Source organism: Pongo abelii, chromosome 4 (assembly GCF_028885655.2).
Source record: "Pongo abelii isolate AG06213 chromosome 4, NHGRI_mPonAbe1-v2.0_pri, whole genome shotgun sequence".
Classification (NCBI taxonomy): domain Eukaryota; kingdom Metazoa; phylum Chordata; class Mammalia; order Primates; family Hominidae; genus Pongo; species Pongo abelii.
The window spans coordinates 85471886-85543974 of record NC_071989.2 but is presented as its reverse complement, the minus strand read 5'-3'; the positions used below and the strand labels follow the sequence as shown (position 1 = coordinate 85543974).

General features: G+C 41.2%; 1 protein-coding gene and 1 pseudogene across 1 annotated transcript in view; one reads left to right on the top strand and one right to left on the bottom strand.

The window, feature by feature from the left end:
- The window catches only part of AP3B1 (adaptor related protein complex 3 subunit beta 1), a 293463-nt gene extending 288142 nt beyond the window's left edge, over positions 1–5321 (top strand). The window contains exon 27 of the mRNA XM_002815683.5: positions 4588–5321. Coding sequence (XP_002815729.2) covers positions 4588–4741 — 154 coding nt within the window. The 3' untranslated portion in view covers positions 4742–5321. The remainder of the gene's footprint in view (positions 1–4587) is intronic.
- Positions 5322–35294: 29973 nt separating this feature from the next.
- Positions 35295–46889, bottom strand: LOC129059437 (skin secretory protein xP2-like; annotated as a pseudogene).
- Positions 46890–72089: the final 25200 nt, after the last annotated feature.

Sequence of the window (72089 nt, the reverse complement as noted above, 5' to 3'; positions counted from 1 at the left end):
AAATCACTATGCTTTGGTATTGATGTTTAGGAGGCTTATTCCAACCAGTATTTCTTACATATAATGATCGTGCGACTTCATTACACATTTGTCAACTTTGGACTAATTATTTTTATACAGCTAGGGCAGGGCACTGCATCTTGTGATCGTCTTTCTTACTAATAGGATTCTGTCTGCTTCAGCAGGCAGTAATTGAAGGCTTCATGTACAGAGTACAAAAAAAAAAAGTTTTAGCCTGAGTGGGTCATTGTCACAGCTTCTGGTAACCAGTAGAACAGAAAGCACAAGAAAATTGAACTCAGAATAGAAAAATCAGAAACCAGGAAGACTATCCAAGAGAAGAAAAAGCATGTCTTAGAGCTGTTGCATTAAGTATAGCAAATCTGATTCTGTGTAAAAAATGTTATGTTTGTGACTACCCTGGAGACTGACACAGCCTCTCAGATAAATACTTTTAAATTCATGTTGTACTGTTAATGTTATTTGTTAGAACAATTGAATTATAGGATTTCTTTTCCTTCTAACAAAGAACACATATGATTTATAGCCAGTTTGTTACAAATCTTAAAAAGTATAGTTTAAGTGCATGGAGAATAAATCTGTGTATTATAGATATTAGATTTTTTTCAAATTTGTTGTTGCTATTTGGTCTGTTTTTATAATTCTGACTATAGTTAAGACAAAGTAACTTTATAAGAAGAGTGAAACTTTTTTTTATTTAGCTTTGACAACCAGCTTATTCTGTCTTTTTCGTAAATCTTAAGAATTCTTATAGGCTTCAAAGATTAAATGTCAATTGCTGGAGATAATAGACAAAGAGACATTTAATAAGATGAAATACAGATATAGCCAAACAGTTTTACCTTCTCAGTTGGTGATTACAAACAGCAAGTGGCTGGTGGTAGAATGAAATGAAAAATATCTAGATGGTATCCTTTTAATAACATGGAGCCCGTCATACACAGGCAATACATCTTTAACTGTCATCCCACTTATTTGTTCTCATTTGTGGTGTTACTGCTTTTCGAGGTTGATTGGTCTCCCCGTAGTCCCTCCCTGTGTTACAGCTCCATTCAAAAAGGCTTTGTATTTTTCATTGCTGGTGTCTCTTTAGGGAGAGGAGAGTAGGGGATATTTAAAATGTTTTAAATCTTTAAAGGCAGAAATGTAAAATATGATGAGGAATCAAGTCCGCACGCTTTGAATTACACATTACTACGAAGTCAAGTAAACAATTTTTGAAGAGAGGACTCTTCCTTCTTAATGTTTTTGGAACAATAATAGATTATGTGTATGTTAGGTAAATAGGAAAAACTTTATCTGTTGACTGATAAAAACAAATTATTAAGGGTGCATTTTTGTATATATGAAAATAATTTGTGTGACCTGGAATCAGAATGCTTAGGCTCAGATTTCTGCTCAACCAGAAATTTGGTGTGTGACCCTGAGGAAGTTCTTCAACTTCTCTGGGCCTCGCTTCCCTCATCTATAAAGTGACCTGCCTCATAGGATTAAATGAAATAATTCCAGTGAAGCACTTAGAACCCACTGCCAGAACATAGTAAGTGCTTAACAAATGATAGCTGCTATCATCATTATGGTGATCAAAAATTTCTCATGCCTTTTGAAAAAATTTTGTCACAGTGTGATCTTAGCTCAAGGCCAAGTACAGAGGTTCTGATGTCAGCCATTAAGTTTAGTATATAAATATCTGACCCACACTGACTTTATAATCAATGTTTCTGACATCCCAAAGCTAGCTATTTATTACTTATGAATTAGTACTCTTTCCATAACAATTTTTCGCATGTATGTTGAAGCATAGCCTGTGCAGGAGTTAAATGATGAATAAATCTGGGGTGGTGGTTTTTGCCTTCCGAGGGCCAAAACAAACCAATTTTGATCATGCTGTGTTCCAATTAAATATATCCTTTCTGAACTGTGAAATGAGAATGTCAGAACATCTGATCTTCTAGTCTTCTGCTTTAAAACATTGCTTCCACCATTTGTGCCCACTAGAACATAGAGACCTAGTTAATAAAGGCAGTAGCTTTTACACCAGCTAGCAGATTCTGTTGCTAGGATGATTTGCTTAGCGTGTTTCCATTGCAGTGCAAGCAAATGCCTCTTTTCTTTCATACCCCTATTCTTTATAGTACTGAGACTTTTGTGGCAATAGGATTTCAAAAATACGTCCAAGATACTACTTCTAATCTCTGTCAATATACTGACACCAAAATTGACATTTGTCTCTGCCAACTTTATATTAATTGTAACATTGACTCTAAGTTTTTTAATAGAAAAGAGATAAAATGTGCCTTGGGGCTGTGCAACCCTGAAATTCAAACAACAGTGCTTTGTGTTCCTATTCAGGCATAATCTCCTCTATGGTCCCAAGGCACAAGTGTTAAGTAAATAAAGGGACTAATAAGACTATTGTTTACATAATTATAACCCTTTCAGAAATAGGGACCTCTGTTGAAATATTTATTGAGTGAATTACACACGTGATGACCAAATCTGTGGGAAAAGTTGCATAAATGAATGGGAAAATAGAGCCACCTCATATCCTTTGGTGACGTGGTTTTACGGGAATATAAGCATTCTCCTATGAAGCAGAAGAGTCTGAAAAATTTAGACAAAAGGAATGCATAAACCTGTGAGGAGCCTTAGAAAAGAGAGATCATTTTAGGGCTGGTGATCTTTATGTTTCTCAAAGATGAAATTGAGATACCTAGTTCATAATCTCTCATGTGTACGTCTGAAAAGCAGATGGATGTGTGTGTTAAGAGGTTTATAAAAACCTCTTAACATTGGTACGATTTATATTCCTAAACTGGTTACTTACAATTGCTTCTCTCAGTAGGAATACTGCTCTGTCAGATTCCTTGGAAGTTTTCAGCATGCTTGTAGAGTGCACAAACAAATGACTAGGAAGATTTTCTAACATATTTTGTTGATAGCACATTAGCTAACATTTTAAAACACAACTTCAAAGTGTTTATAATATTTGAAATTTAGTAAAATTAGCATATCTGTTTTGGTTTGGATACATTATTCTAATTATTGTTGGAAAACCTAGTTCATTATTTTATTTGTCCAAAAATGGCTTGTTTGGTTTTAAAAAAATTAATGTGTTATGAGATCTTGATGTTATTTTTTTAAAAACCCAAAAAAGAAATTACTTTTCATTTAAAGAGAATCTGCTTCCTGCTTAAGTGGCTAATATTTTAATTAAGTCGGGAGTGAAGTTTTTCTGAGTGTCTCCTGATAAACTCCCTCTTTTATGTTGATGGTAATTAAACAGATCCCTGTGGACACCGTGGGCTCTGTGCAAGGCCCATGCTAATTGTCAGACATGAGACACTGACCAGTTGGTTTGCTCTTGAATAGTCCGCAGCGTGCTGTTAGTGCGGCAGTTTTATTTTTATGTATTGTGAGCTGTTGTCAGGGCTAACTGGGTGCCATTGTGGCTGAAGATGTTGCGCAAATTGAGGCAGATGGCTCAGATTCAGACACGTGTCATATAGAAAGGGGCAAGGGGATTGGCCCTGCAAAGTGGGGTCACAGCAGGTCACAGACCTGCTCTACACTTGTTAGTGTTTTCAAAAGCTCATGTGCAGCAACTTTGTTTTTCTCCAGTCATCCCTGCAATCAAACCCCCTCCCCCAAAAAGTGTGTGGAACATGCTCCATGTGGAAAATGGAGGCTTGGGAGGTTCCTGTCTTCTTCCTTCATGAGCCTGAGGCTCAACTGTGCATGCAGAATGAATTAGCAGGATTGACAGAAGTTCGTTATGCCTGCAACGGCTTTTCAGTCAATTGCAGTGCTTAAAAGGCTAGTTTTGCTTTTAATTCCATGTAATCAGTAGGTTCTTCATGTCTTGGAATTTAGAGTTAGAGCATTAGACCTCCAGTTTCCTCCGTTACACTCTAAAGCAAAAAGAAAGATCTAATGTTCTAAACATTTCAAAACAAAGAAAAAGGGAAGCGGGAGGTTGCACTTAGCTGTCACGTGATTTTGTTTCATGTCATCATTAACATTAGAGATTTAATTTGAATACTTTTACATGAGTGAATTCATTGAAACTTAGTAAGAATTTTATAATGTACATAAAATTATCTAACTTATTACATAATCATTTTCAGATATGAGGAGTTAAATTTTGAAGCTCTTTGAGAAAGGTACCTTTTCTTAACATGTTTTAAAAATAAAAGTACAATGGTTTATTTAAAATGTCCCTATGCATGGTGAAATGTTAAATACCAAGTGGATGAATGGTTCTCAAATATATTGTAATGGAGAATTATTCACATGCATCTATTGTTTAAACTAATAAGTAAAATAGACTTCCTTTTTCTGTTCTGTTTTAAATGTGCACTAAAATTACCTGCTTGTGGTTAGCATGGGCTGGACAGTTTATTGATTTTTCAGAAGAATGCTTGGCTTTGGGTTTTTGGCAATAGGGAGCCTGCAGCAAATTATTTCATTTGACAAAAAAGAGTTATTTTAATCCTATTTGAATGTATGGCATCTCCTTTACCCTCCCCATCTCATGATAAACGGTCTCTCTTTTTTCTCTTCCAGGTTTGCAGCTAAAACTGTGCACAGTGGGTCACTGATGCTAGTCACAGTGGAACTGAAGGAAGGCTGTACAGCCCAGCTTATCATAAACACTGAGAAAACTGTGATTGGCTCTGTTCTGCTGCGGGAACTGAAGCCTGTCCTGTCTCAGGGGTAACCTGCTTACATCTGGACTTTAGAATCTGGCACACAACAAAAGTGCCTGGCATCCACTACTGCTGCCTTTCATTTATAATAATAATAGCCCTTCCATCTGGCAGTGGGGGAAGAATACACTCTTGACATTCTTGTCTCCTGCTTTAGAATGCTAGTGTGTATCTATCGTGTATGCAATACTTTCCCCCTTTTTGCTTTGCTAACCAAACAGCATATATTTTACTGTCAGTTTTCTCAACTCTTGAATCCATGTGGCATTTTCTCTGTCCTACTGCTTCTTTTGGCCTCCTTGTCTTCCTTCTCTTTTTTGACAATGGCAGACATGAATGAGATATTTAAAGTTCATTGGAAATCATCTTCCCTACAGCAGTAAGCAAAAATTAGCAAAGAGATAGTCTAAATGGCCTCTCAGCTTGGTATGTGAAAATGGGATCACATACTTTTTAAATCCGAATACAAAAAACATGGTCTCTGCAAGATTTTGTTCTTTGAATTTCTTGATATTGTAGTTGATTATTGATAACTGTCATCATGAAATTATCTCTCAATAATAAGATAAATAAACTAGCATATGAATCATATTTGTCTTTGCATTTTTAATGAGAAACTATTAATAATCCTGAAGTTCATATGCTAAAGTTTTCTTATTTTAAAGCAAGTATTTTGAGTGTTACATTATGCAGAGAAGCAATGTGGTTTAGTTAGCGAAAGAAAAACCACTTCCAAACCAAGTACATTTTCTACTTATATTATAGTTTACTCCAAGGAAAAAAAATTGGTGTATTTAGTAACAAAAACAAAAATCTTCGTGTTGCAAAATAAACATCTCTTTCTAGGTAATTTTGATCTATTAGTAGATATCTGATTACGTGGCCTGCTGAATAAATTCTTTGAATCTCATTTTTCCTTATGCCCAACTTTGGAAACTAACTAGCATAAACTTATAGAAATGTTTAAAACTAGTTATATGATCAACATGTTAGCATCTTTCCCTAGAGTATTTATTTTATTTGCTACCTTAAGTTACTGTTTTTAAGGTTGTTCTATAATCAGAGAACTTTTCTAATACTTTCCTACCTTTTTAAAACCAGTTGAAATTTTACTTCCTTTTTGAAGCAAGGTAATGGACTTTCAGGTAGTATAAGCTACTCAGTTCTTTTTGTATAGAGCCACATACATAATGATTTTTAAAAAGTAAAAAGGAAGTGACTGTACATTGCTTGAAGCATTATAGGAAGGCTGAAAAGAAAAGAATGGAATTTTCTTGGAACATACATATTGAAAAGAACAAAACAGAGTAGAAAAATTATTTAAATTTTCAAGCTGGTGGGATGACAAACAAAATTGTTAAATTTTCCTGCTCCAGAAATATAGCCCTGACTCTCCGGGAAGAGAATGTACAGAAGTGCAATGTACAGAAGCCACGTGTACATTTTGTTCCAATTCTGTACTATGTGTACATTCTGTACCATTCTGTACCAATGTATGGAAGCCATGCATTCCACTTCCCTCTGGAGCCTGGGCACTGTGGTAACACACCAAAAAGCCCCTCTGTAATCGCAGGTCATTGGCATTTCCATATTAGCCTTATCGCTCAGAGCTTCATAACTTTGAATTTTAAGTCAATAACTTTTTGAAATGTTAGACAGAATTTGACAGGTTTAATACCTGTTTTCTGAGGAAGAAAAAAAAAATTATCCATGCTGTCTTCAGGCAGAGGGAAAGTGCATGTTGTGATTGAGAAAGGTCTTATTTTTCCTTAAATTAGGACGCTCATCTTTAAAAGATAGTTCACACATTTGTATTTTTTTAAATTAAGGAAATTTAATTAGGACTTTCCTTTTGACTAAGTTATTTTTGGCTGCTAACTTTTAAAATTATGTTAAATCAATAATATAATGTAGTATGCATCAGTGAACAGCATGTATCGATTGTAATGTGCGCTACCAGTTGAAACCGTTTTAACACTAGTAGCTTAGTATCATTAAAATGTTTTTCACGTAAAACAGAAAAATGGCCAAAGCCCCAAGTTAAAGGTTTGGTTTTTTTTCTTTTGTGGTGTGGTGATTCAGAGTTCCTTGCCTCATATTTCCTTTAACTTTATCATAATCCATGATTATCTTTAAATTGTTCCATTGAGTCGAGTTAGTCAATGTTGAATTCTTAATTCTAGCTATATTTTTTCATTTTAATGTTCACTTAATGGGACATTTTATGTACACCAATCTTGAAGAATGGCTCTCATAGTATATTTCAGACTACGCCTCATTTTTGATATCACAATACATTTGCTTTATTTATTATGAGAGTTTTTTAATTCTAAAGAGGCTGTAACAATGCATTTCTCAAATTAAAATACTGTATACTTGTCCTTCTTGATAACTATTTGCAAACATATGAATAACTTTATAGCTTACAAAAAGTTTGCCCTTATAACCTGTGTTCCTGTTGTTAAGAATTTAGATGTTAGACAAGATAAGAATCCAGACTGATGGAAGATTTCAAAAAAAGAAAAGTTGGACCAGCTAAAAGAGAACCTAAGATCTTTCCCCTGACTTGTTTCCTCTCTGTAGTCTCTCTGACCTTCTAGGGAACTTTGTTTAAAGGGAGAAAGAAATCCTGTTTTCACAAAATGAGAGGGAAAAAAAGAGCACTATGTTTGCCAGCTGTGGTGGCTCATTCCTGTAATCCCAGCACTTTGGGAGGCCGAAGTGGGAGGATCACTTGAGGACAGGAGTTCAAGACCAGCCTGGGCAACAGAGCAAGACCCTGTCTCTAAAGTAATTTAAAATCTAGCCAGGTGTGGTGGTGCACGCTTGTAATCCCAGCTGCTGGGGAGTCTGAGGCAGGAGGATAGCTTGAGCCCAGGAGTTGGAGGCCACAGTGAGCTGTGATCATGCCCATGCACTCCAGCCTGGGTGACAAAGTGAGACCCTGTCTCAAAAAAAACAAAAACAGAGCCTTTCTATTCCCTTTTTGCTGAAAGACTATATCTACTGTGAATGTGGAGAACTACAGTAAACCTCATCAGGGGTGTAGTAAAATATAAGTTATGCTCTGTACTTACTCAAGAAACATACAATCTAATTGGCAATAGACAAAGAAATGATCATGTGGACCTCCCTAAGTTAGTGAGCCCTGGTTTGCAGGTAAGTGTTGCTTACATCCTAATACAGGTTTGCCTCCGCCCCACCCGCACTTCCTTCAGGTGCCAAGTCCTGCAGCTTGGCAGCCCCAGAGGCCTGCTGGCCCCACCTTTTCACCTCCACGGCCTCCTTACACAGGTGACCGCACTGGACTGGCCGGCCATGGGGGACACACTTTTGTTCTTCCATCAGTTGGGGTCGATTAATTGAAAGACAATGACTTCTCGACTGTGCTTGTTTATCTTCTTAAGTCCTCTTCCCCGCCGGCCCCCATCCACCTGCTTTCTAACCTCAGGAAACATTTTCATGATCAATTCACTCTCTTCTATCCTACTTTGGTAACATGACTTTTTTTTTTTCCTGCCACTTTTCAGCTGAGTTGTGGAGTAGGCAGAATTTTATTATCTGACCTGGGAAGCTAACCACTATGTGATACTGTTTTCTGAGAAAAATATGTTAGATTCCACATGGTAACTTGACAAACAAACTTGAAACATAGCTGTTTGAAAGCTGAGATGGTTTGTGAGAAACATTGTGAGGCAGTGTGGCATGATTAATTGTCAAATAACACCAGTAAGTACCTTTGAGTTTAGGGGAAGAAGTGATTAGTGGGCTAGAGAGGTCTGAGAAGGTTCCACTGAGGCAATGAAGCTAGCTAGGTCTTAAAAGTGGGGTGGCATATAGAAGAGAAAACATAGTTTCTAGGCATGGGAGAAGGGCAAATATGTTATTCTCAGCTGAGGCTGCATCTTTTAAAATGTTTTGAAAATACCTTTGCACAGAAAGCAACACTGGCCACACCTAAGAAAGTGATGTTTCCCCTCCCCCTCCTTGCCCTCACTATCTCCTCTTTCTCCTGTCACACAGTCCCTCTCTCTCAAAGCCATTCCCCATGTCTCCACCTTAATGGCCTGTGGTAGTTTAGAGCAGGGGTCCCCAACCCCTGGGCCATGGACCACTACCATGGCCTGTTAGGAACCTGGCCCACAGCCAGAGGTAAGTGACAGGCAAGCTCTGCCTCCTTTGATACGAGCAGCGGCATTAGATTCTCATAGGAGCACAAACCCTACTGTGAACTGCACATGCGAGGGATCTAGGTTGCACACTCCTTATGAGAATCTAAATATAAATGTAATGCACTTGATTCATCCCAAAACCATCCCCTCCATCCCCATCCATGGAAAAATTGTCTTTCGTGAAACCAGTCCCTGGTGCCAGAAAGGTTAGGGACCACGGGTTTAGAGGAGAAATGAATGGTTGAGATATCATGGATGGGAAGAGCCTGCACTTGTAAATAGTGTAGAGGCAGAAAAAAAGGTTGGGAAAACCTTGAACTGATAGAGATCAGAAGAAGCAGGCATTGTTTATGTTACTCTTCTGCTTGAAGGCCAATTTTAGATATTTCCTTGGGGATTTTAGTTATTTCCTGTGCCTTTGCAGGTTCTAAAATGATTCTTTTCAGACTTAGAGTCAAAGTAGCTAAAGAATATTAAATTCTGGCTGGTTGCAGTGGCTCACACCTGTAATCCCAGCACTATGGGAGGCCGAGGTGGGCAGATCACAAGGTCAAGAGATCGAGACCATCTGGCAAACATGGTGAAACCCCATCTCTACTAGAAATACAAAAAATTAGCTGGATGTGGTGGTACGCACCTGTAGTCCCAGCTACTTGGGAAGCTGAGGCAGGAGGATTGCTTGAACCCGGAGGATCGCTTGAACCCAGAGGATCGCTTGAACCCAAGAGGCAGAGGTTTTAGTGAGCTGAGATTCCATGCCACTGCACCCCAGCCTGGCGACAGAGTGAGATTCTGTCTCAAAAAAAAATATATATATATATATATACATATATATATATACACATATATATATATACATATATATACACATATATATATATATACATATATATACATATATATATATATACATATATATACATATATATATACATATATATATATATACACACATATATATTATATATACATATATATATATGTATACACATAAAATTCTAGCCAGGCGTGGTGGCTCATGCCTGTAATCCCAGCACTTTGGGAGGCTGAGTGGGTGGATCACTTGAGGTCAGGAGTTTGAGACCAGCCTGGCCAACATGGTGAAACCCTGTCTCTACTAAAAATATAAAAATTAGCCAGGCATGGTGGCGGGCACCTGTAATCCCAGCTACTCGGGTGGCTGAGGCAGGAGAATTGCTTGAACCCGGGAGACAGAGGTTGCAATAAGTCGAGATTGTGCCACTGCACTCCAGCCTGGGTGACAGAGCAAGACTCTGTCTCAAAAAAAAAAAAAAGAATATTAAGTTCCATTACTATCTATTTACTGGTTCAGTGATTGTAAGCTGAGGTGATATTAAAATTTCTAATCTTCCCTTGTGTTTGTCTTTCTCTGGGGCCAGTTTTATGTACATAGTCACTTGTGCATATAATTCCTAGCTGATTCAGTAACTATGTACAACTGAAGACTGAACCCTCAGAAACTGACTTGAACCTGCCTTTAATAACAGTCTAAGACACGGATAACAGTCTAAGACATCTGCAATCTTGAGGGCCAGAGACACCAAAGATCCAGGTGTAACTCTAGAAACATCTTTATCCTGAGATCTAGAGATGTTTAGAAAACCTAACTGGTAGATAATTCTGCCAGTAGACTCAATCATGTCAGGCCTTGGATACTGCAGATGATGCGTGGGCACTTGAAGAGAGCAGGGAAACCTCACCTCCACCTTCCCCATTCACTGCCCTGGATAGGAAGGGAGGGAGAGTGGTTGCCAAGGAAAAAGTATCAGAACATAGTGGGGAAGAGATAAAGCAGATTAGCTTTCTCAAACAGTGCCCCACCAAGATTCCTGTTTCCCGCGCCCCCACCCTCCCCGCCACTCCAGAAGAGCGTTTTCTCACCCCATGTAAGAACCACGTTTTTTTTCTTTAGTGATGTGATGAATGAGAAGTTTTATTTCATGATAGGGTCAACCAACTCCATGGATGGTAAGGAATTGTTAAGACCGTGACCTATGAAAAGAAAACTTAAATTCTGCTTTTGCAAAGTAGTTAAGAAAGGTCGTATGAAGGTAGGGCCTTCAAGCTACATTTAAATGTCATTTCTAATGAGTTCATCTTTTGAATGCTTATTTCATTTTGTCAATAAACCATATATAAAATTAGGAATGGCAACCAAGGGTAAGATACGAACTCAAACATGCTGATAAGGGGGGCCTAATGTAGAAATTTGGGGGACACAAAAAGCCTTTCCAACTTAAGGTTTGATTTTTGAGTCTTAAAAAATGAAGCCAATGTGAAAGGGCCTCTTACTGGCATCACACAGAAATCCTCATCATCCAAGAGCCCTCTTCCTTGACCCCAAAGTCTTTGTTTTATTCAGGACTCATCAAAACCATAGGGCCTAAATAAAAATATTTTGTAAACAAAGTTATGGACAGCCCAGTTTTCTAATTGAAAGTCATTACGATTTCTGTGCTGTGGTGTAATTACCTTAAAAAATGTTATTTGATGATTAAGATTCTGGAGTGAATTGTGTTCTTTGGGCTCCTGCACTGTTCCTCCATCAGGGACTTGGTTTCAGTGGTGTGCAGCTGCTGGAGTTGATTTACAGTGCTGCGGCTGTGGCTGGTCATAAATAAATCCTCTTATATAGTTGTTATGAACACCTGTTAGATCATCTGTCAGCAAAGCGCTGTTCACATTTATCATGGTGCGGGAGTTATTTTACCTCAATCCATTTCCAACCGACTCGGCCTCCATCGCTGGATTACTATTACCACACCATAATCGCTTGCTCCCACTCCATGTTACAACTTGCAGATAAAAGATTTCACTACTTGGCCAAATTTCATAAATAAAGGAGCAGTTCAGTGCAGTAAAAGTTTATTTTTGTCATCATTTGTCACCCCATTATTCTATAAATCAAATGGAATAGCACTATTGCCAGCTCAGGCGTTGCTGTCAGCCTTAGGCATGGAAATGGTCCGTTTCTTCCTTTTAGATGAGATGACATGTCTTTCAGACTTAACTGGCTTATGGCTTTGTTTCACCTATTTTATTTTATTACCCCTTCGGAAAAATCCTTGGGGAGCAGAAAGACTTAAGCAGTGAAATGGAAACAGAAAACAGAGTCTAGCATGCTGCTTAGCAGAGTGATCTACGCTTCCCCCACGTTCAGTCATTAGAAACTTGACCACCGCCCTCACTCACACACTGCACCCTTGGCTGAAGATGCTTTTCATAAACTTCCAAGGGGGTTATAGTTTCTATTTTGGAAAGGCCATTACAGTGTAGAGTTACAGATAATGAAATACCTGATATGTATCCCCAGAGATCCTCTCGATTTGACAGGCTTTATGCAAAGAAAAGACTAACTGGTTTCTTTTCTAAAATGCATTTTAATGGAGCTGAGGTTTTGAATGGGAATGGTCACCCCCAGAGAGTGTCTTACCCTGGGAGGGAGGTTTGTTGGCTGTAGAGCTTTGGAGGAAGAGTCAAGATGTATTAGCAAGTTGCAAACTCTGTCTCAGGCGTAAGTCTGAGGAAGGCAATGTCCCTTGGTTAAAAGAAAGAGGACAGAAAAAGCTAAAGGGATGGGGTAATAGAAAAGCGTTTATAGTTGATATTATACTTCCGAGTTGGTTCTAATTCAAGTTACATTCTTCATAGTCATTATGTAGCTCATAAATTCAATAAAGTGTTTTACTGTTACTATAAAAATGACAGGAGGGGGGTTTTATGTTGTAAGTTTCGTTAGTTGCTCTTCCTGTTTTATATTGAAGTTCTCAGGCCATTATGTCATTAAACTCCTTGGAGTCTGAAGGGCTCAAGCCCTCCATTTCTTCCCTTTTGCACACTTGGCCAAGGCGAATGTTAGCCCAGGCCAGGTCAGGTCACTAGACACTTGGAGCCAACTGGCTGTGATGCCAGGGGACAGGGCTGTTTAAATCTATTATTTCATGAGAAGTGCCTTCAACCCATGCAGATGTAATCGTGAGGAGTGGAAAGGTCTGGGGTGGGAGGGAAGCTTTAGGCAGACTACTCTAAGAGTTCTAACAATTCACCCTAGAAAGAAACAGTCCTTTTGGTCAGGAGGCAGAGGAGGGCTTGCTGGATGGGGTCAGGAGGCAGAGGAGGGCTTGCTGCATAGGGTCAGGAGGCAGAGGAGGGCTTGCTGGATGGGGTGCAAGTAGCTTGAGGCCCTGTGGACCCAGGAACTCTTCTCTGCATCCCCAAGATTGGTCTTGGTCCTCGACTTTTTGCCAACTTCTTAACCTTCACATAGCTCTAGGTCCTTGATAAAGTTCATAGCAAAATTAGAGTTGGAATCTTATGAGAAAGGAAATACCACTTTCCTTTGGCTGTTTTCTTTGATTCTAGAAGAAGCAAAGGGCATTTCTGTCCCAGGAAACTTGGCTCTCTCCAGATGTTTGTTTTGAACAGAATATGCACACGGAAACAGCAACTACTAATTCTCTGGCCGGAGTGCATCAAGGCCTTAATCTAAAGCCTCCCATCCATCCAGCTGTCTGGCATTTGCTATTATAGGGCACCAACAGAGAAATGAGGCTGTGGCTTTATCACTGCACCCTGGGTGACAACTTGATTTTCTGCTTTCCCCGCAGGCAGCAGCAGCCCAACATGATGGGCCTGTTAATTTGTGCATTTCATGGTGTCTGTCAGGGGGGCTGAGAGAGGAGGGTTTCGGGGGAAGGGAATGGAGCATGTCCCAGCCGCGGAAGCACCTGTCTGCATTGACGGCACAGAGCACTTCTTATTAGCGTGCAGGTCTCTAAATGCAGCCCGGGATGACAGCCTGGCATCCCAGCACCCACACACTGTGACAGGCGCCGGCAGCCGGTCCCATTGTTTGCCCTTGATGAGCATGTCATTAATGGAAATAGAAGAAAGTGAGGGCCACATCAGTATTCAAATAGCCTCTATTCTCTCTGCCATTCACCCGGCTGGCTCAGCCTGCTGCAGATTTCCTTCTGCAGGCTCCTCTTAGACTTTTTTAAAAAGCAGATTTATTCCCATTGCATATAAATCCTTCCCATGTTGTTCCTGGTTTCTTCCAGTCCTGTGTTTACATCCACCGCTTTAGACTGGATTTAGGTACATCAAAGCAGATTTGGATTCTCGTGTATTGCAAAGGTCTAATTAGCAAGTGTGTACTGTTTGCAGCCAAGAAAATGCAAGTTGCCGCTCGAGGAACCTATCTCCTATGCCTGCTGAATCCTGCATCTCCTCTGGGAAGATATTGGCTGCTCTGCTCATCACTCTCAGAAATATCTGATAGAGCTGGGGAGCACTGAGTGTAGAGAATCTGACTTCTCCAAAACTGGTTTCTTTGGAAAACAACACTTCCCTTTCTCAAGCTTAGGAAATTTTTAAAAAGTTACGGAAAGGGCCCCATTGTGCACTTTGGTTGGAAAGAACTGTGTACTGCACGTGATTATTTACAGCCAAGTGGAGAGTGACTGGATCCTAAATACATGTTTCCATCCCTCAGCCCCTGTGTTGGTCTGTTTGCTTAATAACGTAATTAGTGCTCAGAGGGAGAATATTGACGCTGCTGCCAGCAGGCTTTGCTCTTCCGTGCGTTTCCAAACCGTTCCTTTTGCCCACTTGGCTTTTGCATCACCTAGTTTAGTAGCTTCAGCTGTGCACCTAGCCATGCCTACTCCGCCCCACACACTCCTCAGAGGCCCCTCTCCTAATAGAAGCCCAACTCCACACTCCCCACCTGCGGGCTGTCTAGTTCTACATTTGCAAGGTTCACATCTTAAACATTCAGATGGAATGTTCCTTGAGAGAAGCAGCTATGAAGACCACCTCTAATTTCTTTCTGACCTTTTAGTAAGGAAAGGTCAGAGGAACTGCTTGCTGTGCATTTCCCTAGCAATGTCCCTTATCTGGTATTAATCTGTCAGTGACTTGGGGCCTGACTCACTAAGACACTACCCATCTTTTAATGCAGTCTTGCTGGAGGCTGAAAATGGTGCAAACTCCACTATCTGGAAATGGAACTCTGGGCTAATACCTCAGCTCGGCAATGTTTCCTTCTTACAGCTGGAGGTGAAGACGGTAACTCTTACTAAGCTATTTTCTCCTGGAAACACAGACGCTCCTTGAGAGAGAATGAGAGAATGACCAATGATGCCATCTCCCGTTGGTGGCACCATGCTGTGGTGCAGCCCAGATGGGCCTCCATGGGATTGCTGCTATCCGTGGGATCACGGCCCCTCGGTGGATTTGGGGGATCTGAGAACACGTTTTCTCAGGTGTTTATCTGGCAACCTACAAAATCCCCCAGCCCTTCTCCAGTAGAAGCCCAGAGGGGTGATTATGGTTTAAAAAGCCAAGTCATAAATCGGGCTTTCTCTACTCACTTGCTTTGTAGCTGAGGAAATCCGCAGAGAGCAATTTAAAAGGAAAAGAAAAAGGCTGAGAAAAAAAAAAAGGAAGAAAGAAAAAAAAAAACCACCCAATGCTTTAGCTTTAGTGTCAGAGTGATGGAAAATAATTTTTACATTTGATTAATTATTAAGAGATCTGTTTAATAAAATATGGAGAGAGCATTTTGTCTCTCCACAAATCGTTAGCATGACCCAGGACCCCTATTTTGGAAGTGAACAAAAAGCTATTGAGGAATAACAATAAATTTTGTCCCCAAGGGTTTTGCAGAAGTGGCCACAGGGCTATCCTGACAGATTTAAGACAGAGATCCCACAGCTGACACTGAAATGTGTCAAATCCAGTGGCTTCCCTTGGCAGGTCACAGTCACCAGCCTCACCCAGACAACTGGATAAAGCAAAATCATTGACCTAGAAAGAAACTGTATTGGTAGGAGTTTTTCCTTCTTGTTTTTTTTTTTGTTAATTATTTTCCTAAAATGTAGGTTTAATGTTTCATCTTCTTGGTAGCTTACTTGTTTCAAATGCAGAAAGTTATCAAGGAATTCTGTTCCTTTTTTTTTTTAAATATTTTCAAAAAAACCCACAATATTTCTGCCCTTGACTCTCCTTATTTTCTTTGAATTTAAATAAGAATATCTAAAAATACCCCATTTGAAGGAACTGGATTTCTTCCCCCACCCCAGAAAAAAGAAATATAGTTTTATCTGTAAGATTAGTGTGTTGAGTCTATTTCATTCAACCTTGTGAGTTGAACATAATTTAAAGGTAGTCTCATTTAATTAGTTATATGAATGTGCATATTAATTAAAAAGCACTTGACTAAGCATTTCAAAGTTTGGATTTGTTATGCAGTCTGATTTGTCTGTTATTTCTCACTATTTCTTGTGCTGTCCAGGCATGGCAGCAAGAAGTGATCAAAGTCAGATGTAAGGTTCAGCCTCACGTTGCTCCACAAGCTCTACCTACTTTTACATTTGTAAGGTTCATGTCTTTTACATTCAGATGGGATGTTCCTCTGGTGAAGGCAGCAATGAAGGACCACCTCTAATTTCTTTCTGACCTTTCAGGGAGAAAGGACAAGTTTTCCCCTGTGTGAGGCCCCCTCCAACCGTGTGGAGTCACCGGCTGCACCCACCCGCCTGGTGGGGCAGAGTGGAGTCACGCCTCTGCCCCCCTACCCAGGCCTGTGCCAGTGCTGCCTCGGCCTGCAGCTGTGCTTCTAAACCTTCCACCATTGCCCACCTATTTTGAAGATAGATTTTTCAACCACTTTGAAAGGAATTCCAGAGCTATTGGTCTGCAAATCTTTTCAGTCTCCCAGCAGTGGCCACTCTCAGGGATGGAAAGCACAAAGGGGTGGTGTGAGGTGGGTGGGGGAGCAACCCAATCTTTCAGACAGTTACTAGTCCCCCCTTTCCCCGCCACACTACCCCTGCACCTCAGACATCTGTGGGGAGCATGGTGTGATACGGGAGGCTACATCCCCCAACCCCCAGCACTGTTACCTATGGCCTTAGAGGAACCTACTTTGGAACAAAACAAGCGCATATTATTCTTCTCTCTGGACCTCCAGAAAGCAGAAAGATTTACAAGAAGATCAAGAAGCCAACAGGGAGAAAATATTTAAAATCTTCACCTTTATTGTTCATCTCATGCTTTTCAAACTTCTACATTTATATGTGTTTTATAATGCACTTAATATTTTGGTCCAGAGCAGTGATACATGTATGTGTACAGTAATACATATGCATAACTAGAGACCCCTGTATATAATTAGTAATACATGTATACAATGTACAATCAATAGAACAAGTATACAATTTACAAATAACATGCACGTTAGAGTCTCAGTCAAAATCACCTGGAAACCCCAGGACTGCAGTGTGGCTCCCAGCATGCACTGCTTTGTGCCGCTAAAATACTGACCCCAAAATGCCATTCTGAGCACCTGGTGATTTTCTCCGTATCTGTGCTTTGGGAAGAGTAGGCAGAGAGGCTTCTGTTGAAGTGTGAGGAAGTAGTCCTACTTCCCAGACAATAATAAGACTTACCTTGGCCCCTACCATCCCTCACCCCTTTTTCTTCAGGGCCACTTAGAAAAGAACATTCAATGTTCAGTCACCTTAACGAAGGAGCCAAAGGAGCACGGGAGGAGGGAGATCCACTCCCTGGCAGGTTCCCTGTGCAAGGACTAATTACAACCCACTTTGGGGAAGTCAGAGGCAGGGCACAGGAGCCGCACAGCCCCTGTTGGATGGAGGAAGGAGGGGCCAGGCAGAGGGTGGGATGGCATCTGGAACCCTCTCATCGGGAGTGAGGAATGACTCATGATTCACAAAAGGTCATTGCCTACTGAGGTAGATAAATTACCTATAAGCCTTCAGCAGAATTAGAGGACCTATTTGGTAGGAAGTTTTCATTAAATCAAAGATTTTATGGCTTCTATTTTGTTGCATAGCAAAAGGGAAATAATTAGTAATTGACAAAGTAAGTGCGGGGAATAAAAAAGTGTAATGTTATTCTAATAGGCCTTGTCTTGGTCTTTAACTTTTCACTTGCAAGCAGCATTATTTTTTAACTCAGATGTATAAAAATCATCCACACTGAGAAAGTGGAACCAATTGCAGTTAAACAATTGAGGGGAGCACTAACCAATAATGGATAGGCTTTAAAATGCCATAAATATTGTTTCTTTTTATTGTGTTTGATTTTTGATGGTTCCCATAACTCACTGGTTAAAATTAAATAGACATGGTCTTAGGTATTACTCAAATACATTTTAATGCTAAACTATATAAAGCAGAATATATATGTGTGTGTGTGTACATATATACATACGTATATATTATTTTATATTTTAAAAAATCCAAGGAGTGGGTATTCTCCACTTAAATACTGAGGAAAGGAAGGAAGTTGGAAAGCACATATGAAAAATGCAAATATATATATATAATGTGTATATATATATTGCCCTGAGTTTCTCAGATGAGTCACTGTTTTTCTACTGATATGTCTATCTTGCAAGACCCCCCAGATTATAACAATAGTGACACTGAAATTAAAATTTCTCAAGGGTGAATTCAACTTAACCTATTGGGAGTATCACTGTTGCTTATAAATTAAGCAGATTTTCACAGAATAACAAACATTGGCGCTTGTCAGTGAAATGTTTACTCCTTCATATGGCCACAGAGATTTCTTTTTCATAGGATTCCTGCCTTTTTCACCCAATTAAATCTGCTTTGGAGAGGATTTGTGCTCCTGTGAGATTCACAGGCAATAAGAAGTAAATGATAAACAAAGTTATATGGAAAATACCAAAATGGGAGAATAGATTCACACTAATTATAATTATTTTTTAATGCTATCTTCCATAATGAAGGGCATCCTATACTTTGCCTTAGGCTAATCCTTTTTAAAGTACATTTTCTTCTTCTATCCTCACCACAGCCAGATTTGAGAGAGGCTGTCTTCATCTGCATTTTACAGATCAGGGAACTGCTACCTGGAGAAGCTACCACCTTGCTCAGAGTCAGACAGCTGGAGAGGGCGGCCGGGCATGGCCGAAGATCTGCCTGGCTCCTGAGAACTTACAAGAAATTCCTTTGCTCTCTCTCCCAGCCCTGCAGGGACTGTATGAGATGAGGAGGGCACCTAAAATTCGGACTGAGATAAAGTGCCCAGTACCGTGCCTGGAGCTCATTAAACATTAAATTATGGACATTATTTGAAATTTTAAAAAAACCCAAGGAGTGGGTATTCTCCACTTAGAAACTGAGGAAAGGATGAACGTTAGGTAAGAAAAATGGAAATGTTCTCATGAAAGGTCTGTGCGGGGGAACGCACGTGAGGCTGCCCCGTTTATCGGCTTTTTCAAGCGTCTCCCCAGTTTCCCAAGTTCTTTATCTAATAGCATTTTAATCATGTCAGATGATGACATTCTTAACCATTTCCCCACAAAGACTTTCCCACTCATTAATAGATTTTGCTGTCGGGGAATGTTTAGGGATAATTATTTAGCAGCTTCTCTTCTAGATTTCTTCTCACTGGAATGCCATGAATCCTGAAATGGAGCAAACAGGAGGGCACTCGCATTTGTGACCCTCAAGACATCAGCGGGGTTCTGGCAACGTTGCCGGAAGGTGGGTGATTTACTGGCTTTCCTGCCCTGTGAGTGACAGCCACTGAGTCTCCTGACCGCCCAGGGCCTCGAGTTCTTCTTGTGGTCAGGTGGGACAGCGGAGAGATGTGTGGAAATCAGGGCGAAGCAGCTCCTCCCATGGCATCCCTCTCCCATGGGACGCCAGCATCCTTCGGTGGGGCTCTGCGTGCACCCAAGGAGTGGGGCTGGGTCTCTGGGCTTTGGGCGTCTGAGGCAGGGAAACACCCTTGGTAGCTTTCGTCCTCTTCCTATATGTTTAAATCCAGGACAATCGTACGTGAGACTTCTCCAGTCACATACATAAACACCCTGATTTCTTTTCCCCTTCACTTCAAGAGTTTGGGCCTACCCTCTGTGACTTCTACCACACAAAAAAGGTGGGCCCCGGGGCACCTAGGCCAAATTTACCAAGGTAGCAGGGGGTTTCCTGAAGCGCTGAGGACACAGGAATTCTAAAAGGCCTTTTACAGAATGTTAATGACTCTTGGGAAATCTCCTAGTTTAACTATATTGCCTCACGAAAATTAACATTGCATTAACCTCTCCATCCTCTTCTACTTTGTTTTGAAAAAGTAGCAGACAGTTTATCCTAAAATGTAACAAACATTCTATTTGTGTTTACTTTTTATGCCACCAACAATGCACTGGGTATTGAGTTGAACCAGCCTCCAAGAGAAAATACAATTAATGAATAGTCACAAGGTTGCTAATCTGATCAATGCCGGGTGATAGGACATTTAATCTGATCGTCTGTGACTGCAATTGCACAGAGCTTTGGCAGCCAAGAGGACCGCCCTGGCTGGCAAGAGCGTTTGTAGGCTGGTCACTCCTTGGGGTGGAGGTGGGGCTGGGGAGCTGTGATGTAAACAGATGTGGGGAGGAGAGAAGGCGCCCAGAGCGCCCAGAGCGTGAGAGGAACTGGCTGAAAGGATCGAACACAGGGAGGTGAGCCCACAGAAAGTAGGTGCCTTTCATGCCAGGAATGGGGGAGACAGCCCCATTTTTTTTTTCTTTTTGAGACAGAGTCCCGAACTGTGGCCCTGGCTGGAGCGCAATGGCCTGATCTCAGCTTACTGCAACCTCTGCCCCTCCAAGTTCAAGCGATTCTCCTGCCTCAGCCTCCCGAGTAGCTGGGATTATAGGCACCTGCCACCACACCCAGTTAATTTTTTTTTTTTTTTTTTTTAGTAGAGACAGGGTTTCACTATGTTGGCCAGGCTGGTCTCAAACTCCTGACCTCGTGATCAACCCGCCTCAGCCTCCCAGAGTGCTGGGATTATAGGGGTGAGCCACCATGCCTGGCCCACAGCCACATATTTAAGAAGATAATAAAAAAAAACTTCATGCCCCACATCTCCTTCAGGCAGGTGTCTGGACCCAGCACAGGAAGCCATGGGCCATGGCAGAGACTCAACACCACTGGATACCCAGGGCTGTGGCAGCAGAGGAGGGTTTCTTCCTCCCGTCCATGGTGCTGTCTTTCCTGAAGTTTCTTGAAGAATCTTCTGACTGAGAGGGTGGTCCGCCTTTTTGGCAATATCCATGGTAATCATCAGTATATATTTCCACCTGAAAACGTAGTGACCCTGCTGATAGCCATAGATTAAAATGTACCAAATGCCTAACCCCCAAGGCAGGACCTGCAGTGGTTGGGGCCAAATAACAGAGGGAGAGGGCCGAGAAATCATCCTCAGCATCTTCCATGATGCCCCCGGGAGGCCGTCTGGAGGGCCAGAAATAGACCTGAAGGCAAGTCAGCCAGACTCAGCTGACTCCCACACCTTGACCTGCTGGCCCCTTGCCCTCTCAGACCTGGAGGAGCCTCTCTTGTCCTTTGTTCTTTGAGGGGTCAGTGGGAGCAGAGCTTTGTGTGGACACCAGCAGGTGGCTCAGTGTTCTCTTAAAACCATGTTTCCACCTGCAGCTGCACCATGAGGGTCTTCTCCTCCTGTACCACTGCCAGCTTATCTTCCTTGCGACAGGCACTGAACACCTTCCCAAGACAGGTGTGTTCTAGCCTAGATATGCAGCGACAGTGATGCAAGGCCCCTGACCTCAAGGGGCTCACATCTCAGTGGGGGAACAAGACACACCAAAAAGTGCCAATCCAGGCCCCCAGGCCAGGCGCCCTGGCTCACATCTGTAATTCCAACACTTTGGGAGGCTGAGGTGGACGGATGGCTTGAGCCTGGGAGTTCCAGACCAGCCTGGGCAACACATACCTGGGCAACATGTGCAATCCCATCTCTAAAAAACACACAAAAAAACAAAAAACAAAAAAAGCCTGGCATAGTGGCAGATGCCCGTGGTCCCAGCTAATCTGGAGGCTGGGGCAGGAGGATCACTTGAGACCGGGAGGTCAAGGCTGCAGTGAGCCATGATTGCATCACTGCACTCCAGCTTGGGTGACAGAGTGGGACCCTGTCTCAAAAAAAAAAAAAAAAAAAAAAAAAAAAAAAAAAAAAATGCCAATCCAGGAACAGCCCAGAAGGTAGTTCTGTGTATGGTGACTTTTTTAAAATCACAAGCACTAAGGCCCCCATGATGGGGTCCCCCATGGCCTTTTCAAAAGGTGTTTCTGGACCTCTCTTGAGGCCATGTGATATGAGCGCTTCTGGGTCCTTGTACCTGGGCACACCATAGCTTTGAACTGGTCATAGCTCCTCAGCCACATTTTGATCGATGTTTGTGCTAAGTGCACAAACCATCATGCCAATATCTGACAGATCAATGGAGCCCCCTGAATGCCAGGCTGACTATGAGGTCAGTGGGAAGCTACAAGAGGGTGTTTGCTCAGAGCCTGCATGGGGTTCCAGTTCTCTCCCTCCATCTCCATCCTCCTGCCCCCACCACCACCCGCATGCCCCCTGCTGCCCCTAGCTGCTAAGGACTCCATTTAAACTGTTGCGGGACCCCAGGGGAACTGGCCAGGGCTCCTAGGAAAGCCCAGGGCAATAACCCAGGAGAAAGAACTGTTCTCTCAGCTCCCCGGGGCTGCTTTGTTGGTTTCTCCCTTTCCCAGGATGTCCCATTCTCAGCTATTGAACAGTTTAAGTGTGCAGATGAGGAGGGAAACAGAGAATGCAAGCCCTGATCGTGAAACAATATCAGCAATACAAGAGGTTGCCCGAGTGAAAAAACAGCTCAACCTGAAGGATCTTTTCAAATGCCTAGTTTTGTCCCGAATTTGCCTGTTTGCTTGTCCCCCTCTTTTTTCTTTTCTTTTTAAAACCATTGCAATCAAGCATGCATTAAAATATTGAGGCTGAGGGAAGTACTTCTATGAGCTATTCAAGCCCAAAAGCCTCAAAGAAGGAGGATGGGACTTTGATGGTCTAAATGATTTCCTACTAGAATCAAATTAAAAGCAAGGCAGGGAGTAGCAAACAGCACTTGCCTCTCCTGCACGCCTTGGAGCTTCGCAAATAGAGGGCAACTCTTCAGTGTTTGGTTTAGGGTGAGGGAGGAAGGTTATTACGAGAAAATGAAAAACAATTAGGTTGAGGATCGGGGGTGGGTAATTATGGGAGTGGCTCAAGGTTGCGCTTAAGGGGGCCCTGACTTTCCCGCTGGCGCGATGGCTGGGGGCACCGTCTCCTCTCTGAAAAGTGTGCTCCCACTCTGGCTTGCGCTGGCCTCTGCCTCCAGGCCTGCAGAGCTGAGGTTCTACTCCTCCGCAGAATGTAAACAAACCAGAGTCCTCTCCCTGCGATAACTGTGACATGAGAAGCCATTTCTTCCTTGTTAAGCAGAAGAAGCCCACCCCTGAGAAACCTTGTTCCCAACACCTGTGCACTGCTAATGGAATTTTTAACTCAACCTAACCACACCTGAAGGTAATCAGCTCTGGGCCAGTTGTGCGTTCGAAGTCCCTGTCAGGCTGACAGGAGGGCAGAATTAGATGGTTTGATAACATTTCTCTCTGTGCACCCTTGCAACAATGTTGGGGCAAGTGTCCGAGGGAAGGGTCTTCTCTGGTTGTCCCTGCTCTTGCACCAAAATAGGACAACAGGCCTCTACCCCTCCTCCTGACTGGGGGGCCCTCACCCAAGGGATGTGGGGTCTGGCTTTCAGAACATTACTTCCACGTTCCTCCCCTCAACCCCCTAGAAGACAGGCTGTTGAGGTTCAGGATGTTAAAATAAGGCTGTAAAAGCTTTTTCAAACAAAGATGTATTTCTAGTAGGAAGCAAATTGTACATTCCAATTTTCAGTATTTTCACCCCAACTCTCAAGTCACAGAATGTTTTAAAAACAGTGTCCAGTCATTGAAAATGCCAGCCAGCTATTTTGAAATTGCATTCTATTCTTAGCATGGGACAGAATCTTCTGGTAGGGAACTTTCAAGAAACAAGATTTTCAAGGAGAAGCCTGAGGCAATTTTAAGAGGGATACTCTAGCCATATGTGTAACATTCCCCCCCCCTCCCCATTTCTAATTCCATTTTAGAGGCTTGAAAATGCGTTTTTTTTTTCCCTTTACCAATTTTGTGGTTTTTGACTTGGCAAACGTTGACTCTTTTCTGTGTCCTAAATGGAGGTGAAATTAACTTGTCTGTTTCTTAAACAAAAATAAATAAACAACTTCAGTATGTATAGATCCAGATCCTGCCAAATGCTTTTTTGTGGTATGCCAATGTCACTGAGGAATGTCGGCTCAGCACCATGATTAGCATTTTACAATTACTGTAGAGCCAAATGTTGAGAGAATAACAAATGCTGTTTTGGGCCACGTGAAAATTACAGTTGAGAAATGGAATTTTTCAGTCATATAGCCGGAAAATAAAAAGCGGGAGTCTGGGATCCAGATGACTTCATTTTCAGGCAACTAACTTTAAGATTAAGATTAGAGTCTAAAAATGTATGCATGTTAATTTAGTTTTAGTTTTTTTTTAATTTTTATTTTACATTCAGGGGTACATGTGCAGGTTTGTTATAGAGGTAAACTTGTGTCATGGGGGTTTGTTGTACAGATTATTTTGTCACCCAGGCATTAAGCCTAGTACCCAGTAGTTGTTTTTCCTGACTCTCTTCCTCCTCCCATCCTCCACCCTCCGATAGGTCCCCTCTGTGTATCCGTGAGTGCTCATCAGTTAGCTCCCACTTATAAGTGAGAACATGAGGTATTTGGTTTTTTGTCCGTGAGTTAGTTTGCTAAGAATAATGGCCTCCAACTCCATCCATGTTCCTGTAAAGGACATGATCTCATTCTTTTTTGTGGCTACATAGCATCCTATGATGTATGTGTAGTTTTACTTTTAAAACACTTTCGTCTCTAAAGTTTTGTAATATGAGTCCACTTCAGGTTTTGTGAACCCTAATTGCCAACTTAAAAAATGATATTAAGTGGAAAGCTGCAAGTGAGGGGAAATATTTGCATAGCATATATCTGATAAAGAACTTGAATCTAGAATATATTAAAAAAACTCTGACTATTTATAAGACCAACAAGCCAATTAAAAACAGGCAAAAAAATAATTGAAAAGACACTTCACCAAAGAAGATAAACAAATAGCTAATTAGCACATGAAAGGATGTTCGAAACCATTGGGTATCAGGGAAACACAAATTAAGACTACCATGAGATCTCAGTACACACCCATAAGTGTTGCTGAAATTAAAAAGAAAGGCTCTGCTAGTAAGAATGCAAAATCATACAGCTATTTGGAAAACAGCTTAGCAGGTTCTTAAAATTGTTCCCAACAGGAAACAACCCAAATATTGTTAACTGGTGAATAAATACACAATTCCATTCAATGGAATATCATTCGGCAACAAAAAGGAATGAATGACACGTAGCTACATGGATAAATCTCAAAAACATCATGCTAAGTGAAAAAAAGCCAGCCACACAAAACTTGATACACAGGGTTCTATTTACATGACATTCTGGAAAAGGCAAAATTACTGGGACAAGAGACAGATCTCTACACACAGACAGAGGGAAACTTTTTGGGGTAATGGAAATGTTCTGTTTCTTGATTGTGATAACAGTTACACAACTGTGTACTTTTGTCAAAACTCATCAAACTGTACACTGTATACTTTAATGGAGTGAATTTTATTGTGTTAGTTACACCTGACTTTATACATGTGACTTTAAGAAAGACACCGCCACTTGGTGTGATAGGCTGTATAAGGCTCCCAAAGGTATCAATGTCCTAATCCCTGGAACCTACAACGGGCTATTACCTTGTATGGTAGAAAACACTTTGCAGATGTGATTAAATTAAGGGCTTTGAGATGAGGGGATGATCTTGGGTTAGACCAGCGGGCCCTCAATGCAATCACAAGCAAGGCAGAGGGAGCTCTGACACAGAAGAGGAGAAGGCTGTGTGGCAGGAGCAGAGGGAAGCACCGTTGGAGAGAGGAGATGCTGCGCTGGTGCCCTGAAGGTGAAGGAAGGGGCCATGAGCCAAACAATGCAAGGAATGCAGCTCTAAAAGCTGGGAAAGGCAGGGAACAGATTCTCCCTTAGAGGACGACCCTGCCGACACCTCAACTTCAGCCCAGTGACACTGATTTCAGACTTCTGACCTCTAGAACTGTCCAATAATAACTTTGTCTTGTTTTAAGCCACTAAATTTGTGGTAATTTGTTACAGCAGCCACAGGAAATGGATACACTAGGGCAAAGGTCCCCAGCCCCCATGCCACAGACTGGTACCGGTCTGCAGGACCGTTAGGAACCAGGCGGCACAGCAGGAGGTGAGCGGCAGGGCAGCAAGAATTACCGCCTGAGCTCTGCCTCCTGTCAGATCGGTGGTGGTGTTAGATTCTCATAGGAGCTCAAACCCTATTGTGAACTGCATATGTGTGGGCTCTAGGTTGTGTGCTCCTTATGAGAATCTAATACCTGATGATCTAAGGTGAAACAGTTTCATCCTGAAACCATCCCCTCCAACAACATCCATGGAAAAACTGTCTTCCACAAAACTGGTTGCTTATGCCAAAAAAGTTGGGGACCACTGCACTAGGGAACAAAATAAAACTGGAACACAGATCGCAAGGGACAGTCTTGCAGTCATTTAATATGAGGACTGATGGCATAGATCAGCATCCTTAGACTCAGTATCTGAGATGCCTTTTTAAAACTGTGTGATTCTGACCTCGCCCCTCCTTTCCCACCTTCCTTTCCATCTCACCCTTACCTCCCTCCCTACTCCTGCCAACCTAACTCAGTCTGAGTGGTGGGCCGTAGGTAGCTGCTGTGGGCATAAAGCTGCTGTTCGAGTGCCCCAAACTTTGAGACACCTTGGTCTAGACAGAGCATTTTCTATTCTCATAATCATAATTCAGCACAATTGCTGCTGCTTTTTTGTAGGGTTTGTTTCACGCATGGCATCTAGCAGGTACTCAGCGAGTATATTTATCTATTTGACAACTCCCTAAACACAAACCTCTCCAATAGCCTCTATGTTTGCTGAGTGAATTCCACATTCCATGATCCTTGCTATTTTTTTTTTTTTTTTTTTTGAGACAGGGTCTTGCTCTGTCACCTAGGCTGGAGTGCAGTGGTGTGATCACAGCTCACTGCAACCTAGACCTCCCGGGTTCCAGCAATCCTTCCACCTAAACCTCCCCATTAGCTGGGACTACAGGCACATGCAACCAAGTCAGGCTAATTTTTTCTTTTATTTTTGGTAGAGACAGGGTTTTGCCATGTTGCCCAGGCTTGTCTCAAACTCCTGGGCTCAAGTGATCCACCCACCTTGGCCTTCCAAAGTGCTAGGATTATAGGCGTGAGCCACCATGCACAGCCCTAATAATCCTACTCTTAATCAAATTTTACTAAAAGCCATTGATCATTGGCCAAGCATGTCACTCATTTTCCTTTATAAATCCCATGTCTTCATTTGTGGCTTATGGATTTTAGAAGCAAACAGGCTTATAATATCATGAAGGGGAGGCCATGCTCAACAATTGTTAAAAATTACACACACACACACACACACACACAGAGAGAGAGAGAGAGAGAGAGAGAAATTGTACCTTTTTTTGGTTTTTTAATATTCTATCCTTGAGATCCAGAGACCAACAAGATAACATGCTGGCATTTGGCAATCCTCATGGTCAGCCACGCACCTCCCTCTTTGGCATCCCTCTGTCCACCAGATGCCACTTCTATCTGCCCAGCTGAAACACCATGTTGATAAAAGGGGCTCCCATAACCTACTGCCAGGGCCAGCCTCCCCCCTGGGGCACGGCAGAGTCAGTATTTACTGCAGAAGATGGGTATAGACCAACCTGAAGAGTCTTCCATATTTGGTGATAAGTTTACTGCGCTTGACTTTCAGATTGATGTAAGAAGTGTGTCAATGATGTAAAATCAATAGAGCTTGAGAATCCTCTCTGGTTGCTTCTACTGGATGATAGCTAAGAGAAGCCTGCAAATGTCTAGGCACTAGTGTGAGATCCATTTAATGTGGTTAGCAAAGCTGACAGTTTGCACGGTTTAAATCCTATCCAGTGAAAGCCCAAGCCCTATCAAATAACAGTTGAAAAGAAAAATGTGAGAGAGAGGAGAGAGAGGGGTAATTTTAAATCCAGAATTACCAAACAGCTCCATTTGTATGCAGGCAAATTTATGTTTCCATGAGAATCTGCCGGGCTACTCTAGCAGTTTTAGCAATGCATTGCTCTACCCATGTTTATCAAATATTTAAACACTTCATTTTTATTGAGCCATAATGTCTGCTGAATATGTAAGCAAAAGAAGAAGGATGAATTTTCTTTTTCACAGCAAGATTACAATGGCAACTCTTTGCTCATCATCTGTTCCCATTTATAGAATAAAGTCACATTTGGATTCTCTTATTTGCTAGAAAAAAATAAATAAATCATTCTCTGTCTTCTATAAATACATATTATCTAGGTCCAAATCAATTGATTGATCTATCACAACATTAATTGATCAATGTAGCATCTGTGTGTCCATTTATTAATCTGAGAGAGAAGCAGATGACATTTAATTAGTTCCATAATGGAATAACACTTTTCCTTCAATTAGTACAGCCACGAATGTGGTAAGAAGGTTCTATTTCTTGAAAGCAAGTAATATTTATTATTTCATTGCATCAGCTCTAACAAATCAGTTTAGAGATTGAACAGCTCCTTTTAAAATGAGTATCATTGGTCAGAAATATCAGTTTTGAATATGGTGCTTATATTATAGTCTGTAAATCTCCATAGCAAATGATTGCAGCTCCTGTAAACTAAACCAATGTCCAAACCACCTTGCTCATTATGATGGACCATAATCAGTGAACTCATAAAACGATTGGAGCTGAAATCATATTTTGCACTCACAGCAGCAATGGAATAACAAATAAGCCATAGAGATGAATATACATATTCATTTTTCCTCCCTACAAAAACACCCAAACCTCACTTTCTCACTTTCTAGCTGTATGAGACTCAACACAGTGATGCTCTGAAATACAGTGACAAATCATGTTTGATGAAGGAGATGGCTTCTGCTATAGTGCTTTCCGTTCACTTGGGATCAGTGGATGGTTTGTGAAGGTCTCTCTCTAAAAAGTCAGAATCATAATTCCAAGTCCAGAGGTCAGGAATTTGTTTTCATAGTGTCAAAACCATATTTTAAAGATGTAATGCGTATTCTGGTATCTCTGTGCTGGGTAGGTGTACTGCTTGTTACAGAGATTACTGAGGTTTTACAACACAGAGTTTAGGTCAAGAATGAAAAGTTTTGAAGATTTACATTATTCTCCAGCATTGACCTTTTGGCTTTATTCCTTAATTAAGCAAAGACATGGCAGCAAAAGGGAGTATTATGGGCCTGCTGTATCCCCGGGGCGTTATGAGACACCAGACAGAGTTAAGCTATCTCAAGACAACCATGTTCTCTGGAGTTACTTTATTGCTATTATAAAAAATCTTTATTATGGGAAAAATATGTATTTTTATGCCAGAAGAAGATGAAGATGACAGTTAAGCTGTTGAAAGGCAGTTTCAGTTGAGCTTCGTGCCCACTGAGATTGTAAAACACCCAAGACTAGGGGAGGCGTCCTGATGGAATCTTAAGAAACCTAAAGGGGTATATTAATCTTTGTGAAATTCATAGTTGGAACAGGGTACCATTAACTGGCACTTTCCAGTTATCAAGATATTTTATGAAACTGAAAAAAGTCCTATTACACTTGCTAACAGGGCCAACTTTGGGGGTGTCGCTAATAAAATAATCTGTTTCCAGATTGTCTTGACTGGAAGAACCTTGAGATTCTGAATCCCCAATGATTCCTGCTGCTTTTATTACAGGCTGCTTAGCAGGGCACTTCTGCAGAAGCTTTTGTATGAATTTGCTTTTCTTTTACTAAGGGGGGAAAACATTAATTGAAGGCTTTTTAATTGCTGCATTTTTCTTTTCCATTGAGAATCTGGCACTTTTCAATTCAATTTGCATTGTTTTTTTTGTGTGTGTGTGTTTTGTGTGTGTGTGTGTGTTTTTTTGTTTTTTTTTGTTTTTTTTTGAGATGGAGTCTCGCTCTGTCGCCCAGGCTGGAGTGCAGTGGTGCGATCTTGGCTAACTGCAAGCTCTGCCTCCTGGGTTCATGCCGTTCTCCTGCCTCAGCCTCCCGAGTAGCTGGGACTACAGGCGCCCACCACCACCCCCGGCTAATTTTTTGTATTTTTAGTAGAGACGGGGTTTCACCTTGTTTGCCAGGATGGTCTCCATCTCCTGACCTCGTGATCCTCCCACCTCGGCCTCCCAAAGCGCTGGGATTACAGGCGTGAGCCACCGCACTTGGCCGATTTGCATTGTTTTTAAAGCAAATAAACTGCCCTCTCCATTCTGAAAAGGAGTCACCTTGACCTAAAAATCACTCACACTTACTTACCAAAGAAAGACTTCTTTTTAAAAGAATGTTGTTATCGAAAACTTTCATCATGAGGCTCCTTTGCTACCAAGAAAATTTACTTACTTGCTCATCTATTAATCTTTGTGTTTATTACTTATATTTCTGTCCCACTAAATTCTGAAGAAAATTTGAAGTGGCTCTTGGATTTATCTTCCTCTGGCTTTTACTAATGAATCTTCCAGGAGCTACCTCCTGAACTCTGTCTGTTATGTGTATGTAGCCTAGGAACAAATAATAGAATTATGTCCCTCCTACCCAAGGTAGGAAGAGATGAATTGGGAACTTTAATCCACACTTTAGCTTCTGAATTGGTGAAATCCAGCTAGCAGAAGCAGGGGATCAGCCAAGCAGAGTGGCTGACACCTGTCATCCCAACACTTTGGGGAGGCCAAAGCAGACGAATCACTTGAGGCCAGTTCAAGACCAGCCTGGCCAACATGGTGCAACCCCGTCTCTACTAAAAAATACAAAAATTAGCAAGGTGTAGTGTCATGTGCCTGTAGTCCCAGCTCCTCGAGAAGCTGAGGCATGAGAATCACTTGAACATGGGAGGTGGAGGTTGCAGTGAGCCGAGATTGTGCTGCTTTACTCCAGCGACAGAATGAGACTCTTGTCTCAAAAAAAAAAAAAAAAAAAAAAAAAAAAAAAAAAAAAATGTAGCAGGGAATCATTTAATTATTAGCATCTTTTGGTTGGCAAAAGAGTTGTAGTCTCTGGATTAAGAAAATGTGGCACATATACACCATGGAATACTATGCAGCCATAAAAAATGATGAGTTCACGTCCTTTGTAGGGACATGGATGAAATTGGAAATCATCATTCTCAGTAAACTATCGCAAGAACAAAAAACCAAACACCGCATATTCTCACTCATAGGTGGGAATTGAACAATGAGAACACATGGACACAGGAAGGGGAACATCACACTCTGGGGACTGTTGTGGGGTGGGGGGAGGGGGGAGGGATAGCATTGGGAGATATACCTAATGCTAGATGATGAGTTGGTGGGTGCAGCGCACCAGCATGGCACATGTATACATATGTAACTTACCTGCACATTGCGCACATGTACCCTAAAACCTAAAGTATAATAATAATAATAATAATAATAATAATAAAAGAAAAAGAAAAAAAAATAAATAAAGAAAAATGCCAAATGCAAAAAAAAAAAAAAAAAAAAAAGAGTTGTAGTCTCACCTGGTATATTCCAAGTCAAGAGGAAGCTAAGGACCCACATTCAAAAGGGGCAGTTCACAAAACAGAATTGCCAGAAGGCAAGACCCTTGTTTCTCCATTTGTGAGGCACCACCTTTAGAGCCAGCTCTATGATAGGTGAGTTATAGAGTGACACTCCTCACTATCCAAGCCAACCATTTGGCCTCCTTCGTGAGAATCAAATCCTACCAAGAAGCAAAAACCAAAACAAAAAATGCATGGACAAAAATCCCATGTTCCTATGTAAAGAAAGACTGAGGTGAATTTTTAAATAAATTGTTATTTTCCCGTCACATTACTAAGCAGATTTCACGTGAGAAAGTCTATAGCACTGGTCTCGCTGCAGCTGGCCACCTCAGAATCAGGAGCTCCAAGCCGCCTCCCATCCATCCTCTCTTCTTGCTGCCCCTCAGGAGCTCCACGGGGCAAAGCTCACCACACACATTAGTGTGCACTGAAAATCTCTCAACCCAAGGTTATGGCCCACTTTTTAGCTATTTTTTTTTCAGTATAATAAAACTGCCTTCCAGGCATTTGGAACAGTTCCTTGAGTCATAATGGGACTTCACTTGTTGATCCCACAAGTGATTCGTGCAGAGCCTATTTTGCGAATTGCACAGTGAAGGAGCAGCAAGATAGACAAGATGAGACACCATCTCTGCTTCTGTCTGGAACATCATGGTGTTAGGAAAGAGGAACATGTTCCTTTTTCCCTCTCACTCTACAAAGGGAACCACTGAGGGTATGAACCAGCAAGAGAAGTTCCAGCTGGACCTAGAGAGAAATGGAGCTGGCTGGGATGTGGGTGTGGGGCGGCAAGTAGTGGACCTGTAACTTAGAGGATTTCTGTGGCTAATTTACTCTCTGCAGACTTAGATATTCAGAGTCCTTTCCTTATGGTGGAAAAGGTTTCCTGGGTACCAGTTTCCTAGACAGAATGCCATTTTAGTCTTCTGTTTTATTATATTCTTATTTTGGATAGAATTTGTTTCATAGTATAAGTTTGTTGGGTCCACCCTAAAGAAAGTTGCTCAAATTATACGTGTTGTAATCCAAACCATTCAATATTCAGCTCCATGTTCCTTTCCAAATACCAGGTGGCATCCAGTTGGCCCTATAAGCCGCTCCAAATAGCAGATCTTTCTGTTGTGAAAGTAGAGTAATCTCAGGAGATTGATGTCACTGAATGTCTCCAAGCATAGCTGTCAAGTATGTAGATTCAAAACTTCACCATTTCATTTTATCAATCTTCAGAGCTTATTGAGTCACTTGTGTGTTTCTTCTCTTCAGAAATGCTGTGCACTCTTCCTGTGGCGCTCTTTTATTTTGAAGACCCCCAATGCAGGCCACCTAGGAATCAGGGGAAAAGCCTTCCCATAGTGAACCGGTGTGAGCAATGCAGGGAAAATATGGTGCAGAGCTGACCGAAAAGCAAGTTCTAGTTTTCTTACTTCTAAAGGATTATATCAAGCAGGTTTAAAATAATGGAAAGTATCTGGTCTCTCTGTGTGTGGTAGCAGAAAGGTGACTGCCACCAATGAGACAAAGTTATACAGACTAGGTGTATTGTGAAATACTTGAAATGCTATGTACCTAACAAGGTTAGAGTACTTGTCGCTTAGAAACAAAATGCAACTCATATATTGGCACTGGGATTCCAGGTTTGAATGGAAACAGCCAAGAAACCATAAGTCAAACACACAGCCCATCTATTATTTCTTATTATCACCAGCTTTTTCTGATTCCTCTTTTTTTTTTTGTAATGCTACCAAGAAGTAGAAGAGTAAAATTTGGGCAAGGTAGGTGATGATTAGCCAGGGAGACTTCTGGGTAATTACCAATAAGATTATTCAGCAAGAACTACCTAAAGACAGAATTGGACCATGATGAGAAAGTAGTACAGAATTGATGTCATGTACACGCACATACACACACATAAACCCCATCAAATCCAGTTCCCCACCTTCTGCCCAACTCATGAAAATTCCAAAGAGCTTTATTCAATCAAATTATTGACTTGGGGGTTCCCAACCAAATCCCACTGTAGGTGATGCTGTTTCACCTAATTAAGGCCCATGGTTCAGTAGATTCAGTAGGAAGAAATTCCAAGTCCTTGCACTTGGCAAAGTGTTTGTTATTGAAGGATTCCTAAGTCTTCCAAATTCCACTAGGTATGAAGGGACTCAAAAAAGGAAACATTTTCCTTTCCACTTGCGATTTGTTCATTTTGTAGTGAGCAAGCACCAAAGGATTTTCTTTCTTTTCCTTTCCTTCTCTTTCTTCTCTTCTCTTTTCTTTCTTTCATTCATTCTGAGAATCCAGAACTTAATCATGTAGTCATTTTACATAAAAACTATGTCTACATCAGACATTACAACAGGATTACGCCACAGGCAGGCACCCTGGTGGCTCACATCTATAATCCCAGCACTTTGAGAGACCCAGGTGGGCCGATCACTTGAGGCTAGGAGTTCGAGACCAGTTTGGCCAACATAGCAAAACCCTGTCTCTACTAAAACTACAGAAAACTTAGCCGGGCAAGGTGGCTCATGCCTATAATCCCAGCACTTTGAGAGGCCTAGGCAGGCGAATCACTTGAGGCCAGGAGTTCAAGACCAGCTTGGCCAAAGTGGTGAAACGCCTTCTCTACTAAAACTGCAGAAAACTTAGCCAGGCGTGGTGGCCAAGGCCTGTAGTCCCAGCTACTCTGGAGGCTGAGACAGGAAAATCGCTTGAACCCTGGAGGCAGAGGTTGCAGTGAGCCGAGATCGCGCCACTGCGCTCCAGCCTGGGCCACATAGCGATACTCCGTCTCAAAAAATAAAATAAAATGAAAAATAAAAAAAAACCACAACGTGGTTAGGTCACATAAACCTAACTGGTTTCTGATCCAGAATGTTAGCTTGTGAGCCACTATTTTTTGTTGCTGTTCTTTGTATTCGTTAGTGTATTAGCACTTGAGTCCAATACTTAAAATAATAAAGATAATCACTAACAGCAATGTTGTACCTGATTTTGTTGCAGTGTCATTAGAATTCTGTTGTGATGTTTATCTCTCATCTTTCCTTAAGAAACTGGGTTACTTCCTCCGAGCCCCGAGGGGAAGTCAGAAAGCCAACGTTAGAGATAACGTGGCAATGCATTTTAAGAAGAATCAGCTCCTAAGAAGTGGGGAGAAAATATATTATCGGACTTTGCGGACGTAAACACGCCCCAGCAGGTTGGAGCCTCCGAGGAGTAAGGTTTCCCTGATCGCCGGTCCCCCTCCAGCCCGCCCCTCGTGCTGGCGTCCATTTGAAGACGCCCTGTCGCCGCCGCTCCCAGGGGAGCCGGGCCCTCGCGCTCCCTCCAGGATGGGACAGGATATGACAGCCCGGTTTGTGCACCAGCATCCTTAATATTTCCTTCCTTTCAGAAGCAAATAGAGCGTTCCCTTATCTGAATGCTAATTTCCTAGTTAAAAACCCTCCCTTGCTGACAAGGGACTGAAAGAGTTTTAAATCACAGATGTAGAGTATCAAATGCAATAATGCTCTTGCAATAGTGCATTGAAGCCTCAATTAATTAACCCTTGGGCTAAGTAGGCAGGTACATGGCGGTGGCCGCAGGCGGTGGATGGATGAGATTTAAATGTGCATCTCATTTCCCCAGCACGGAGCATGCCGTTTGGTTCAGAAAGGAGTCATTTTGCACACTCGCCTCATTTACTCGCTGCTTTAATCCTCCTAATTCCACCTGAGATCAGGGGAGAATTGAAAAGGAAGGCGAGGAGCAGGGGCTGCGGGCCGGGCTTTTGTTGCTCGCGGTCCCCGGGGGTCGCGCCGCGCCGGGCCGCGTGGGGGCTCTCGCCTTCCGAGCGGGCGTCGGTGGGAAACCTGCGCGGCGAGAGACAGGGGGATGGGGCGCTTTTGACGCGATTATGGGGTGCGGGCCGTCGTGGAGGAGGATGTCCGGCCGAGCTCACCCTGCCCAGGTGCCGGATCCCCAGGCCAGGCTGCGGCCTGCGCTGGGCTCGTGGGGCAAGGCCGCAGCGCCCCGACGCCGGGTGGGCGTGTGGGTGGAGTGGAGACTTGGGTCCTTCGGCGCTTGGGAGTCCCGCCGCCTGCGGTCGGGAACCACCTCCCACCCCTGGCCCGGCCCGGGCCGGGAGCGGTGTCCCGCGTTGACTCGGTGTAACTCTCCAGCTCATTTCTCTCCACGCGATTTACCATCTGTGAACTCGTCTTTAACCTAATAAAAATCATCTAGCTTTTGACTAACAAGAAAAGGAAACAGTGCTCATTGTGGGGTTTGGGGAAAATGGCTTCACTAATGTGCAGGATGAGAACGGAGTGATTTATAGGCGGTTTTAACTGTAGGCTATGATTAGGGGGCTGGTAGTAAGTGCATTAGATGTCTAAGTGTGGCAATAGAGTAAATAGGCGTTTTATTTATCGCAGTGCCAGGGGCCTCTTAGCGGAAGAGCGCTTCTCCAAATTGAAATATAGCAGAGTTTACACTCCTGATTAGGGCTTCAAGCGCAGAGCCCAAGGCTATCAGCTAAGCAGAAACAACGCTCGCTGACACCTAATTGTCACTGGATTAATGTGCAAACAGGGACAGCGAACAGCAACAACAAATAACCTAGTGTCAGAGCCGTTGGTGGCAGTGTCCACTCGCAGTGACTTGGGGCCAAATTGGAGTTTATATGTCAAAACAGGCTCAGATCAATGTGTTGGGCTCCTCCTGCAAAGGGCTGGATGGAGTCATGGCAGTTGTTGATATATGTGTGTGTGTGGGCATATTATGTGCCGGTGAGTGGAGGAGAGCAGGCAGACGGAGGAGGTGAAATGCCTTTCCATTAAATTTTTTTCTGCTTTATGCTCGCGAATTCACAGCTATTAAGATAAATTTATGTGAATCAGGTCTTTCTCTCCAGGATCTTGTGACTTTCGCCTGTGTCTCCATATAAAATTTAATAACCTTGTTTGTGAATCAAATCATTCCCACAACAACAGATTCAATCTGGGTTGCCACCTGTCTGGCTTTGGACAGGAGCAACCGAATTGGGCAGCTGGGTTCCAGCCTTTCACGGGGGCTGGTGGTTGGTTGGCTGCCTGGCAGGTCCGTTTTCTCTGGGGTTTTCCAAAAGCAGGAGTAGACGCGGCTGACATCTGAAGGGGAAAGGGAGGACAGCCATCGGTATTCCTGAGACCCGCCTTTTCTTCGAATGACCAAATTGGTGGCAGCCCTATTTAAAAAACACAAGAATTCATGAGAGTCTAAAGCAAATGGGGGAATAGGTTACCATCCAAGAAGTTCTTATGCTCACTCATTTTTCTTCTACAATTAGCCATTTAGGGAGGGAAAAAGTCACAAATACATGAATTATGTTCTTAAATGTATTTCTAAAGTTCTTAAGTTTTATTGAGCATGAAAGTTGGTCTTTCCCTGTGTTAAGGACTGAAGAAGCTATAGAACTAGCTAGTAGCTCAATGGTGCAAAGTCTTATGATTTAAACTTGACATTTGCAATTTTTTGCCGTAAAATATTACTTTCTTTATTTCAAGACTTTAGTTGAAAACCTTGTAATTCCCTTTAAGCTCCATTTGATTGTCAATTGCACAACTCTCTCTAAAGCTTAGGGCTTATGATTTTCATACACACATGATTTATGCTTTTTGTGTCACAATATAATGTACTTTGGTACGGCTCCCACTTATTTCTCTTGCATCACGAGAGATTTTCCTTTTAGAGGCTGGGAGTTTTATAGTGAAGCTGTGAAGGAGTTGTGATCTGGCTGTACGTCTTGTTGAATTGTCCAAAATTGCCATTTTTGCTGCCCTGTACAAACTTCTGTGCCTCTCCATTTAATATGTTTTCAGAAAATGTTGACCTGGATATCTGCATATCTGGATAAAAGAATGAAATTAATTTCACGATTGAAAATTTCAATAGCTGGCTAGAGAAAGATCATTCATTGCATCAAGTATGGGTAGAGAGATAGCAGAGCCAGTGTTGGATGTTGCAAACACAGATTTCATTTAGTCCATTTGTTGTCAGTAAATCGTAAAGCTGGATTTGCAATGGCAAAATCCCAAATATGTTTTACTGGATCGATTCAATGCATTTTAGTTGTAAAACTCTAAGTTCATCCAAGCTGCTGATTAGAGCATAACATTTAAGTTAATGCTGTATATTAACACAATACTTAAAAACAAAAATACCACAAAGAGATATTAAGCTTTCTGAAAAAACCATATACTGTTATGGCAAATGTTGGAATTCATGCAGGAATTTTGTTGATCCTAATTGTTATACTTTGTAGATTTTACTTTGTTGTCTCCTAGAACTAGAAGAAATTTAGAGATTGTCATACTCTCTTTACAGCCCTACGTGCAGATGAAGAAACTGAGGCCCAGAACGGTTAAATGTTTTGATTAAACACACACACACTCAGTGAAATTTTCCAAGTATTCCTCCTATTTGTCATTATTCCAGTCAAGCCATAAGCATTATAGGTATGTGAGAAAAACATCAAATGTTTTTGTTATACCTTGTCAATGTTAATTATTCAGGCATTTATAAACATTAACATTTTTTTCTGGCACAAAAAACTTTTCAAATTCTTGATTTAAGAAATAACTTAAAATGGGTGTTATTCCTTGATTACATATCTAGAAATTGTGAAACAATTACAAATGTAAAGGAGTTTTCAGTATTTGACAGTGTTGCCATGTCTTGGTTATTTGAGGTTAGGTTTATTGCTTCTTTTCGAGTTTTCTGCTTCTTTTGTCTCCCACTCTTTCTGCTCTTTTGGCTTTTTGCCTCCTCCTCCCGGCTCTACAAGGAGCATACTAAGACTCAAGAAGCTGATTTTATCATTGCTGATAAAAATTTCATGAAGAAAATAGGACGGAGCTAGCAGATAGAATGGAGTTTGATTATCATATTTCTCACTGGCTCTCCCTGGCTATCAGTACAATGGGTAAGCAAGAAATAATCTAGCCTGTAGAAGAAAAGGTAATATTTGGTAGGTTTTAAAAATAATTCTGCTGGAAAGTTACAGATTTGTTTGTGTATGAATCACTCTTGGAATTCTTATGATTGCCTTTGAGGCATAAACTTCAGAATGTGTCTGAACTATTAAGCATCTACCTTGTTGGTGTGGCTAGGTGTTTAAGAGAAGTAAACTGAAATTAAATTATGTTAACCAAGAAAAAAATTAGCCCCTCACCCCCAAGTTTAGGTGTATCTGTTTAAATCTAGATCTAATCTGAAATTTCTGGTAATGTGGTCAGACTCTGGGTAGCATTTGGTAGCTCTGGAAATTATAGTCACTCTAGTAAACTGCTGAAATCTAAGCTGAGGACATCATGGGCGCTATAAACCTGGAGTGTCAGCTACAGTGTATACTGACCAGATCCACTCACCTCCTCTCAGCTTCACCCTGAGTTCTTGGGAATTTCTTTCTTTCCTTTTTTTTTCTTTTTTTTTCTGAGTCGGAGTCCTGCTCTGTCGCCCAAGCTGGAGTGCCGTGGCACAATTTCCGCTCACTGTAACCTCTGCCTCCCGGGTTCAAGCGATTCTCCTGCCTCAGCCTCTTGAGTAGCTGGGACTACAGGCGTCCACCGCCACGCCTGGCTAATTTTTGTATTTTTAGTAGATACGGGGTTTCACCATATTGGCCAGGCTGGTCTCGAACTCCTGACCTCATGATCCGCCCCCCCCCACCCCCCCACCTCCCAAAGTGCTGGGATTACAGGCATGAGCCACCATGCCCAGCCTTCTTGAGAATTTCTTAACCAGACATTATAAAAAACAAAAATCGTACTAGGTCTGTAACTGGGCATTTTTGTATAATAAATGGTTTAAACACAATTCCGATTTTATAGACTAAAACGATGGTAAAGAACTCTTAAAGGAAGAAAGAGAATCTATTCAGGAATTATTTCCATGAAGGGAATATCGTTTGTCCTGGGTGAACAATTCGAGAAGCATTTAAGAGTAGCCAAAGCCATTTCAGAGAGAAGAACCACGTGTTGAAGGGAGAAGACTGCTGATGTGGGACAGGTGGGAGGCATGGTTATGGTTGGTGCCCTAGAATCATATAGTGGGGTGGCCTTGAGCAAGCCATTGTCAGACAGCCATGAAGTAGTTTCCTAACCTACAACCAAGGGACTAGGCACAGAATTTCTTAAGGTAAGGTCCACAAGCCATTAGGTCAGCATCTAATAAGCCCCTCCAAGGGATTATAATGCACTCCAGAGTTTACAACGCTTGGATCAAAGAACCTATGCATTTTCTTGTAAATGCGGGATTTTTAATCATTTACACTTTAGCAATTTAAACTCTATTACAGTTTGTGGAAAAGACTTAAAGAGACACTGATGACTGATTTAAAATACTCTTTCAGGCCACAGGAAGACTTCATTAGACAAACTCTTCAAGAACTCTCTTCTTAGATTACACCTACCTCATGGAGAACTGCAATGGTTGTCCCTATTTGCTGTTTTTGTTTTGTTTTGTTTTTTGAGGTGAAGTCTCGCTCTGTCACCCAGGCTGGAGTGCAGTGGTGTGATCTTGGCTCACTGCAACCTCCACCACCCAGGTTCAAGCGATTCTCCTGCCTCAGCCTCCCGAGTAGCTGGGACTACAGGCACTCGCCACCACGCCAGCTAATTTTTGTATTTTTAATAGAGACGGGGTTTCATCATGTTGGCTAGGCTGATCATGGACTCCTAACCTCAGATGATCCACCCGCCTTGGCCTCCCAAAGTGCCGGGATTACAGGCATGAACCGCCATGCCCAGCCCCTATGTGCTTTTTAAAGTTCTCTTTAACTTAAAAAACCACAATACTTTTCTGTAGTTAACAAAAAATTGTTTGTGGATTAAAAATACTGTGAGATATCCTCTTCCTAATTTTCTCAACTAGTTAAATTACCATGTTGTAACTTTGAGAAGTAGCATGATTTCATCTACATAGTAATGCAATTTTATGTACTTTTAACTTTTGAAATGAAATGAAAACCAAAATATTCCAAATTAATATTCTTTAGGATTGTGCAAGAAGCCCAGTTCTTTTTTTTTTTTTTTTTTTTTTTTTTTTTTTTTTTTTTTTTTTAGACGGAGTCTCGCTCTGTCACCCAGGCTAGGGTGCAGTGGCGCGATCTCAGCTTACTGCAAGCTCCGCCTCCAAGGTTTACGCCAGTCTCCCATCTCAGCCTCCCCAATAGCTGGGACTACAGGCACCAGCCACCACGCCCGGCTAATTTTTTGTATTTTTAGTAGAGATGGGGTTTCTCTATGTTGGTCAGGCTGGTCTTAAACTGCCGACCTCAGGTGATGCGCCTGCCTCAGCCTCCCAAAGTGCTGGGATTACAGGCACCTGCCACCACGCCCGGCTAATTTTTTTTTTTTTTTGTATTTTTAGTAGAGATGGGGTTTCACCGTGTTAGCCAGGATAGTCTCGATCTCCTGACCTCGTGATCCGCCAAGGCTGCCTTGGCCTCGAAAAGTGCTGGGATTATAGGCGTGAGCCACCGTGCCCGGCCAAGAAGCCCAGTTCTTTAACATCATAAAATGATATGCATCTATGTGTATTCCGTATATTTAAACATAATTAAAGGCAAACAAGTTATACTATATCCCAAACATGCTGACATGGTTTGGCTCTGTGTCCTCGCTCAAATCTCCTCTCAAATTGTGATCCCCAGGTGTCAAGGGAGGGACCTGGTGGGAGGTGATTGGATCATGGAGGTGGTTTCCCCCATGTTGTTCTCATAATAGTGAGGGAGTTCTCATGAGATCTGATGGTTTTAAAAATGACAGTTCCCCCTGCATGCTTTCTCTCTCCTGCCACCTTGTGAAGAAGGCGCCTGCTTCCCCTTTGCCTTCCGCCATGATTGTAAGTTTCCTGAGGCTTCCCCAGCCATGCTTCCTGTACAGCCTGTGGAACTGTGAGCCAATTAAACATCTTTTCTTCGTAAATTACCCACACTCAGGTAGTATGTTTATAGTAGTGTGAAAATGTACTAATACACATGCATATTATTCTTTGGCAAGCCAATTGTAGAAATCACTTTTTTTCTACCCCAGTGCCATAGAGCTAATTCCATTTTCATTTTATAAATGAATCCAATAGGCATTTCCTGCATGGGCCCTACAAGGTTTTTCAGGCTCAATGTGTATCAGTTTGTGTTCTTGCGTGGTTAAAATAAGAGCAAAAGTATGTAGTATAAGTAAGTTCCTTCTCCCATCATGTTTAATATTGGTCACGGAGGAACAATACAATGTGTGCTTTCTGTATATATACAGTCTTTGCAAGGTAGGATTTTCCCCCCTTACTTAAGGGAAGTTTTTCTAAGAGCACATCTTTTTAATGGTATTCTTTCCCCTTCTCGGTGAGGACTATTGATTGAGTGGACACTGCTTACTGTAGCTGTTCCGAGCTGCCAGCAGCAGGGTTTCCTGTGATTGATTTTATATAGCACCTTTTCTACTTGAGAAATCCCAAAGCACTTAACAAAGCAGGGAGTGAGTTTGATGCTGATAGTGATGGCGTAGGCAAACACTGGCAGTGGCATGAACCGGCAGCGGCTCACATTGCTTCAGATTCTCGACTGCAGAGAGCTGGCAGCCAGGTCACCACCATTCCCTCTGGTCTGCCTAGAATCTCCAGACCGGAAAGGACATCTAGCTATCCTTGAGGATATTCCTTGACTTCCACCCTGACCAGCCCCTATGTCACTCAAGATAAATAAGATTGGCCACTGTGGGTGGCTTCAGAGGAGTCATTTACTCTTGAATCCTTTATTTCCTCATGGGTTCCATATGGTAGGTAGATTTGGTGTCCTGTCCAGTCAGCAGTTCTAAGACTCTATTTCCTGATTTTTTTTATTTTTTGTTTTTCAGAGACAGGGTCTTGCTCTGTCACCCAGTCTGGAGTGCAGTGGCATGATCATAGCTCACTGTAGCCTCGAACTCCTGGACTCAATCCATCCTCCTGCCTCAGCCTCCTGAGTAGCTAGGACTATAGGCATGTGCCCCACACCCAGCTAATTTTTTATTTTTTGTAAAGACAGGATCTTCCTCTGTTGACCAGGCTGGTCTCAAACTCCAGGCCTCAAGCAATCCTCCTGCTTTGGCCTCCCAAAGTGCTGGGATTACAGGTGTGAGTCACCACACCCAGCCAATTTCCAGAGTATTTTTTGAGTCTCGAGGAGGTGCAGGCTCAAAAGTAGATTGTTCCAGGCATCTGCTCTGGAGAGAGAATACTCTTTGGCTGATTTTAGTACTAGATAAGTGCAAAAACAAGCAAGAGGGCATCTGCAGAAATGCATGATGTGTTTGCCCTCAGAAGGAGCGTACATTGCTTACTTCTTTGACACCTAGCACAGTGCTTAGCACATAATAACCCCTCAATAAATGTTTGTTGAATAGATGTGTAAAAATGAAAAGCATCTTTTCAGTGTCAGAGAAGGACAAATGTCAGTCCAGAATTAGGGGTGCTCAGGGCCTAGCATTGTCTACTTTAGCAATAAGCGTGCAAAATAAGCCAGCCCTGTCCCTATAGAGGCAGCAAAAATGGGACTAAAACAATGGTCTTTTTTCCCCTGTCCTTTTCTACCTCGTTTTGATGCAAAAGTGAAGCTGCTTGTTTCATCTGCAGGTTGGGGTGAGGAAAGAAGGAGAAAATTGATAAGGTAAAAAGAACTAACATTAAGCTCAGAGTATGATCTATTCACTTCCAGTAAATATGAATTGGAGAGAGGAGAGATGTGGAAAGACTCCCGGAAGGGGAGGAGAGACCTCACCAATTTGAGTAGGTCTTGAAGCAACAAGGAACCTGTCATTGAAGGAACAGAAAGAAAGCCATATGATTCTTCTTAGGATCTGGACTATTCTTGCCCTCATCTTCATAGACGTGAACTTCCTTAGTGTCTCTAGCAAGGAGCAGGAGGATAACTGGGGAGGGAGAGAAGGAGAAAGTCACGCTGAGACCTCTGGGCCCATACATTCCCCTGTACCCCATGGGAGGAGAGCAGTGGCAGTTGTGAGGTGACTTTGGAGGAACAGTTAGCAGGTCACACCCTGTGGCTCCAGCTGAATTGATACCCAGAAGTCTGGTGTGTCATACATCTCATCACCCAGTTAGCTTGCTCAAAAGAGGTGAGGAACACCCTAATTAAAATGTCTGTGTGCATTCATCTTCACCTGTGGTTTCTTTTCTTTATAGTATGGCCATAGCTTTTATTTTTTAATTTATTTTTATTTTTTGAGATGGAGTCTCGCTCTGTTGTCCAGGCTGGAGTGCAGTGATGTGATCTCGGCTCACTGCAAGCTCCGCCTCCCAGGTTCACGCCATTCTTCCGCCTCAGCCTCCCGAGTAGCTGGGACTACAGGCGCCCACCACCACGCCGGCTAATTTTTTGTATTTTTAGTAGAGGCAGGGTTTCACCATGTTAGCCAGGATGGTTTTGATCTCCTAACCTCGTGATCTGCCCGCCTCGGCCTCCCATAGTGCTGGGATTACAGGCATGAGCCACCGCACCCAGCTTATGTATGGCCATAGCTTTTAAATTCATTTTCAAGTAAATAACTTACTTTTGTCTTAAACAGTGCATTGAACTGTCAAGTGTCCTTTGCTCTTCAAATAGCCCACAGAGGCCCACAGTATTTTTGTCCTCATTTTATGGATGAAAAAGCTGAGGCCCAGAGAGGATAAGTGACTTGCCAAGGTCACACAGCAAGCAAACAGTGGAGCTGGAATTCAAACCTAGGTTACTATGTGCTACTTCTCACTCACTGTCCACTGTGCCTTGCTTTCTCCATCTCAAACAGAAAAAAAAAAATTATAAATCCTGATTCAAAAGAGAAACTGTATTGTTATGACACTCAGCATTTGAAGAACTAAGTTGTGTATGTTTGTAGTTTCCTTTTGAGCTCAGACCACACAGCCACAGCCAGCTGGCTTACTACCCTAGGCTATCAGCTAAAATACACCACTTTTTATTTTGTGGCCTTCTTCTTTTTAGGAACAGGAATAAACACCTGGGATTTTTGCCCATAAGATTCATGGCCAAGTATATTGTCTCTACTTGGGGCATCCTTGACACTTTGGTGACCCCATCTCTAGGACAAGAGGGCTGGGCTGGGCTGAACCAATGTGCTCCAAGGCCCCTTTCAGCACGGACAACCTATGACGGCAGGCAGGTGAGAGTCCACCGACCTGCAGCTAAAGAAAGAGGCAAACTGGGGTGGGCACAGCTGGTGACTCAGTTCTTATCCATGCTAGCTTACTGGGAGCAGATGATGGCAGGCATTGGCTTTGAAGCTGGGCACATGAACACACACAAGACACAGTTCTTGCCCTCCAGGGGTATGGAGTCTAGTGAAGCCTTCCCAAAGGAGCCTGCATGATTGGCAGTTACTGCTCACATGTTTACTTTGTATTGGTGAATTTTAAGAGGTGTCCCTTGCACAATATGAGTAATTTAAAATATATCTACACGTGATGAATTCTTCCTTCTATCCATTGAGGAAAAAAGCCCTATTTAAATAGATGGACGGACATTGAGTGGGTCTCTCTGTGTCCCAATAAGATGAGCACATTCTGCCCTTAAACAGATGCACATTGCATCCTTGGGAAGCTGCAATGGACAACTCTGGAGGCTTGCACTGTTAGGAAGCACACCTTGGAAATACCACACAAGGAGAGCAGGGCCTCTGGTGTTTCTGACTGACATGAGTGAGCTCAAGAAGAGCCTGATTAAGGGAACTGGGGCCCTTCTTGAGAGGTTGGGGGGGAGCATGGATCATACGGCAGTTTTGTTTGGAAGAAAAGCTGGTCAAAGCCACAGGGAGTCCTTGTAAGGCCAAAGGAGAGAAAGTTGTTCCCTTGGAGAGAGTGGCATTTTGGAAAACTGAAAATCACTTCGGTAATATTGTATATGAGAATCTTTGTAACCAAAAAGAGATGCAATAAATCTCTCAGTTTGAAGCCTTCTTCAATATTTTACAGATCACACAATCATCTCCAGCTTTTGGCACAAAGAAAAATCCACATGACAAACCTTACGGAACATTAGCAATATCAAGATAAGCTACATCTGCAGAATACCAATGAAATTATCCCTACCTGCTGCTGGTGTTTTCAAAAATGTGAGGCGGAGGGTCCATTTTTTTTTCCTGTTAAAAATGGAAATCGGTGTTTGAGTATTCCATGAAGTTCTTCAGGTTCATTAACAAGGTCAAAATCAATGTTATTTTACTGTTTGGAATCATTTTTGGTGGAACAATGAAAAGAAACCATAGTAGAAGTAGTCTTAATATAATCATTTTCTTTTCATTGTTCTTTATGGGAAAATAATTTGGCCCGAAATTTAGTGGTCCCATCAGGGAGGTGATATCTTTAAAAAGGTGGTCTGAAGGACAGGTTTTACTGTACTTTAATAGGCTTATAGATTAATATAAATCTTAATATTCATAATCTTTACCATTTCTTTTCTCAATATCTGCTCCATCTATACATCTATCTATAATGTATGTTTCAAACACAAGATATGCTTGATTTTTATTAAATATACTGATGGTGCTACAGGGACAGCCACTTGACCTAGTTAAAAAAAGAAAAAAGAGCCAGGGGGTCAAATTTATGGATAGTCTGCTGCTGAAAACAGATTTTTGCAGATAATACAATGGCCTGAGAGCAGGGCTGTCTTTGCAGATTTGCCATGTGCTATTATTTGTGTATGGCCAGGTCAGTAAAATAAATATGTGTATATTGGGTGCCAAGTGTGAGCTGCAGATGATCATGATGAAATGTGGATTTCTCACCTGACAGCTTGATTTTTCTAATCAAAACATGGAATATTTTCAACCTACATATGCTCACAAAAGAAAATCACAGTGATCACTACATAGGAAATTTACTTATTGGACAGAAAAGAAAATATGTAGGTATGCAATGCTTGGCAAGAATAAAAAAATGCTAATTTATTTTAATGTGGTTATTTAAAGGAAACATTATATAAGTGATTTTGGTTTTATTTTGATTCTGAGATTCCTTGTTTGCCTGTCAGCTTATTATGTTATAAACATCAAAGAAATTAATGAATTGTAGATGTGTACAACATTGATATATTATGTAAAAATATGTACATATGTATATATATCTTTTACTGATTATTAAAAGTAATACATCCTTATTATAGAAAATTTACAAAATATGAGGCAAAAACCAAAATACTCACCACCCAGAGATAATCACATTAACATTTTCTCTCCTCTGTTTTGTTTTACACAGTTTAGAGGATCCTGTATGTATAAAATTGAATATGGGTTTATTAAATTCCGTTGTAGGATCCTATAACTTACTTCACTATTTCCTATAATTGGATGTTTGTATGGTTTCTTGTTTTTTCCTATCATAAATATAAAAGATAAACACCTTTTATATAAACCTTTGGTGGCATTTCACATAACTGCCCCAGGAGCTAGTCCCAGAGATGGAATTAATGAATTAAGTAGAGTAACATTTTTAAGGCTTTTGATAAGTATTGCCAACCACTTTCCACAAAGCTTAGGCCAATATGTAGTGTAAGCTTATTTTAATCAGATTTGATGTACTTTGCCCACATGAAGAAAATGCTGTGGTTTCAGGTTTCCAAAGCAGTGATCTCCTGTAGTTGGCAATGATGTTCCTTTGTGGTTGCCCTGAGGAAGATGTGAGAAAGTGTTGTAGAGGCCTATTTGTCTGTTTTTGGGGAGTGCTGGTTCTTCTGGTTAATTCACATAAAGGCTTTTTTTTTTCTTTCTTCTTTTTTTACATTATGTGGTCTTCAGAAATAGTACTTAATGTTTTAAACATTAATATTAATTGAAAAAGGAGAGAACTTAAATAATTGCCTATATATTCTCTTTACCTTTGTATATGTATATTTGTGGTAATGAGAAAAAAACGTGGAATTTATTACTAGAAAAATGGGTCTATAAAAGTATTTATGCTCTTTTGCCCACTCAACTTCCAGCTTTACTGGCTTTAAATATTTTGTCCTCAGGACCTCAGTCCTCTAAGGTATTTGGCTGTGTGCAGAATGTCATATTCCTGTCCCCTCTGTTGATAAGGATGTGGCTTTGTGTCTGTGGATGCCTGTGTGTGCAGAGGCTGGGCTCTCTGAAGGCGGAAAGCAGTCACTGCCTCTGTGGCTGCTCCCTCGTGATCCCTGCATCCTACACACACTGGTTTCCCACCACTGGCTGTCTGGTGACAATGTGTCTACTGTGCTTGAAACTGTTTAAATCCAGGGTATCATTTGGACATTGTCAGTTACTCCAAGATTCACCAGTATGGGTATGCCCACTTTAGACATAGTAGGAATCGTGTAAAGGAAGGAAAGCAAGAAGGCAGGGTAGACACGCAGCCCCATTCACATTTAAATGCAAGGCCAAGGATTGGGGGTTGTTTTCTGATGAATCTTTCAGTTTCTGCTAGTGTGTGGCTATAACCATTCTAAATGGCAGTGCAGGGGTCTTCTTTGCTTTATGGCTTTCTAATTGGCAACTAAATCCTATTTCTGAAAAGCAAAAATAGATGTTGCAAACAGGTATCTTTCTTTGGGTTGCCTTGGTCACCTTTAGGTGCCTTTTCACAGGAAGAAGGAGAGAATGAAAGTTCTTTTGCTGAAGAGGAGCTTCCTTCTCAAAACTTCTCAGAACATTGACCATGACTGCTCATGGCTAATCCTGGCTCCTTTTCCCTAAAGGGAAACACTGAGAAAAGTCTGAGAACTCAGGATTGGGGAGAGGCTCTAGAGGGAACCAACCCACCTTCAGTGAGGCTTGCTTTTGTCCAGACGCTGCCTATTTAGTACATCAGTAACCTTATTTTATTCAAAATAGGGCGTCTCACTGTATTTCAAAGTGGTTTACAACTCTGTATAAAATAGAACATCTTTACTAGGGGATGGTGGAATATAAACGTAGAAACACAAATATTAATACTACCCTCACAATGCATGAATTTGCTGAGTTTTGTTATGTATAAAAACATATTTAGCTACCAGCTTGACTGTCACTGTGGAAAATTGCACAAACCAGTATATGTAAGTGAATAATTTTACATGTAGTTAGCGTCTTTTCTGATTAAGAGAGTCTTTTAAAGAACATATTGATTATGCATCTTATGTATCCTATGTGGCTAAAGCAGCTCTGTGAATAGAGACCTGCCAGTTGTTTTGTTAAAATAACAGTGCAGCTGAGATTAAAAAAAAAAAAAAAAAAAGAATGAATACAGCCTATCTGGAAGAGCTACTTTTAGTTTTAAAAGGTGGAGGAGGAGGGAATCAAGAGTTAATGTTTTAGTTTGCAAATTTAAGAGTTTTGGGGAAGAATGTCAGGTCAGGCAAATGTCTGGGCCACAATGGAATGAAGGTTACGTATTTGCTAAAATGTTTCCAGACTAGGACTTTCCAAGTGAGTGGCAGATATGCGTGGGAAAGTCACCCTTGAAACCAAAGAGGGGAGGATGCATACCAAAAGAGAATCTGGTTTTTTGCATTGTAGTTGTAATGGAACAATCACTGTTGCCAAATATAAACTTCTTAGGTTTGTAAAACCCCAAATAACACCACTCTCCATAGATAAAAATGTACATTTGAAGGAAATAGTTCTACAATCGAACTAGAGATTGTCCTTGCCTCTCAGAAACAAAACCGAATGTCATCTGTCCAAGAAAAAACTCTTTAAAAGTGCTTTCCTGAATTGTGTTGACTCTTCAGTGTGTCAGTGGGCAGGTCCCGGCTGTGTTCGCAGCTTTATGGTCTCCTCCGGGCCTCTGGGGGTGGCTTTGAATGGGACAGCTTCACAAAATCTGCATGAAAATTGGGAATTGTCAAAGTAATTTGCCATTTACTGACTTGCTCTCTATGCCTTTTGTGTTTTGATCAATAAAAACTTAAATCCTTTACCCAGTTTAGTAACAACCTATTCTAAAGCATTATATTCCCCCTAATGTTTTCCGAGTTCTGGTTGTACAGTTATCCATTTTCAATGATATTCATTTTAAAAGGTTAACAAACGAGAAACTAAACCAACCATACAAATAACCGCCCAAAGAACACTTTCCAAAATGTGTTGCTGTAGTGCCATTTCAAATTTAATATTCATGCAGAGGAAAGCTAAAGGCCACCAAACCAGGTGGATAAAATAGTACTGCATTTTATGACTCATTCTTAAATGAAATCTCTTAAATATTGCTAATGAAGCCGGCTCCCCCGCCACAGCCTTGCCGGGCGCCCTTTCGAGCTGCTTCAGTTCCATTTCCCTGTCTAGCAATTTGCCCCAGGCCCCTATTAAATGAATTATCACGGCCCCTAAATCATCTCTGCGGGGGTTTCCTCTAATCCCATCAAGACACTTACACTCCCTTTCTTCCCTCCTGGTGACATAATGAATGATTATTTCATGGGGAGCCGTTAAAGAGGCCTCTCTGGAAGAGGGGAATGCGCGCGGCCCGGGGCGGAGGCGCGGGGCTGGGCTACGGGGAGGCCGGGTGGGCACCAGCGCCGCCTCGGGCTGACGGGGACAAAGAGGCCACGCGGCCACCAACTGCCCTCCCGGCCGCCCGAGGTGGGGGTTCCCGCGAGCGGCGGGCCGACAGCCTCCCGCTCCAGGCCTCCCCGTGCGCCCGGCCTGGGTAGCGACTCCGGGAGCCCAGGAACGCAGGGCAAGGAGAGAGAATATAAATGTTTTCCTTAACCAGAGGAAACACAGCACTCACAAACCACTTGCGGAATAGATTAAGCTAATTTATTAAACACAGTTTGCCTGGCGACTGAGCTGAGCTGAGTAATGATTTACAATTAAAAAAAAAACATTAATAAGAGAAAGTCAGGGGCCACCGTGGCCCTTAATCATGCGGCCATGGCAGCTCCGACGCGGCTGGGGCGCGCGTCCCGGCGCTGGGTTTGGGACCAAGGGTGGCCTTAGGCCTGCGGCATCGGTGAAACTTCGCAGCCATTGCGGAGCCCGGGCCCCCAGCTCCGGGGAGGTGGCGTCCAGGAGAAGAGAGCTGGGCCTTGGGCGGGGAGCCATCTCCAGGGAATCAGGCAGAGGGACCCTCTTCCCCAGAGGACGGGGTGGTTTGGGGGTGTGTGTGCGTGAGTGTGTTTTACATGTTGTTTCTGAGGCGCTCAGACCTCCCTTCGCATACCAGTGCTGGGTCTTCTGACAGTGAAGTAACATAAAACAGTTTCCAGGAAATTTTGGAAATTGAACTTGAGGACACGTGTCTTGAGTAGCGATTCTCAACAGCGTTGGGTGGCAGCAACCCTCTTTTCATAACAAATACTTCCTAATGCCCAGCGCGGTGGCTCACGGCTGTAATCCCAGTTCTTTGGGAAGCTAAGGTGGGAGGATCTCTTGAGCCCAGGAGTTCGAGACCAGCCTGGGCAACACAGTGAGACCCCGTCTCTACCCAAAAAATACAAAAATTAGCTGGGCATAGTGGCACACGCCTGTAGTCCCCGCTACTCAGGAGGCTGAGGCAGAAGGATCACTTGAGCCTGGGAGGTCCAGGCTGCAGTGAGACGTGATTGTGCCATTGCACTCCAGCCTGAGCAACAGAGTGAGATCGTGTCTCAGAAAAAAAAAAAAAAAAAAAGAAAAGAAAAAGAAAGAAAGAAAGAAAAAGAAAAAAGTTGTAATATCTTTTACTATTCCAAATAAAAATATTGAATAATATATCCTACATGTGATTTAGAAAAAGAGAAGTTAGAAGGAAGGAAGAAAACAAAGAGAGGCAAAAACATGAGGGCCTAACTATAAACAACAGCACATAAGGTATAATATAACAAAAATACGGTAAAACACATGTTTCAATGGGTACATTCTCCATCAAAACAACTAAGGAATGAGGTAATCAAATAATCTCAAGGCCTTTCTTTTTTTTTTTTGACAGGCCCTCACTCTATTGCCCAGGCTGGAGTGCAGTGGTGCCATCTTGGCTCACTGCAGCCTCAATCTTTGTGGGCTCAAGTGATCCTCCCACCTGAGCCTCCTGAGTAGCTAAGACTACAGGCACGTGCCACCACGCCCAGTTAATTTTTGTATTTTTTTGTTAAGATGGGGTTTTGCCATATTGCCCAGGCTGATCTTAAACTCCTGAGCTCAAGTGATCCTCCTGCCTCAGCCTCCCAAAGTGCTGGGATTACAGGTGATCACATCACTTTATAACAAATGTTGATTTAAGAGAAAGCTTTCAGTTGATTGTTGTTGACTCTTTTGCTTTATAATCAACATTATGAAATAAGGGCTGAATAAGGATATTTCCTCATGCATGTAGAATCATCCAAATGTGACAGCTGTGTTTGGGAGAACTCAAAGCCCAAGAGCTACATTGCATTGTTGTCCATAACATGATTTTCCAAAATGGTGAGCAACTCTTCGTCAGGTTCCAGACAAAACTGTGTACATGGTAGTTGTATTCCTGGAAAATTTAATGTACATTAAAACTAGGTAAAAACACTTTGTGCTCATATGAGAAATGGAGCTGGATAATTATCAAAGGCTTTTTCGCCTACATGAATATCTGATGGAACACTGGGATGTGTTCTGAAGGACCTGGAACAATTGTTTGAGTGCCAATGTACTGCCTTTTTGGGGTGGACACTACCCTTTGAAATTCCCTGGTCTAGAACATGGGTTTCTAAATTCTTTGCATTAGAATTTCATGGAAAGTAGTACATTTTACATATGACATTAGAGGGTTTGCAGGCTTCTTGAAACCCATTCATAGACCCTCTATCAAGTCTATGTATTCTGAATTCTAAACCCTTGGTGTATAGCAGAAATTGAGAGGCTAGAATCATAGAATAGGATAGAACCTTACTTGGATCCTCTGAGGAAAATCAGCTCATCCAAGGTCTGAAGACCATATTCAAATTTTGAGTTTATTTGTTTATTGCGGGAAATTAGTCATCTTCCTGGTTCTGGAAGTGGAAACTAAATTACTTTAGTCCTTAAGGCGGCTCTAACACACTGTTTACTTCTACTCAACTTGTGATCAATAAAAACCCTAAATCTATTCTACTTGTTCTGGCTAAAAATGTTTGACCTTTGTACTTAGGCAGATAATTTTTTGTATCGAAGTGTAGGGCTTTACATTAGTACCTATTAAATGCCTTCCTGTTGAAGATGACCCTTTATCCTGGCCTTGTCTAGATGTTTTTAGATACCAATTTTGTCTTTGAATTCATAAGCTTTCCTTTCTTGTTCTGTGTCACCTGCATGTCAAAATGTTAGAATTAATTATTATAAAAAGGAAAACTGAGATAGAGGCCTCTTTTGCCAATGCTATATCACTAGTAATAATAGGAATATGTTCGCTTTTTCTAGTGTATACAGGAAAAGCCCCATTCGTTTAGTGTGTATATCATTGCATATTTAGAGCTGGAAAAATAAGGCAGTGTGCATTATAATGGTGCTTCCTTTTACGTTGCCAGAAACATTTGATTTTTATTTAATTAATTAACTTTTATTTAATTAATTAACTTATTTATTTTGAGATGGAATGTCACTCTGTTGCTCAGTGCAGTGGTGTGATCTCAGCTCACTGTAACCTTTGCTACCTGAGTTCAAGCAATTCTCCTGCCTCAGCCTCCTGATTAGGTGGGATTACAGGCGTGCACCTCCACACCCAGCTAATTTTTGTATTTTTTTGATACAGATGGGATTTTATCATGTTGGCCGGGCTGGTCTTGAACTCCTGACCTCAAGTGATCCACCTGCCTGGGCCTCCCAAAGTGCTGGGATTATAGGTGCGAGACAACATGCCCAGCCTGATTTTTATTTTAAAAGTCTTTTAGAAGATTGCTGTTCCCGACTCTCAATGCTGGGATTTTGTCAATTCTAAAAATAATATTGTACCAAATTCACATATGTTTTATAAGAAGTCTTCCACAACCCTGCCATTCTAACGTAACTGTTTTTATTTTTTCACGTTTCTTTCCACAGCTTCTACTTTGTGTTTAGGCTTTTACATATTGCATGCCCAATTTTCTACATCTCTTTCTAGTTCCCTGTTAGAAATGGGTGTTAGCCTGGATTTATTCTTAAGCAAGTGCAATTGAACTAAAACAAGCAACAGAGCGTCTTCCATACATACAGCTTTGCCTAAGTGGGCTAACAAGTGGGCTGAAATCTTTGTAGGCCTTACAGAAAGTGATCACCATAGAAACGAGGTAGAACTGTCATGTGAACTTAGCAGCTCACTTTTTAAAGAATTATCAAACATCTACATAAGTCAGAAGTGTATGGGGGGCAACGGGGTCTTGAGCTGCCAATTTAGAAAGCCCTGAAGTTGTGATTTGGAACATTTTGGTTTAGGGAGCCCAGACTAAAGTCTGTGTCTTCAGTTCTGCTCAAGAACAGGGTGAGGGGGTAGGAAAGGGTGGTAGAGAGGGCGTTTTGATTCATTTTTGGTTTTGGAGGGTGCTGGGACAGTTGGGGAAATCACCTCCTCATTAGAAGCCCTTTACAGGCCTGGCACAGTGGCTCATGCCTGTAATCCCAGTACTTTGGGAGGCTGAGGCTGGCAGATCACCTGGGTTCAGGAGTTCGAGACCAGACTGGCCAACATGGCGAAAACCCATCTCTATTAAAAAAAAAACAACAACAAAAATTAGCCAGGCCTGGTGGCGAGTGCCTATAATCCCAGCTATTCAGGAGGCTGAGGCACGAGAATCACTTGAATCCGGGAAGCAGAGGTTGCAGTGAGCCGAGATGGTGCCATTGCACTGCAGCCTGGGCGACAGCGTGAAACTCCGTCTCAAAAAAAAAAAAAAAAGAAGCCCTTTACTTTACTTCTGTTTGTCTCCCCCTGGAACTTTCTTCAGGACCCAGGTGGGTGGCTACAGCCTAGAGATGCTTGTCCACAGCCCAAGGAAGTCTAAGCTAAAGTTTCATTTACAATTTATACATGGTTTTCTACCCTTTTATGCTGAGTATTTTATAGAACATCTTCTCTGCAAATATCCTTTATCTTTTAGAAAATTGATAATAATGGTTGCTATTATTTATTGGGCATCTAGTATATGCCAGGCAGTGTATACTTATATTATTATGCTTCACAACAATATCATGAGATGGGAGTCATTGTGTCATTTTCACAGTCCAAGGTCATGTCACTACGTAACATTCTGTGTCCTTTTAAGACTATACAAATTTGAGCAATATAAAATGACATCACAGGCTGGGCGCGGTCATGCCTGTAATCCTAGCACTTTGGAAGGCTGAGGCAGATGGATCACCTGAGGTCAGGAATTCAAGACCAGCCTGGCAAACATGATAAAACCCCGTCTCTACTAAAAATACAAAAAAAATAGCCGGGCATGGTGGTGGGAGCCTGTAATCCCAGCTACTCAGGATGCTGAGGCAGGAGAATCGCTGGAACCCGGGAGGTGGAGGCTGCAGTGAGCCGAGATCGCGCCACTGTACTCTAGCCTGGGTGACAGATGAGACTCTGTCTAAAAAAAATAAAATAAAATAAAATAAAATGACATCACAATATTCCAAGGCTTTTCTCTCGTTCAGGAAGACAAGAGAAGGTTAACAGACAGACCTGGGGCTTTTCCAAAGCAGGAAGGATAGTGTGACTGCTCTTACTGACTTCTTTCTGCATAAAGCACAGGATGTTTCTGGAGTAAGCGAAGGGCAGACTCTTGGAAACTTAGCAACAGGAAATGATCTTGAAACAATGAAGCTTAAGAGACAGAGCTGGCATATTTTTAGGATGTAAAACATTGGACTTGGAATATATAAGTTGTAGCACAGAATGTCCCACCAAACCACTGGGTGACTACAAATCAGTTACCGAAGTAAATTCCTCCAGCCTTAGGTTGCATCAATGTTTGATGAATAAATATATGATGATTTTTCAGAGTTGCTAAGAATTCCTTATAAGAGAGGAACAGGAAAAGCTGACCTTGTTTAGCATATGCAGTGCTTCTCAGCCTTTGAATGGAAACACTCAAACCATAAAATGTAATTCTGTTTTCTCTCACCACTTAAGTTTTTGACCAAGAGTTACCCTTGTCAAGCTCAGAAATCATTCTGGGTGATGTAAAGCAGGTTACAGGGCAACCCAGTTCCATAATTGAATAAATTATAAGTTTTCAAATGTTCCTTGCTCCAGAAATAAAAATAATTGGCCAGGGTCTTTTTGAGGTTGGCCTCATCCATAATCTGAGTCCCTGCCTGAGGCAGCTCTAATCCCACGAATGCATGACTAACACAGTCATGTTGTTGCTGTGGCCCTCGGAAACACCAAGAGTCTTCCTAAAAATCAATCCCAGACTTTTAGTATTATCAGGTCTTCTCTGTAGGTGGCTGGGACTGCTGTCATTGTTCCAGCTTACAATGACTTCAGAGCTCCAGGAGAAATTAGGCCCTGATTCAGCCGATCCCCAGAAACCCCATTCAAGGGAATCTGGGCATCCAAAATGTTTTCTTTAGCAAGCTTAGTTCTGCCATCTGCACCAGAAAAGACTGTGGGTCTGGTCACAAAACCTAGGACATTTCCACGTCCTGATGATTTATTACCAGGGCAAATGGAAATATTGCAGACCACAATATCATTTATCATTTAATTACATATCTTTCTGGAAGACAACATACACAACCAAAGAGGCAATTTAGAGCTGGCTTGTCTTTTGCTCTGGGCCTCAGTTTCCTTGCCTGCAGTAGGAGATGCTTGGGCAGAATGGTCTCTGGATCTTGAAGGGCTCTTTAGCCCTAACCTTCGAGAGTCTATAGATGCATAGGGAGATGAAGCTCTTACACAGAAGTGGCCTTCTTGAGCTATAGTTTCATTGGTACCACCTCCTATCTGTGCTACACAACTGCTTAGCCTCATCAAGCCTCAGCTTCCTCATCAGCAAAAATGGAGATAAGGACAGTACCAACTTCACAGAGTTAATTGCTTGAATTATTAAGGTAATGCATGTGCACCTCAGAGAAGGAAATCTCAGAGGGCACTCAACTTATATGTGCTATTATAATGATTATTGGGCCATCGCGTTGTAATCACTTTTCTTTGTTTATTTTCCTCCTTGCTCCCTATCTCTCCTTCTTTGCCTCCACATACTTTTCATCACTTATCTTTTCAAATTTACTTTTACCACACAAACCGTCTTCAAGAGATAAACTTTAAAGAAACAAAAATGAGAGATTCCAATATCAAGTTCAAGGATGATTGATTTCAGGACCCAATCCTAGATCTTTCAAGATGTTCATTCTATGCTGCTATAACCAAACACCTAAGGCTGGGTGATTTTTAATAAACAGAAATTTATCCACTCACAGTTGTGGAGGCTGGGAAATCCAATATCAATGTGCCAGTATCTGGCGAGGGCCTTCTTGCTGTGCTATAACATGGTGGAAGACATCACATGACAGAAGCAAGGGGGGTAGAGAGAGAGAGAGAGTGCAAGAAGGGCCAAACCCACTCCCATGATAACAAGCTGCCTCTCATGAATAGTTTCAGTTCATTCATGAAGGTGGAATCCTTGTGACCTAAACACCTCTTTAAGGTTCCACATCCCAATACCATCACAACGACAATTACATTTCAGCATGAGTTTTAGAGCGGACAAACATTAAAATCATAGCACAAGAATTGTAAACAATTCCCTGCACTTTTTTTTTTGCCTTATAGTATTTGCATATCTACTGCCCCCGTCAAACCATTTATATGGTTACAAACATGTAAGTTGGCGTGTTAATGTTGTGGAGATGTTTAGGAACAGGTATTTCTTTTGTGTACCTTCATTTTTCTATGTGTTAGAACAGGAAGGGTTGGGTTCTCCTTAAAAGACTCTGTCTGGACGAGGACTACTGTCAGTTAGTTTGTTTGAGACAGAGTCTTGCTCTGTTGCCCAGGCTGGAGTGCAGTGGCGCAATCTCTGCTTACTGCAAGCTCTGACTCCCAGGTTCACGCCACTCTCCTGCCTCAGCCTCCCAAGTAGCTGGGACCACAGGTGCCCGCCACCATGCGTGGCTAATTTTTTGCATTTTTAGTAGAGACAGGGTTTCACCGTGTTAGCCAGTATGGTCTCGATCCCCTGACCTAGTGATCCGTCCACCTTGGCCTCGCAAAGTGCCGGGATTACAGGTGTGAGCCACCGCGCCCAGCCGAGGAGGACTACTGTTTTGGCAATGTTTGTGGAATCTTATTTTCTTTGTGATGGATTAGGAATACATAACATGTGAAGCATTTTCCTTTTAAGATTTAAGTGTTTTCTACTTAGTCTACCGCAGGTTAAATAAACATTCCTGTGAACAAGCTCTTTAAAACATTTATATTTTCTCCTTCCCACATACCTCAGCAAATCTTAATTAGTGTCATTTGCTTCAAAATGTGCCCAGTTCATTTCCAGGCTGCCAAGGCAGAGTCACAGTTCAAGTTGCCATATGTTGATGGGAACAGGTCGACAACACTCTTCCCTGTCCAGAAAACATCTTTCTTGGTCCCTGAGCATTTGATAAAACCCAATTTCCCCATTTGCTCTGTAAATCCACTTCATCTGTACTATCTCCTCTTGGAACCAGATATCTTTGGAACAGAAAACTGGGAAAACAATCATGAGTGGCTGATGTCCTCCAGTCTTGCTTACTGACCAAAACATCAGCTACTTCATGGGATTCATCTATGAGCCTTACTATGTCATGCACCATAGAAAATTACACTTAATAGTCTCTAGGCCCCTTCTTAGGATGTTGTTAATTATTTCTATGATACAAATGCAAGAAATAACCAGAAGACTAGCAATGCAGTATGACAGAATCAAGCAAATTTGGAACAAAATGTTAGATTTTTAGTGTAAGCCAACCAGTAAGTCATTCTCTTTCTTGCTTCCTTGACAATAATGGAATGGGTTTTTCCTCTTCTACTTTTAGCCTCCTTTATGAAAAATGCCTTGGAATTATGGTCCTTTCATAGTTTTCCACAATGAATGTTGCTCCCTTCTGCCCTTCGTTTGGGAGAGATACTCTAGCCACAACTGAATGAATGTTGTTCTTTGTGGCTGGAAATGCAGAAAGTGAAATCTGGAAACTTGGTGTGGTGGGTACAGGGTGCACCACTCTGAGCCCCTCTTTAAGACCAAGGCATTTATTCCTAGAACTGCTGGAAGTGTTGTTTGCTGAAAGCTCTTAACAAAATATCTCTCCAGGAATTGTCCTATGCCAAAGAGAGCTGCCTTGCCAAAAGTGACACTCCCTTCCAGGAGTCAGCCCGCATCCAGTGGCTGTCAAAGGGGGAACAACTCTGCAGGATCATCTGGGCCCCTGAGCTCTCTGTAGACCAGCTGAAGCGACCGCATGGCCTCAACTTCTCCTTCCACCCATTCCTGTTTCCTGCTCTCCCTGCTCAGGGGTAACTCCAAGAGCACCCTCCAGTAAACCTCTTGCAAGAAATCTTCATCTCAGAGTCTATTTCCTGGGGAGCCTGACCTATAACACTCAGACTAAAAATGTTAGAAATCATATGAAGCAGCTTAAAGTGAGTCTTAAGTCCCCATATTTACTTTTTTTCTCCTAGTAATATTACACTCATTGGGCTAAAATACAATGAAGAACTTTGAAGTGTTGAAGAACTTTGGGATATCAGTTGCAAAATAGAAAAAAGATATTGAAGTGTATGAAATGATGTCAACAAATGAGAAATTCATTATAGAACATTCTTTTTTTTAACAAAAGCACCCAACTATCACTTTAAAAATCAGAGTTGTGAAAAACATAAATTTTATCAATCAGAATATTATTATAAGAAATTCTGAAACAAAGAGCTGTCTTAGTACCTTGATATTTTTAGTGTTGTTTTAAAGGAGCGAATTGCCTATTATAATAAATGCTTAATGATTAAAGCAGCTACCTACCATGGTCAGCGAGGGTGGGGAATGAAGGAAGAAGAAATCAGCTTCCAATGAGAAAACCAAGGCACCAAGAGACGTTTGTTTTAACAGTTTGCTCCACATGCACACCTTATCAGGACTGTAATTTTAAAACTTTTTTTCAAGTAGTTTATTATAACAACATTCAATGATGACTATCTCATTCAACACATAGTTATAACAAAAGTAATCATGACTGATTTCTTTTCAGGCACAATGTATGTATCAAAATAGGGAATAGGCCTCTTTTTTCCTTAAAAACAAACCTTTACTGGAACTCTTTTTTCTTTTTTCCTTTTTTTTTTTTTTTTTGAGATGGAGTCACGCTCGGTTGCCAGGCTGGAGTGCAGTGGAGCGATCTCAGCTCACTGCAACCTCTGCCTCCCAGGTTCAAGTGATTCTCCTGTCTCAGCCTCCTGAGTAGCTGGGATTACAGGCACATGCCACTATGCCTGGCCAATTTTTGTATTTTTAGTAGAGACAGGGTTTCACCATGTCGGCCAGGATGGTCTCAATCTCCTGACCTCGTGATCAGCCCGCCTCGGCCTCCCAAAGTGCTGGGATTACAGGGGTGAGCCACCGCGCCCAGCTACTGGAACTCTTTGAAAATTAATTTATATAAGTTGTATCTCAAAACATTATAATAATGTTATATTATTATTATTATAAATAAAATCATACAACACCAGAGTATACAGAGTAAACAGTTAAAATTCTCTCCTCAGAGGTAATCACTGTTGGGTTCATTTTCAGATCCTTTTTTATGGGGGTCATAGTTATTCTGGGATCTATATACATACACAGCGTGTCTTTCATTGTGTTTTCTCTTGTATTCTTACATTAATAGGATCATTCTATTGTATTGTAACTTTTACTTGTTAACTTAAGGTTCTATTAAAATTCTTTTTAACCTATTAAATTCAAAATCACACTATTGTATTCCCAACTACTATATTAAAATTAAATTTGATGCTACATTGACCCTAGGGATGTTAACTATTTTGAGGAATCAAACTGCTTATCTAAGTGAAACAAATTAACTATTTCAATTTTCTAATATAAATTCTAATTTTTCTCAAAATGCAGAGAATTACATTTTCCCTTTTCTTTTCAGACTGATTCAGTTGAGCCTGACACCAAAAATAATTATTTTTTTAAATATCCAAGCAAAATTAAATCCAGTTCTAATCCTATTCTCAAAATGATCTTAATATTTTCTTTTTGCCTTGATATTACCCTGCCTCCTCCTCCATAGATGTGTGTTAAAGGAAAGGCTGGAAGGGAAAAAACTAGTTTCAGCCACTCAATTTTTGCTTATATTTGTTTTCAAATCCAAGTGGCCTTTCCTTTTCAGTAGCAAAGGTCCTCTCTTCTGCTCCATCACTGGTCTGTAAAGTAAATTGCAAAAAGCTACCAAAGTCTGGCTACATCCTCATAGCGACTGTTTAAACCCATTACTTTCTCTTTTAATCAAATCACTGTTGTGTCAAAATATACGATTCTTGCCATGAATCTCCCCAGCTTGTTACAGGTCACCGGTTGCACCTTGAAAATGTTTGCTCTCCTAAGCGTCTTCTCTCCAGCCTCCAGCTAAATTGCTCCACACCAAGCCTGATCATTTTTCTATACACATAGACCTCTAATTGATATAAACATAATGGCAGCGAGAACCTGTACTTTACAAAGAGAGGAAAGGAAAATGCCTGGTCAGTAAGTATGTGAAGCATCATTTGGATGATGGCAAATGGGCATTTAGGCAGATATAAGCATTCATATCATATTAAGAAAAAAAAAGCAACCTCTGAAAATTCGTTATCCCTGAATTACTGAGAGATTTCAGCCTTTATTCTTTTCTGCTTTAAGAAATGTTTTTTATAAAGCCGCCAGAGGGCTAGTAAGGAAAATAGTAATTATGTTTAAACAGCCAACACTTCACTAACATAAAATATTTGTACAGGTTCTTAAACATGAAGTTAAGTGCCAGAGGCTATTTTCATTGTTTAATGTATTAAGTAAATAAAAATGTATCTAAGATGTGGACACACAATTAGTTTTGAGTTATTTATCCTGGAGTTTGTATGGTTTAGAAAAACTCCATCTTCTTGGCTGCTGCTGTCCTAATGCATTTAACTTCAGCCATCAGCTATGATTAAACACCTGCTGTTGTGGGGAAACAAAGCACACTAATCCAATATGTATTTCTGACATCTTAAATATCACCCAGTCCCCTGACATCAGGCACAGCTTTTCAGCGGGATGGAATTCCAGAGCATATTTTTCTAATTTATGGATGGACAATAAATCAAAATTAAGCCTTGGGCAATGAAATATACATCAGTGCAGAATGAACTGACTGCAAACGAGGACCCTGCACAACCGAGGGGAAAAGGATATATTAATGGAATCCTAAGCTGCAAACACTGAAGTGAAAATTAAGGAAGTTTATTTCACATTTTATCCTTATGAAAACAAAAGACGGAAAATGAAAAGTTTTCTGTTTTTTCATGCACAGCACCAGAGGAGCGCATTTACATTTTTTAAAAAGTGACTGTTTCCAAATGCTGGTATGTGAGTGATTAAAAAATCTCCTCTGCCTTTTTCTTATTTTCAATATTTAAGAGAGCTTGAAGGGCTTAGCATGGTTTCAGTGTTGCTTTTCTGGAAGAATGAACAAAGGCCATTGTTGACAGTCATCAGCTTCTCTTGGGAGGGCAGCCTTCCATTCAGCTGGACTGGCTGGGCTGGGAGCTGTCCAGTGCTGAATGAATCTTCCTTGGATTGACCTCCAGCTATCCTGGAACCTGGAGACAAGAGGTGACCTGAGAGCTTTGCTCTCATCAACGGCCCTCAGGAACCTCACGTGTAGGGCCACTACCCTGCTCTGGCCACCTGGCTCCGTCCACCCCAGACCCTGGGCTGAGGTCACGTTGGAGCTGCAGAGGTGGCTTATCCTTCTTGCCCTTGATGCTACCAATCACCATATGTCTTCAGCAGAGCCTGCCAGGGCAACAACCACCATCTTTATCAGGGATGTTTTATGTTTATGAGCATGTCATGGCTCTTAACAAGTATTATCTCTTGAATCCTCACAGCATCTCTGTTATTGGAATAAGTGGCAAATGTTTATTTAATTGCTAGAGACAGGAATGCACAGCCATAGCAAAATTGAGAGCTTTGTCTTGGGCTGCATGGAAAATGGTGGAATTGGTGAAAGGATCCCTGCTGACTGGCTTACAGTTCTAGGTCTCGCCTAGACAGCAACTCCACCCGCAGCTGACAGAAGTATCTTTAGGTTATTCTTCCTAAGGCACTTGCATCTATAGAGCAATTATTTGTGTAGATTCATATGTTACTGGCTTACTGACACATGGTATCTATTTATGAATAATTATTTATATAGACATGTTATTGAGAACATTTAAAATTATTAAAATTAATATTAAAGGAAACAATGTCATTTGGGAATTTTTTCATGTATCTCAGAAAGAATATAAGGTTCCTGATCTTATATTAAAAAATTCTAAGTGGAAGAATGACTGATTTTTAAAATTGATATCCTTTGTCATCAGTAATTATTGGGGCTGATATCCGTGGCTGCTATGAAGCATAAACATGAAGAATGTATTCCCTCCACCATTCCACCATTGTGGTTTTCATTTTTGAATTAAAACTTTTCTTTATTTTTCTTTCTTTCTTTCTTCTCTGTCTCTTTCCTTCTCTTTCTTTTCTCTCTTTCTTTCTTCTTTCTTCTCTTTCTTTCTCTTCCTTCTTTTCTTCTTTCTTCTGTTTTTCTTTCTTTCTTTCTTCTCTTTCTTCTTTTCTTTCATTTTTTCTTTTTCTCTTTCTCTTTCGTTTCTTCTCTTTATTTCCCTCTCTCTTCCTTCTTTCCTTCCTCTCTCTCTTTCTTCTTTCTTTTTCTCCCTTTTCTTTCTTTCTTTTTTCTCTTTTTTTCTTTTTCTTTCAAGACAGGGTCTTGCTATGTTGCTCAGGCTGGAGTGCAGAATCTATTCACAGGTATGATTATAGTGCACTATAGCCTCAAACGCCTGGGCTCAAGCAATCCTTCTTCTTCAACTTCCCAAGTAACTGGGACTGACTTTTCTTTCTAGTTCAAATCCTTGAAATGATTCCTTATGGGAAATATTCATAAACCTGGCAGGAAATTCTTTGTATAAAAATATAGCTTAGTGTTAATCAACTTATCAGTTTTTGAGGAAAACTTTGTGCTTTAAAGAAACAGGTTTTTTGTTTTTTTGTTTTGACAGAGTTTTGCTCTTTCACCCAGACTGAAGTGAAGTGGCACAATCTTTGCTCATGGCAACCTGTGCCCCTTGGGTTCAAGCAATTCTCCTGCCTCAGCCTCCCAAGTAGCTGGGATAATAGGCGCCTTCCACTATGCCCAGCTAATTTTTGTATTTTTAGTAGAGACAGGGTTTTGCCATGTTGGCCAGGCTGGCCTCGAACTCCTGACCTCAGGTGATCCACCTGCCTCGGCCTCCCACAGTGCTAGGATTACAGGCGTGAGCCACGGCGCCCAGCCAAAAAACAGTTTTTAAAATACCTCTTCTCCATTTAATTATCACAAAGCTACAAAGTAATCTTGGTAGTAGTAATAAAAATGGTTGATGTTAGTTGACAGCCCTGTTTTGGATGCCTTAGGTGAATTACTTCTAGTAGTCCTCATGAACAGCCTGTGGGTTCAGTACTGTTGTCACCCTTCTCGAAAGTTGAGGACATGAGTCTAGAGGATCAGACACTTGCCAGAGGTCACACGGTGATGAGTGGAGAAGAGAAGCAAACTCTGGCAGTCTGTTTGCAGAGTCTGCCTTTCAAGTACATTGTTATTCTAAAAATATTTAAAAGCCACAACTTAATGCTATATTTAGTCTCTCTTTGAAAATATGCATAGACATAAAGGAAAGTTTGATTTTTATATGTTTTAACTTTTAAACTCTCCAGGCTAGCTTAACTTACCTCCTCTAGATGCAGTGTTTTTCTATAAATCACTAAAAGGGGATCACTGGCTACTGTTTATAGTCACTGCCACATAATGGCAAGTAGAATTATAATAGTAAAAATTGCATCCTCCAGGTTCAGGTAGTACTCTATCTGCATTGTAAGCTAAAAATTTTTTTGTTTAAAAATTCTAAATACTATATCAGTAAATATGGACAAAAACCTATGGATGCTAATAAGGGATATGGAATTTCAACAGTATGAGTAAATGAGTTTAAAAACTAATGATTTTTCCCATGCTGAAATTAAATAAAATCATATAGTTTGGTTTACAAAAGTTTTTAAAACATTTATCAAAAACTTGCCATAGCATTAGAAGAGTTCGTTGTGATTTTAAAATGTGTATATTGATGAACAAAAGCACATTAATTATTGCAGCTACAAAGTTTATTTTAAAAGTTACTAAAATAAAATAGAATATTTTCTCATTAGTATATTCCATGGTTTTCAAAATTAATATATTTAACCAACTTTTATTGATGGTCCACCATGTACCATGCATTATGGTAGGCCCTAAGGGATCAGTACAAAAAAAGATAGATAGGGTTTCCCTTATGGAGTTTATCTTCTAGGTGTGTATAATTCTGTTCTTCATCATTGGAAAAATATGTTATGAGAAAAGTTGGAGAGCATGAAGAATGAAGAAATGTTCCTGACTTAAATAAGAACTTTATTTTGGCATTGTAATCCACATAAAATTTCCTAGAAAAATGGTCTTACATTCTTTTATATCTGCTTTTCTAAATGTCAGCATTTTTATTTCCTAGGTCTACAGACTCCGAGCTCCTGCTCATTATAGTTTCTTGTTAAGGATGGGCCTGGAGGATAGTTAGCCAATCGGTTACTCTAGATCTGTTTCTTCCTTCTCTGTTTCTTGGCTGAGACTCTTGTCAAACCTAACATTTAGAACATTTAGGTAACATTCCTTTTTTTTTTTTTTTCTTTTCCCGACAGGGTCTTGCTCTATTGCCCAGGCTGGAGTGCAGTGGCACAATCTCAGCTCATTGCAGCCTCGACCTCCCAGGCTCAGATGATCCTCCCACTTCAGCCTCCTGAGTAGCTGGGACTACAGGCACGCACCACCATGCCTGCTGATTTTTTGTAGAGACGGAGTCTCGCCATGCTGCACAGACTAGTCTTGAACTCCGGAAGCTCAAGTCATCTGCCCACCTCAGCCTCCCAAAGTGCTGGGATTTCAGGTGTGAGCCACGATGCCCAGCCATATTCTTTTTTTTTTTTTTTTTCCAATTGAGGTGAAATTCACATAACATAAAATTAACCATTTAAAGTGAACAATTCAGTGGCGTTTAATACATTTACAATGTTGTACTACTATAACCTCTATCTAGTTCCAAAACGTTTTTATTACCCCCTCAAAAAAGCCTATACATTGTAAGCAGTAACTTCCCCTTTTTCTCCTCCTCCCAGCCCTTGACAACCACCAATCTACTTTCTATATGGATTGATCTATTCTGGATATTTCATATAAATGGAGTTATATAATATGTGACTTTGTGTATCTGACTCCTTTCATTTAGCATGATGTTTTCTAGATTCATTCACATCGTAGCATGTATCAATACTTCATTCCTTTTTATGACTGAATAATATTCTATTGTATAGAAAAACCACATTTTATTTATCCATTGATGGACATTTGGGTTGTTTTAACCTTTGATTATCATGAATACTGCTGTTACCAACATTCATATGTAAGCATTTATTTGAATACCTGTTTTCAATTCTTTGGATCGTATTTTTTAAAATACTCTTTTTATTTTGGAATAGTGTTAGATTTTAACAAAAGCTGCAAAGATAACACAGAGAATTCCCATACACTCATCATCCAGTTTCCCCTATTCTTATTTTACATACCCATGGTACATTTGCCAAAACTAAGAAACCAACATTAGCACAACATTACTTGCTAAACACCAGACTTCATTTGGATTTCAATAGCTTTTCCAGTAGTATCCTTATTTTTTTTTTCATTCCAAGATCCCATCCAGGAGTCCACATTTTGCATTTAGTCTCCTTAGTCTCCTCTGGTCTGTGACAGTTTGTTGGTCTTTCCTTGTTTTTCACGATCTTGAGAGTTTTAAGAACTACTGGTCAGGTATTTTGTAGGATGTCCCTCAATTTGGGTTCATCCAGTGTTTTTCTCATGACTAAACTGGAGTCTGGGGAAGAATACCATGGAGGAGATGTGCCCTTTTCATTCCGTTACATCAAGGGGTAGCTGCTACCACCATGATTCATCACTGGAGATGTTAACCTTGATCACCTGGCTGAGGTGGTGACCGTCAGGTTTCTCCACTGCAAAGGTCCTTCCCACTGCCCTTTGTCTATTCTGCTCTTTGGAAGCAAGTCACTAAGTTCAGCCACAGCCAAGATGGGGGTGGGTGGGGGGTGCTAGAATTGATCTCCGCCTCCTGGAGGGAGGAATATCTACAAAAGTTATTTGGGATTCTTCTATAAGGAAGTGTATCTCTTTCCCCCATTTATTAATTTATTTTTACTTTAATAGATTCAGAGGGTACAAGTGTAGTTTTGTTACACAGAAATATTGCGTAGTGGTGAAATCTTGCTCTTTTAGCGTATTCACCACCCAAATAGTGAACATTGTAGCCAATAGGTAATTTTTCAACCTTCACCACCCTCCTATCCTCCTGTTTATTCAATTATGTATTTACATCAGTGTGAACTCATGGATATTTATTTTATAGCTCATATCCTTTTAAAGTCTTGTCACCAATAACTGTCAGAAAAGTGATAGATGCAGAGTGAGTGCAGTTTAGAGTGCTTTGAAGGCAGGGAGACCTTGAGTTTACTAAAAGATGTAGCAGCCACAGAACAAAATGAGGTGACTCATGTACAATTCCTATAGGATGGGAGCATTGAAGATATTTACTAAGTACACATATAACACATTTTGGTGCAAGCCTTTTAATGGAGGCTGTTTATTTTTACAGGGCTTGTTTAGTTAGGACCTAGGTTTTCTGATTTCTTGTTCTGTGCCACTTTCATAAATAGGTCAACCCATAGAGACAGAAAGAAAAACTCTATTATTGTTCTCAAGAATTGAGATGCCTAGTATAAAATTAGCCTCTCAAACAGGAGGCATTTAAGACCTTTAGACATTTAAGACTTTTAGATTCATTGTAATGAAACTGTGAAACACCGAAGTCAAAGAGAAAATATTTAATGAGTTCAGAGAAAAGAAGATAGGTAACTTATAAAGGAACTACATTTAGACTTGCTGACTTCTTTATAGCAACAATAAAAATCATAAGAAAATGAATAATATAGTCAAAGTGCTCAGAAAAATAACTGCCAACCAAGAACTCTGCATTCAGCTAAGTTATCATACAATAGTGAGAGAAAAATGAAAATGTTTTTAGACAAACCCTGAGAGCATATTTTACCAATAGATCCTCAGTGAATAAGAAAATTGAATCCAGAAGGAAGAATTGAGATGAAAGAATAGGAAGCAGGGCTGGGCACAGTGGCTCACACCTGTAATCTCAGCACTTTGGGAGGCTGAGATGAGCCTGAGGTCAGGAGTTCGAGACCAGCCTGGCTAACATGGTGAAATATCGTTTCTACTAAAAATACAAAAAATTAGCCCGGCGTGGTGGTGCTCGCCTGTAATCCCAGCTATTCTGGAGGCTGAGGCAGGAGAATTGCTTGAACCTGGGAGGCGGAAGTTGCAGTGAGCTGAGATCGCGCCATCCCACTCCAGCCTGGGCAACAAGAGAGAAACTCCATCTCAAAAAGAAAAAAAAAAAAGGAAGCAAATAAATATGTGAATGAGTCCAAAGAATAACTGATATAAAGCAACAACAACAATAGTAATTTACTGGGGATTAAAAAAAAACCTAAATCTAAAATATTGAACAACAGGTATATGGGAAAGCAGGAGGGGATTACTTGAAGTTAAAGTGTCCCTTTTTTTTTTTTTTTTTTTTTGAGATGGAGTCTGGAGTGCAATGGCGCCGTCTCATCTCACTACAACCTCCGCCTTTCGGGTTTTTTGGGTTCAAGTGATTCTCCTACCTCAGCCTCCTGAGCAGCTGGGACTACGGGTGCATGTGCCACCATGCCCAGCTAATTTTTGTATTTTTAGTAGAGATGGGGTTCACCATGTTGGCCAGGCTGGTCTCAAACTCCTGACCGCCGGTGATACCCTCATCTCAGCCTCCCAAAGTGCTGGCATTACAGGCATGAGCCACGGCGCCTGGCTTGAAGGTAAAGGATTCTAAGCCCCATGACTTGTTGAGGAGGCAGAATAGATAGTGATTAACTTTAGATTTTGGTAAGCACATGGGCCAAATTTTTAAGAATAATAACTATTCTTAAAGCTTGTTAAGTAGAGATTTTGTTACATATTCATGTTATTCAATATTTTTTAAAAATAACCTCTATAAATGCCTACTGATGCTGATACAACTTCCAAAACCAGGGCACTTGAGGAAGAGAAGGAGGGAGAGGGAAGGAAGGCAAAGAAAATTCAATCAATCTGCCAGAATGCAGGAAAGAAAAAAAGAGAGAGAGAAAAATAGGATAAAAGAGCGTGTAGAATAAGATGGTAGAAATAATTTCAAACATATTAGTAATATGTGTATGTAATTTGCCTAAACTTGCCAGTTCAAAGAAATTATTAGACTGAATTTAAAAAATCTAGCTGTATTTTGCTTATAAGAGACAAATCAAAATTATTAGGAAACAGTAAGACTAAAGGTAAAAGACTGGGGAAAAAAAGTTGGTAGCTTCATTATTACCAAACAAAATAGACTTCAAGGCAAAAAGTATTATTAGAGAGAAAACATATGGACACAGTGTGTGGAACCAGACATTTGAAAAGCTGTCGTATCATGTGAAAGAGAGATTCTACATCAAAAACACACTCACATGATTTTGTATGGCTCAAAAGGACAGAACAAAAGGTAGAAATTATAGAGGCAGGTATTGACGCAATGTGTTGGAAAGAACTTTCTGACAATTAGCTCTCTGCAATGAAAGTTCTGTTTCTGAAGGTATTTGGGCTGTGGCAGTGGATGCATGAGCAGAGCTAGACAGATTGTGTTCAAATTTGTGCACTAGAATCACCTGGAGAGCTTTTTAAGAACGTATTTCATGGCTTCTTTCCAGACTTAATGAGAAGATTCTACACCCTAGGGATCTGCCTTTGAAATGCACCCCAGGTGATTTTGATGTAGCTAGCTCAGAACTGATCCGTGGAATAGCATTTGGGAACGCTGGTCGACTCCTAAAGATTCCAGTAACTGTGATGTTTAGTAATTTAATAATGCCTTGCTAGACATTCACCTGTGAACTAGAGAGACTACTAGAAATTGGAGAGGTGACATCATGGTTTTCAGGGTACAGAATAATGGAGGCTAAGAATATCTGCAGTTTGTTGTAACTGGGTGAACAGCCCATGTGCTTTCTCCACCGTTCATAAGCTTTTCAGAGATGTTGGTAAAGATGATGGAAATTAACATTCTACTCAGAACAAATGGCCTAAGAGGCCCAACAGGACTTATTGTTTACATCTCCGACACCCTCTTATTTCATTATGGAGAGACTCTGTTACATGTCTAGTGGCCCAGAGCACTGTGTCTCAAACTCTTCCTGAGCACACGGATCACCTGAGAATCTTGGTAAAATGCAGATTCTGCTTCGGTTGGACTGGGGATGGATATGCATCTCTAACAAAGCTTTCTTTTCTTTTTTTTTTTTTTTTAATTTCATTCCCTTTCATTCTAACAAAGCTTTCTATCTTCTCAATTTATCACTCAGTATTCAGGAACCTTCTTTTTCTTTAGACAAGATAAAGAGAGAAGTTCTCTGGTCTTCAAATGACCCTTTACCTCCTTATTCTAAATGATCCTTTTGTCTTCCTTTTGCTGTGAACTGATAAGTAGAAGAGGCTGGAAACAGTGCTATGGGGATTGGGTTTTGCAAGACATACGGGAGCCAGAACAAAAGTTCAGAGCTGAGAATGCTGACATCTTAAGAGCTTAGACTTCTATTCCTACCCAGAGCAGGATAGAAGCCCTTCCTGGCCTTTCAAAAGACCAGCATTCTCCCCTCAGAATGAACTTCGTTTCGTTTTGAAAATTTTTGTTCTTTCATAAGTCACTTAATCTTCCTGAGGCTGTTTTGTCCCTGAGAAATGCTAATTAGATTTTCACATGCTTTATAATTTATTATTATTTTTCATTAAGGTAAAATTCATATAACAAAATTTACCACTTATAAAGTGTACAATTCAGTGGCATTTAGTACACTTACAATGTTGGGCAAGGGCCACCTCTATCTAGCTCCAAAACATTTTTATCACCCCAAAAGAAAACCCTGTACTAAGCAGTCACTCCCTCTTCCTGCTTCTTCCTAGCGCCTGGCAACCACCAATCTGCTTTCTGCCTCTATGGATTGACCTACTTTGAGTATTTCATATAAATGGGATCATATAATATGTGATCTTGTGTGTCTTGCTTCTTTCACTTAGCAAAATGTTTTCTGGGTTCAGCCACACTGTAGCATGTTTCAATACTTTGTTCCTCTTTTTTCTGAGACGGAGTCACACTTTGTTGCCCAGGCTGGAGTGCAGTGGCACAATCTCGGCTCACTGCAACCTCCACCTTTCAGGTTCAAGCAACTCTCCTGCCTCAGCCTCCAAGTAGCTGGGGCTGCAGGTGCACGCCACCACACCCAGCTAATTTTTATATTTTTTAGTAGAGACAGGGTTTCGCCATGTTGGCCAAGCTAGTCTTGAACTCCTAACCGCAAATCATCTGCCTTTCTCAGCCTCCCAAAATGCTGAAATTACAGGCACGAGCCACTGTGCCTGGCCCATTCTTCTTTATGGTTAACAAATATCCTATTGTCTGGATATACCACATTTTGTTTATACATTCATCTGTTGCTAGACATTTTGGTTGTTTTCACCTTTTGGCTATTGTGAATAGTGCTGATAGAAACATTCATGTACAAGTATCAGTTTGAGTAATTATCTTCATAATTTATTATTTTTAAATGTACCACCTCATTTGTTTTTCAAATTGGGTTGAGAAGAAGTATTTTACTGACAAAAAAACAAGCTCAGAGTGATTTGCTCAAGATTTCAAAGGTAGTAAGCAACAAAGAAAGTAAAAACTCCCAACAGAAAGTCCAGTGCCCTTTCAACTTATACCACAGCTGTCTCAGCTGGCTTGAGAGTCAAAAAGGAGAATGTCTGCAAAAATGATTAGCAGGCTGTAAAGCACTGTGTATGTAAGGTGGTGTTGGTAGTTAGTCTTTGATATGCCAACTGACACTACGGGAGCAGTTTCCCTAGCGGGAGGTCAGCACGTGCTGTCTCTATTATGGCCAGAAGAGAGATTTTAGAATTGCAAAAGGTATAAAAGAGTGGTTGGACACCAGCAAAGGAGTTTGACAAGGCTGTCACATCTGTTCAATATTTCTACGGAAATAATCATGGGTATTGCTGTTGATGGTTACCATAGTGGTATTAAGGTTGGCAGAAGGAGATGATGTAATCTCGAGTATGCTG